The sequence below is a fragment of the Pan paniscus genome, chromosome 1 (assembly GCF_029289425.2).
Source record: "Pan paniscus chromosome 1, NHGRI_mPanPan1-v2.0_pri, whole genome shotgun sequence".
In the NCBI taxonomy this organism is placed as follows: Eukaryota; Metazoa; Chordata; class Mammalia; order Primates; family Hominidae; genus Pan; species Pan paniscus.
Window position 1 is genome coordinate 125,618,270 of NC_073249.2, and position 72,089 is coordinate 125,690,358.

Consider the following 72,089-nt stretch of genomic DNA (forward strand, 5'->3'; position numbering starts at 1 on the left):
TCAGATTCTTTTGTCCCACAGGGTGCTTCTTTGATGTAGTGCCATCCCCTTTTTCCTAGGGATGTGGTTTCCTGAGAGCAGAACTGTAGTGATTGTTATTTCTCTTCTGGATCTAGCCACCCAGCAGAGCTACTGGGCTGGTACCAGGGGATTTCTGCACAGAGTCCTGTGATGTGATCCTTCTTCAGGTCTCTCAGCCATGGATAGCAGCACCTGCTTTGGTGGAGGTGGCAGGGGAGTGAAATTGACTCTGTGAAGGTTCTTAGTTGTAGTTTTGTTTATTGTACTAGTTTTTTGCTGGTTGGTCTCCTTCCAGAAGGTGGACTTCCAAGAGAGCATCAGCTGTGGTAGTATAGGGAGGATCAGGTGGTGGGCAGGGCCTTGGAACTCCCAAGAGAATATGTCCTTTGTCTTTGGATATCAGGGTGGGTAGAAAAAGACCATCAGGTGGGGGCAGGGTTAGGCAGGTCTGAGCTCAGACTATCCTTGGGTGGGGCTTGCTGTAGACACTGTTGGGAATGGGTGTGTGGTTCTCAGACCAATGGAGTTATGTTCCTAGGGGAATTATGACTGCCTCTGCCTTGTCTTGTAGGCCACCAGGGAAGTGGGGAAAATCCAGCAGTTACAGGCCTCACCCAGCTCCCACATATCCCAAAGGCCAGTCTCACTCTTGCTGTGGCCCCCTCTACAGCACCAAGTTTGTTTCCAGGCAGTGGGTGAACAGGGCTGATAACTTGCTCCAGGCTACCAATCCCCAGCTGTAAAAGCAAGCAGGGCTTTCAGGTTTCATGGCTCCCCACCTGCCACAGCTTCTGTGCTGTGTCTGCACTCCAGATTCACCCCTCCCTCAAGTTCCATCCAGGAAACTTTGTGTTCAGTTGAAGTTGTTACAAAGTTCAGCTAAAAGTTTCCTCCCTGTGGTCTTTTCCCAGTTCCTCTGGCAGCACTCCCCAAGGACCTCTGTGAGACAAAGTCAGAAATGGTTTCCCTGGGGACCAAGAGAGCCACAGGGCTCTTCTAGCTGCTGCTTCTACCCTTGTATTTTGCTCAGCTCTCTAGAATTGTCTCAACCCCGGGTAAAGTCAAATCCTTCTCTTGTGATCTGAACCTTCATGTTCCCCAGTGAGAGTGTGTGTTTGGGGGTAGATGATCCCCCTTTCACACTTTCACACTTTGGGCACTCACAGTTTTTTGGCTGTCTCTCGGGGCCTGCAAGAGTGATTCACTTCCTTCAGAGGGTCTGTGAATTCTCTCAGCTTTCCTGGTATGTTCCTGTGATAGATGTGGGAGCAAAAGTTCACGATGTGAGTCTCCACATGCTGCTCTCTGTCTGAATGGGAGCTGCAATTTAGTCCTGCCTCATATCTGCCATTTTCCCCAACCTGTCTCCATTCCTGTTTTTAGCAATAGGAAGACTCACAGAGATACAGTAGCCTAGACTTCAACCAGCTTGTCATCTCCAATCAATTATTTGTGGATACATTGAGCACTGTGCTGACAGGCTCAGCTTTAATGTCATGATCTGTGAGTAATGTCTGCCATGACTTTGATTATATATTTTCCACATACCTATCATAAGTGTAAAGGGCTGTAAACCCAGACATTAATAATTATATCATTACTTTAGCCTGTTATTATTGTTTATATCAGCAAAAACAAGGTAATAACTGTCCAATAATTGGGGGTAGGTTAGATAAGTTATATGTAATGTAGCAATATTTGACTATTAAAATATAATCTATACATTTATCAGATGATTGAAAAGATGTTTATGATTATTATGCAAAAAAAGAGTTTCAAGATGTATAAAATATGATCACATTTTTCAAATGGATTGTTGAGATAGGATGTATGTTGAGACACTATTTACATATGTAAATATAAAGCAGGTCAGAGCTCAGAGCTCTTCCTCATCTCTTTATTTTCTTTTCTACTGCTTCCTAGGAATTTTGTGTTTTGTTTTTTCTTATATTGTTATTATTGTTCTTACAGTTATTATTTCATTCTGTTTTGTTTTGTTTGTGCCTTTTTAAGGTAGGAAAAAAGAGAGAGAGAATCTGTTAGACTAGTAAAGTATTACATTTTTGCTATAAAAGGCATCAATATAATCAAAGGGTTTTTTGCCTGTAAATGTTTAATTCTGATTTTTACAAAACGTCCCTTCTAAATAAAGCACAGAATGAAAGGCCCTGACACCACCTTTTCAAGAGTGGAAACCAATAAACTAGCAGAGAGAAAAAATGGTAAAAAGGGAGCCCAGAGGGAGCCCATCTGAGGCAAACCTGGATGAACTGACACATAACTCAGAGGAGAAAGTAAAGGACTGTTCTGTATCATCTTCCAAGCTTGGTACATCTTGAACATCTAGTAGTAAAGTTTTCTCAATGTACTTAGCCTTAATATCCTTCAAGATGCCACTAGCATAACTAAAGGATATGTGTGCTTATGGGTGTGTTTTCAGAAAGAAAGTCAGAAATAATGTCTACCAAAGTGTTAACAGTAATTATCCAAGAGTAGTGACATTATGCATAGTTCTTACATTATTTTTGCTTATTTATATTTTCTAACTTTTTTCTACAACAAACACGGAGAGTTTTAAATGAGATTTTTAAAATTATAGCTATGATTTTAAAAGAGAGAAAGAAAAATCATACAAAGGAGATTTCAGAAAAGAAGATTCCCATATTCTCCCATGTTTTCTTCTTCATGGCAGGTAATAGAACATGTTCTTACTTCTGGAAACTGCAAAGCTGGAAGGGATCTTAGAGGTAATATGGTTCCTCCCTCTCATTTTATACATGAAGGAACTCAGGTCGAAGATGCTTAGTATTGCTCCCACTCAAGGTTCACAGCAGCAGAACAAAAAGTAATTTACATTTGTTGATTCTTAATTTAATACTTTTATAATGTGGCAGAAAAAACAGCATCATAAAAGTTTAAGATTCTACAGTGTCTCCAGTTAATTCTATCCAAAAATAAAAAATTAAAATAGGAGGTTTATTGGCCAATAACAAAAGAATGGAGGCAGCAAAGCTGGAAATATATGCCCAATCAACTTGGAGACATTGTCTTAAATTTATCGCAATCTTCTGGGATATATGGAATGGATATACAGCTATAAGCTGCCCTCTTTAAACTAAACACTGCACTGTATTTTTGCCCTTTATAACAACTTCCTCAGTGAAACCTGCCCTGTGATTATATCCTCCTCATCTGTCCCAAGAGAATAAGGCAAAAATATTATTAAAACCTTAGCTTTTTTCAGTGTCATCTCTTAAATATATCTGTTTCTGACTCATAGGCAGTATTTTCCTTTTATCTATTTCTTACTCATATGAATGAAGCTTTAAAGAAAATTTTACACTGATGCATGCCTCCAACTTGCCTCAGGTAAAATGAATGAGACATCATCTACACAGCACTTTGAGCTCCCCAGACAGGGACATCAGAAATGAGCAGTAGCCTTGCTCTTGTCAAAGATATCAACTGAGCCTGGCAAGACTCCAAACCATAGAATAACTTTCCTGACCCCTCATCTGTATCTCTCAACTAGATACAGAATTGAAAATAGGAACCAGTCATTTGGGGTAAAACATATGCCAAAATAGTTCTGCAGCGTGGGTAAGAAAAAGGGTGAGATGTGCAAAGGGGAAGCTCTCTGAAAGCAGAGAATATAATTAAGTCAACTTTCAAATTCAAATGTACTTCTTCCTTTCCCACATGTTCTAAATCAGACCTCTTTCCCATAGGGCTGCAGATGGTGCCTCTAGGGCTGGCTGTCACTGATCTCTGAAGGGTAAAACTGAACTGAAACCTACAAGCTTCACACCTGTGGGGTCAGCTTCATTAACAACTTTGACCTTTGCTCGTTTTTAAGAGCTGCCCCAACAAATATCGCTGCAAACAAGGTGCACCCTGACTCTTTGGTGATATATCACCTTCTCTTTTCACCCTGACCCTTTGGTCATATATCACCTGACCTTTTGGTGATACATTACCTTCTTGGCAATCTAATTTTAAGTCTCACTTCATGTTAATCCAGGACAGGGATCTTAAGTCAGTCTTGAACTCTCTTTGTAAAACCTAAGGGAGGTGTAACTACTAATTTACTGCTTGGACCTCAGTTAACATCTTCTGTTTTTAAAAATCACTTAACATTGCCACAAAATAATAGTTCTACGCTTCTCTGACAGATTTCATCACCTCAGTTTTCCAACTTTTGACCCAACTACAGTTAAAGCATGAAAAAGACACATTGGTAAGGCCAGCTAGTGGTCATGTCACACATAAATTACCACTTTCTACTGTAGGAACTGTCTCCATCTGTAGGAAAAACCTGGAGAATCCTGTAAATAGCAGAAATATTATAACAAATCTTTGGTGAATGGAGGAAAGTGGTGGAATTAAAGGTAGAACTATCAGAAATTACTTAAAAAAAAAAAGGACTTGTGAGGCTTGTCCACAATACTTATCCCCATTTTACACAATAAAAAACCTAGACACAAAGAGGTTAACTTGCCCAACTTATACAACTAAATTATAAAGATTCCTATAAATACATTCTCAATATGTGAAGCACATTATACACTTTATTGAAGCATTTAGTATTTAGTGATTATCATTCTAACAATGTAGGAGAATATACTTTAAGAAATAAGGAGCAAAATCATTCATTTTGAGCAAGGCCTTGGGTTGGCAGTGAATCAAGATGACAGCTTTACTATTTAAGAACAGCTCTTTGAATTGTAGAAATAGTCCTTAATCACAGGACAAACTTGGCTCCATGGTGGAAAAGATTGTTTTGTTTTAATTCCAAATATCTATTAAGTACCTACTGCTAGTCCCCAGTACTGTGCTGATATGCCACAGATGTGCCCATCCCCTCTTTTTGCAAAATTTTGAAAATCTAATAAGGGTAGAGAAATAACCAACTTTTATGTTTTATTCTGCATTACAATTCAATTTAGAATCAAAAGATTTCCAAATAGAGCTACAAGCGAGCAGCATTTGGAACCCCAAGGAAGGAGCATGATGACCCAGGAAAATGTCAAGAATTGGATGTTGAACATTAGCCTTTCAGCCACAATCACAGACAGGAGCACTGTCTTCCAAAATAAAGAATAAGGTATGATTACAGGACTAAGCTGAACATAAAATTGGCCTCTAGATGGTCCTGGTGAGGTGAAAATGGCTAAAGGAACTTCATCAAGATTACCTGGAGAAAGTGGCCAGAGATACATTAAGTAGCAATAGGGTTTGGTGCCTAATGGTAAAGAAGAGCATGCATATCGGACAGTCAACGGGAAAGAAAAAAGGAGGGAAGACAAACAAAAAACAACATGGCCAAAGCTTTGTTTAAATAATTTAATCAGCAGCTTCAATTTGATCCAGAGATAAAGGGGGATGAAATGAAACAATGAGAAGGACCAGAATAGAAAACTTGAGTAACGTGATGATATCATCAGCATCAGTTTTCTAAGTGTTTACTATGCATAGGATGTTATGATTAGTGTGAAGTAAGGCAGCCTTTGCCTTCAAAGAACATTTAGGTTAGTTAGGGAGGCTGAAAAAATGTCAGAAGATGTCCATACAGATGCTAAATGGGAGTTATATCAAAATAAGTGCTTTGGGGCCAAGAGGCAAGGAAGACAGGAGTTAAGGTAAACAGAGGATGCCATAACTGAGGCTCAAGAGAGAGAGGCAGGGATATGGAACACTCTGTAGTGCAAGTAAAGAAGGAGTAACTTGAGATTATGTTAAAGTACTATAAACAAACCCAAACAAAGCATAACATTCTGTGGGGCATAACATATTCACCCACAAACACTAAAACCATTTGGGCCCCAGAGGCTTTTCCAGGATGTGAAGTTGCCACCAGATTTTCAACAAGCAAACGACAATTTGTTGAAGGTATGTTGTACATGCTAAGACAACCTTTTTGTCACTTATACTCACCAAACTTATACTATTCTGGCCAAAAATCAGGTTCCATTTTAGAAACTGAAGAACGATGCATCTGGTATGAGTGATACGATTAATTAGAAACATCTCCTATGGCATTTCATGTTGAATGAATCAGATTGCACTTACATATTATAACTTTCAGAGAATGCCATATAGCTAGCATGTGGTGGGAGTGGTCATGTATTCAGAAAATGTGAAATCAATCTCTTTTGTTTAGAAAATGGCATAGAAAATCACTTTGTTCATTTAGAAACTGCTTTATGCAAATATGTGCTGTACTTATGCAGTAAATAATTCATTTGGCTTCCAATGCAATCAAGAGTCAATCATCTCCCAAATATCCTACTTTTTGAAGTGCTAAATGTATTTCATGCTTTCCATTCAAAATGTAAATAAAATACCTATAAAAAATTTAAAACCACTGTTTTTTAACAGAAATTACAAAGTACTAAAAATCATCTTAGTACTCTGTGCTTGGCAATCAATAAAATTGTTGTGGTAAAGATATCTGGACGGAGGTGACAGTAAGCATTTACCATCATTAGTAGACAGAATCATGGGCCCCCAAGATGTCAACATCCTAATCCCCTAAACTTTTGAATATATCGTCTGATATGGCAAAGGTGACTTTGCAGATATGATAAAGTTAAGGATCTCGAGCTGGGAAGATGATCCTGTATTATCCAAGTGGGCCCAATGTAATCACAAGGGTTCTTAGAGAGGCAGCAGGGTCAAAGTCAGAGAAGGAAATGTGACCATGAAAAGCAAGGTCAGAATGAGGTGAAGGAGAGGCCACGACCTGAAGAATGCAGCCAGCCTCTAGAAGCTGGAAAAAGCAAGGAAACATTCTCCCCTGAGGTCTCCTAAGGGGACACAGCTCTGCTAACCCATTTTAGACTTCTAGCAATGTCCAGAAAACATTCTGTAAAAGACCAGACAGTGAATATTTTGGTTTTTCTGGGTCATATGGTCCCTGTTGCTCCTAAATTCTGCTGCTATAGTGCAAAAGAAGCCATAGAAAATCTTAAAATGAATGGGCTGACAGGCTGTGTTCCAGTAAAACTGTATTTTTGAAAAGAGTGGTGGGTCAGCTTTGGCTTACAGTCTGACCCCTGAACCAAGGTATTGAAATCAACCAGTAGTAACAGACAAGGTTAAAAAGTGCTCCATTAGAAAAAGGAACACTTATACACTGTTGGTGAGAGTGTAAATTAGTTCAGCCATTGTGGAAGACAGTGTTGTGATTCCTCAAAGACCTAAAGATAGAACTACCATTAGATCCAGCAATCCCATTACTGGGTATATACCCAAAGGAATATAAATTGTTCTGTTATAAAGAAGACACTGCAGCTGGGTGCAGTGTCTCACACCTGTAATCCTAGGGCTTTGGAAGGCCAAGGTGGGCAGATGACTTTACGTCAGGAGTTCAAGACCAGCCTGGCCAACATGGTGAAACCCAGTCTTTACTAAAAATACAAAAATTAGCCGCATGCCTATCATCCCAGCTACTTAGGAGGCTGAGGCACAAGAATCACTTGAATCTGGGAGGCAGTGCTTGCAGTGCGCTGAAATCATGTCACTGCACTCCAGCCTCAGTAATAGAGACTCTGTCTCAAAGAAAAGATACATGCATATGTATGTTAATTGCAGCACTATTCACAGTAGCAAAGACATGGAATCAACCTAAATGCCTATCAATGATAGACTGGATAAAGAAAATTCAGTACATATACACCATGGAATACTATGAAGACATAAAAAATAATAAGATCATGTCCTTTGCAGGGATAGGGGTGGAGCTGGGAGCCATTATTCTTAGCAAACTAATGCAGGAACAGAAAACCAAATACCTCATGTTCTCAGTTTTAAGTGGGAGCTAAATGATTACAACACATAGACACATAGAGGGGAACAACAGACACTGGGGCCCTATCAGAGGGTGTATGGTGGGAGGAGGGAGAGGATCAGGAAAAATAATTAATGGGCACTAGACTTAATACCTGGGTGATTAAATAATCCGTACAACAAACCCCCATGACACAAGTTTACCTATGTAACAAACCTGAACATGTACACCGTAACTTAAAATAAAAGTTAAAAAACAAGAGTTTGATGTATGGGAAGTATTGGAGTTCATGGATGGAGACTTTGCCTAAGCAAAAAATGAACCATGGGGACTTGACATCAATATATCAGAAGAGTTTAAAAGATCAGTATGAGAGGTTTGGTATATAAAATTAAAGACGCATTTATTGCCAGGCCTAGCCAAGGATTAGAGGGAATCTGAATTTGTTCCAGAATTGTATCTGTTAAAATGCATTTCTCCCAGGGACTTTTATTCTCCATACTCCTTCCCACTCCAGATCATCTCAGATTTACTCTAACAAGAACACTTTAAGTCTCAATAATTCTTTATTCTTAGTGTTGCTATGACAAAGCTTAATTTCAGCTCACAGATTGGGCTCATAGTCAACATAGGGAGAAAGTTGACATACGCTGCATATCTTCCTTTGTTCTTTGTATATAATTTAGTTTCAGCATTTTTCACTCTAGAGCATATGAAATGTTTCAACTCCAATTATCTCCACAGAAATGAAGGCTTCCCCTTCTCTTATTTTATAATTCAGAGGGGACAGCATATCCAGTGTTATGGCAAAAGATTTTTTAAAATAAGGGAAAAAACTCTCTGCTATAAATAAGTTATTGATAAATAATTCCTTCCGATATTTTTTGTTGCTGCTGTACTCAAAATAAATCACATGAAGAGTTCAGGAGAACAATGCAGATTCTCATTTTAATTTCAGTCACTCTTCTAAAGCCCTGAGGTCACTGTAGAGTCCAAAATTGGGTGGAATAGTGACTCATCTTGCTCCCTACCACTACTCTGTTTCCAGGTGTTTCCCTGTCACTTTCCATCCACCCTGCTGAGCAAATAAATCATTCAGTGAGAAGGTAGCATCATTTATAATACATTTTCTGGGAGGGGTATTTATCTCATCCCCAGACAATAATAACTTTTCCACTGGCTTCTCTATTATGTCCTCATGTGCCTTCTTAGCATTTCAGTTCCTTAATATGGTATTGAACAGGGAGAAGAATGAAAGGACATGGAAAAGCTCTGTGAAATACATGCACTTAAGGGACTGAGACACTTGCAAATGCACAGGAGAAGAGAAATCTCCTTATGTTCTAGCACATTAGAATGATGTCAGAGAAAGTGCAAACTTGTAAGACTGAATTGGGAAGGATTTGAGATTCTACCTATATCACAAAGACATGTTGAAAGGGTAACAGTGCCCAAGCAGTCAATTTAGATTAAAACACAACTGCAATGACAGACATTCAATATAGAAGTCAATAGAGTTGGACCGATTGAAGTGACAAGTGCATAGGGACTGAATCTTAAATCTTTTCTACCCATACAAAAATCTGTGTACATGCGTGTGTGTGTGTGTATATATATATGTGTATATATGTACGTGTTTGTGTGTGTGTGTATATATATATATATATATATATATATATATATATAGGCTTTCCTTAGATTGCAGGGAGTCCAGGGAGATGTGTTTGGATGCACATTTTAGTTTTCTCCTATACAGAACCTAACTTCATTAATGCTTTGATTCAATCAGCATTGACAAGTGATGAGTGATGGAAATATATATATATATATATATATATATATATATATACACACACACATACATAGTTGTGTATATACACACATATATATAAGGATTAAAATAAGTCTATTAAAATCCTACACCTTGTTTTATAATGGTATACAGGGATTATCCCAAACTATAAAAGTAGCTAGGGGTGACTTTTATCACTATATATTTCTATATTTCTACAAGTTCTTTAGTGAGTAATATAACTTTCAGATTAAAATATTGACATTAATAAAAATCCTCCTCTTCATTTTTTTTCTTAAAAATAAGATCAGATCTCAGGAATGCCTCAAGTATCCTGCTGAGGAAAGACCATAAACAGAAAAAACAACTGCAAACAGCTGGCTTGTACTTATGTAGGGAAAAAAAGGGAATCTCCCAGGCCTTAATCCTGTGCCCAGAGTAAGTGCAGATGAAACACAGGAAAGCAGAGGGGGTCTTGGCCAACCTGAGAAGGGGCAGAGAGGAGTGGAAGCCCAGACACAGTGGGAAGAGGCAGGGGATGTCTTCAAGCCGGATGTGCCTGCTCATACTCTGCTGTCACTCCCCACCCTTTAAGCCAAGAGTCCTCCCTCCCATCCAGCATCCTTGGATTCTCTCCTAACTCACCATCTTAAAAGTCCTATGAACTTGGCTGGGCACAGTGGCTCACGCCTGTAATCCCAGCACTTTGGGAGGCCGACGTGAGGGGATCATGTGGTCAAGAGATCAAGACCATCCTGGCCAATATGGTGAAACCCCAACTACTAAAAATACAAAAATTAGCTGGTGTGGTGGCGCACACCTGTAGTCCCAGCTACGCGGGAGGCTGAGGCAAGAGAATTGTTTGAACCTGGGAGGTGGGGCTTGCAGTGAGCCGAGATTGTTCCACTGCACTCCAGCCTGGGGGACAGAGTGAGACTCCTTCTCAAAAAAAAAAAAAAAAAAAAGTCCTGTGAACTTATTCAGACTGAGATGTGACTGCTTTGGGTTAACCATCCAATGTGATGTAACAAGAGGATTGTTACAATTGTTACAAAGAACATTGTGAGGAAGGTCGCAAAAAGAATAAAGGAAAAATTTGGAGAAGAAAGTATTTGGGGTGACACAGGGAGCCCTCTGGGACTGCTCTCTCCCTCCTATATGGACACACCTCTGTTAAAACAATGTAGGTGGTGCTTCAGAGTTCAAGTCCAGGAGCCAGATGGCCACAGTTCATATGCCTGGTTCTACCTCTTGCTAGCAGTGTAAACTTGGATAAGTCCTTGAGTTCATTTGCCCCAGAGCTAATCCATACAAAGTACTTTGAATAGTGCCTACCATATAGGACAGAGACAATAAATGTCATCAATAATTATTATCACAACATATACACAGTACACAGTTTCAATCTCCCAAGAGAAATGAGAATCCTTGAGAGCAGGACCCATGACCAGTCATCTTTGAGCCTAGTTCACACAAAGCAATCCATAAATGCTGATTGAATCAAGGCGTTAAAGAAGTTAGGTTCTGTGTGGGAGAAAACTAAAATGTGCATCCAAACACAACCTAAGGAAAGCCCAGGGCCACTCCCTCTGGAAAGTCTTCTCTGATGGGGTCCTAGCCAAAGCTATGGGCCCTGATGGGAACCCCACCTGCACCCTGCACTTCTCCCTTATGATCATTTGTTGAAAACCCTTGTTTGATTCTTTTTTTTCACAAGAGAAAGCTTCTTGAGAGCAGCAACCATGTCATTTATCATGAAATGTAATCACCACTTTTCCCCTAGTTCCTTGCACGATATTACTACATAGTAGATGTTCAATAATTATGTTTAAGTACATAAAAATAATAATATTACAGTAAGTCCTCACTTAATGTCCTACACAGGTCCTTAAATAACTTTCTTTTTTTCAGTGGTTTCATTAAAACTGATGAGGAAAATGGCTTTGTAATACATCATTTCACTTAAAGTAATGGTTTCCAAGAACCTATCAATGACATTAAGGGAAAACTTACTGTGCTGTTATTTTGTAGAGTCTTATATTGTACAAAATACTCATCTAATTCTCATAGCTAGTGGTACTTTTATTAATCCCATTTTACATGCAAAAAAAATCAAGGTTTACATGAATGCGCCGCTGCTCTCCACCTGGGCGACGGGAGTAAAACCCTGTCACAAAAGGAAAAAGAAAAAAGTCAAGGCTCAGAAAGAGAAATTATTCTGTAGTCAAACACACATAGGATGTAAACCCAGGTCTGTCTGGCTCAGAATTTACTCTATTACATGAACGCCTCTCTAAAGAGCTAGATCCAGGCTTACACACAGAAAACTAAAGGGAAAACTAGCGTTCATATACAAATTCCTTTCAAGCTCTATTATTCATATTTCCCCAATCTAACTTTGTATTTTAATTAAATACTGAATTTGATGGATAGGTTCTGTGTAAGTCTCATTGCTAAGGAACTCTGAACAAAGAAAACAGGTCAGCGTATTTTAACAGTTCCGTTTTGAGCAATGTTGGTGACAAAGGAAAAAAATCAATAGAGAAAACTGTGCATTAGGAAAGAAACACTGGGCTAATGGTAAATCAAAATGTTTTGAGCAAAAGCCAGACAAAACTGGATTCTACTTATGCCTTTCCACTATTTAATTCTTCAAAATCCTTGAATTTTTTCAAGGGGAAATAAAATGCACTGGTTTGAATGAGAGAGAAAACAGATGTAAACCATGTCTTGTAAATTTGAGTTTGTACCCAAGAACTTTAGTTCCCACATCCTTACCTGCAGCCTTTGTGATTTGTGCTGTGAGAGTGCAAATATGTCCAGCAAGAAGGAAATAGCTCTCAGCTTGCAAAAAAAGCTTCTAGAGGGAGGTTCCAGAGAACTGAAATGATGAGGCTGGCACGTGAGAAAGGCTACAATCATCAGGGAGTTTTTGAAGTGCCCCAGGAATTTGATGGGTGTCTGAACTAGGGGGCAGAACACTGATTTCATTTTCATTGCTTTACAGTGACACTCTGTAATGTGATGTGGTGTGTGTGAACGATTGCATGTGTGATTTTGTGTGTGATATGTTGTGCATGTGTGTGTGATTGTATGTATATAATGTGGTATATGTGTGATTAAGGCTTGTGATTATGTGTGTGTAAATATATTGAGGATCTATATCAGAGAGAGAAATCAATTACCCCTGTGCTTAGGTAGGGGAATAGACTGCAGCTAAAGATTCAACAACACCCAGCAATGTACTGATGAGTGTGAGCAAAGCAGGAGTCCTAAAGCCAAATGATACAACGTTTTACTGCAGAAAACACAACTAGGCTTGATTTAAAAAAAAAATTTTACATAATTTATAGCAAAATGAGATATTGGTCTTTGTCTATCAATTTCGCAAAAGTTAAAAAAATTGATAATAGCCAGTGTGGGCAAGATGTGGGAGACTTGACATTAGTGTACATATCTGGTGGCAGTGTATTTAGTACACTGCTGGAGGGCCATTGGCAATATGTTCAACATAAATTATACTCAATATTTGATCCAGCAATTCCATGTTGTTGGAATTTATCATAGGAAATAAAAGGGTAAGTGTGGAAAGGTGTAAGTGAAAAGACACTCCTTGCAGCACCATGTGTAACAGGAGCAATCTCATCAACGATAGTATTTATTTGTTGAATAAATAATAATACTTCTATTTGAAGGATGAGCTGTAGTGCTGTAGGTAATGATCCAGAAAGATGTCTAATATATTCACAGTGTTAAGGCAAAAGATAACCTTGCCATATGTTTTTGTTTCAAAAAAATAAAATTGTGTTAACATTTATAGAAAATATTTGGAATGATTAATAACAAAATATTAACAGTGGATTATGACTAAAGGGGATGACATTGGGGATAGGCAGAGAATTTTACTTTCTATTCTATACATAATTATTTTTTTCCAAAAAAAGCATATATTATGTCTATACTTGTGGGGAAATAACAGTAAGGATGTTTCTGTTTAGAAATGAAGGAAGAAAGGAAGCTTTTGCAAATACCTATGGTAGAGCAGACTCAGTTTATATCTCTCCATTTCTGACCTGAGGCTATGGCCAAATTTCCAGGCTATGCAACCAACTAAAAATTCAAATAACCAGATTTCTAAATCTGTTTTCCCATTGATTCATAGCCTGTTATTTCCTGTGCAGCCTGTGTATCTGCAGCCATCTGGGCAAAACAGAGCTGCTGCAGTAGACAAGCAAGGTAAGTCCTTCCCCAAGAGCCCACCTTGTGCTTGTGATAGATACAGGAAAAAGGAGAGCTTTGGTCGTAGAGGGCCTTATAGATGGTTTAATTTTTTGGATAGTAAAAATGAAAGCAAGGACTACCTATGCTCTTACAACCAATCAAAAGACATTATTAAGAAGTCATGCTATTTAGCATAGAAATGTACAGACCACCTTTTTATACATAGCAATAATATTTAGATTTTAAAGTGTGTGTTGAATAATTTTAAAAAAGTACCTACTTTCAACAATGCTGCAGTTCTATTCAATTGTTTTGGACTTTTCTGCCTGTGACTTGCTGAAATAGAGCCTTTCGTCATTCATAGCATGTCTTCTCATAAAATACTATACTTCTCCTCTGTGCAAAAACGTAGCTTCCATTACAAGGAAAAAGGCATCTTAAACCTTACAAACCATAAAAAAATTTCATTTTGTGTCACATTTTTAAAATGTATTGTGAATTTCGTATTTTTCCCTTGGCTTAACCATTTTCCAAGTGGATTTTTTTCAGTTTTTAAATCTTTAACCACTACTATTTCCTAAAACATTTTCTCTTTTTTTACCTTCTCTTCTCTACCATCACTATTTCCTATTTCTTTGTAATCTACAAATAAAATCGTAAGTATATTAGATCTGTTCTATTTAAAATAATTCTTGGAGAAAAGCCCCCTGGAAATTAAGGAATTATACAGGCCAATAATGTAACTCATCTGTCTTATACATTTCTCATTTAGAATATGAGTTCTTTTTGAAGTGGATACATCTAAATTTTTATGTTTCTTGTTGTATAACTATAAAAAACAAGCAAGGAAAGAGAAGGAAATATCTTCAGACAATGCAAATTAATTGCAGTTGATTCAGGAGTCCTAATTCTCAGTTACAACCAAGGTATTTTTAGGATTAATACATATATATTTTTTTTAATTCTGAAAATAGATCTTCCTATGAAGAGAAACAGGAATCCACTGCTGATGCTAATTTCTCTGAGAAGACTACTGGTCAGTTCTACCTGGCATGTAGCTTCCTTCTCTTTGACAACAACAAAGACTATTTTAATCTTCCTGGCATCAGCGCTTTGTCAGTAATCTGAAGGACAAGAGGATGCAGTAAAGCAACAATAAGTAACTATGACCTTATATGTGGAGCCTAGAATTATAAGAAAATAGTTAGAAATACACTCCATATTGTCATCTTTCTTTGTACGTGCTCATATGTGGGACACATACAGATGGGCAAATCAGGTGCCAAGCAAAATAGATTACATATGATTCTGAATAGGTACAGGTTTGTGACTTTGGTGGCTAACTCACTTGAATCTGACATGTAGCAGTTCTCAGCCTCAGTCTCCCTCAGATATTTGAAGCCTTATTGTAAAAGATTCGAACACTACAGAGGCTTCAGAAGTGCTAGACTCTTCCTTCACCTCTTACGTTTTTACCCCCACACCGAATGAGGATTGAACTGTTAATAATTTGTTGGGTTTCTGTGAAGACCTTTTCTTCCTCTTCTTTTTTTTTATTTGACAGGGTCTTGCTTTGTTGCCCAGGCTAGAGTGCAATAGCAATATCTCGGCTCACTGCAACCTCTACCTCCCAGGCTCAAGGGATCCTCCCACCTCAGCCTCACAAGTCAAGTAGCTAGGACCACAGGCACATATCACCATGCCTAGCTAATTTTTTAATTTTTTAGAGTCGAGGTCTCACTTATTGCCCAGACTGGTCTCAAACTCCTGGGCTCCAGAGATCCTCCTGCTTCAGCCTCCCAAAATGCTGGGATTACAGGAGTGAGCCACCAGTGTGGTGGTGGCTAGTCCTTTTTTTATGTCACCACTTGGATATAAATATAGAGAAAACCTTGATCTTCTTATTGTATTAATGGAGAAATACAGCTTTGGTGATTATGGTAGATTACATGGTTGTTGCCTACTATTGGGTCCTCTTCTTAAAAGGATAGCACACATCCTTGTCTATTGCAGTATGATTTGCAGTTCCTCCCAATATGTACATCTGAGAGAGTGGAAATTTACATAGGCAATTTGAACTTCCCATCTGGATCTCAGAGAAGTCTGAAATAAAGTGATGTAAAAATTTGGAGGTTGTCATATGAATGATGGTGCTGTTCTCTAAATCAGGGAACCATGGAGATGGGCCAGCATCCCAGTTACTGTGACTATGTATAAATAAAAAGTGCTTTTCCTTCTACATTAACACTAAACACATCCCACTTCACTTCTGACACCAGATGTGTCGGGGGTTCCCCACAAACCAAGCAATTCTCCAGCAGACACCAATTGGGTGTCCTATAATTTAACTCAATTCTGACACTATCTCCGTGGAGTTAGAGTCAGATCCCACAGGTTAAGGGCTCAGTTCCACAAGATTTCCCCCACTTCAGATGCCAATTGCAAGTAGTAGGTTGTCACCTACACTTCTGACAAACTAGCTATACATCAAGGTTCCCAAAACCCCCTTCTTCAATTTGCTAGAATGGCTCACAGAATTCAGCGAAACACACTTTCTGGTTTATTATATTAATTAAAAATATGATAAATGATACAGATGGGCATCCAGATGGAAGAGAAGCATAGGTCAATGTATGTGGGAAGGGTTGTGGCGCTTCTATGCCCTCTCTGGACACCATCCTCCAGGCACCTTCATGTGTTCAGCTATCTGGAAGCTCCCCAAACCCTGTTTTTTGAACTTTTATGGAAGCTGTATTATGTAGTCATAAATGATTACACCATTGGCCACTGGTGATCAATTCAGCCTTCAGCTCCTCTCCCCTCCCTGGAGGTCCGGTGGTGGTGCTGGAAGTTCCAACCCTCTAATCACATGGTTGGTTCCCGTGGCAACCAGCCCCCAACCAAGGCTCTCCAGGATCCCATGCAGAGTCGCCTCATTAGAACAAAAGATGTACCTTTCACTCAGGAAGCACCAAGAGATTTAGAGCTCAGTGTCAGATGCTCCTATCACTCAGGAAATTACAAAAAAATTGGGAAACCTGTCTCAGAATATTTGAGCTCTAACTCAAATATTAAAACAAAAGATTCTCCTAGCATCCCATCTCCAACGGTATTAGAAGCTGTCTCAGGAACTGGAGGCAGAAACCAAATATATATTTCTTATTATAAATCACAATACCCCAAAACTTAGTACCTTAAAATAACAATTACATTGTGTCGTGTTCTCTCATGGTCTGGGATTTGACGGGCTCCAGCGGGGCACTTCTCCCTCAGACTTTCTTACACGGTTTTAGGCAGAAGGTGGCTCATTCACATGTCTGGTACCTGGGCCCAGAGAGACTGAGGCATCTGGTGGCCAGAGCAGCTGAGGATCCTCCCACATGTTTCTCTGTCTCCATGTTGTCTCTCCGCATGGTCTCTCCAGCAAGATCACTTCAGCTGTGTGTCTTCCATGACAGTTTAGGATTTCCAAGGTTCCTATGCCAAGAGAGTGACTCATCCATGAGCTGCATCCTCTTTATGGCCTCAGAAGTCCTATAGCATCACTTCTCCTGTACCCTGTTAGTACAAGCAGCAGTCACAGGCACCTTAACAAAAATTCAAGGGGAAAGAACACAGATCCCCATCTCTTTGTGGGAGGAGTATCTTATTTTAAGAAGCACGTGGGGGATGGGATATATCTCTAGCATCTCTTTGGAAAATATAATCTGCCACAACCAGATTTAGGAGCCTAGTAAAATGGGCGATAGGGATATTGTCAAAATGGCTGTGAATTAAAAATTATTATTGCCATCGTTAAAATTACAACTTAAATATTTTCACCCAAACTACTGGTAAAAGTGGAAATGATGAGTCTAAAATTAAGCTATAATCACGTATTTCTTTTTCATTAAAGGGAAGCATTTTACTCATCTTTACATCACTTTAATATGTATATTAATAAAGATTTACATGAATAAGTTCACTGATCTCTACTACTCAAAACTTTTTTCCTTATCTTTTCAGAAGTTGATTACTAAAAACATGTAAAGTTCAGTATAAATAAGATTAATGGGAAGACTTTATTAGAAATACATTGATAAATTGTTCATAATAAACTTAATTTCCTTATCTTCTGGGAACAGAGCAAACATTTAACAGGAGGAAATAGCGCTGTAAACCAAGTTATTTATTCAGAAAGCTACAAGTTTCTGGGATTCGTGTACTGTACAAAAGCAAAATACACCATAGAGAATACAGCCATACATAAGAAAGTAATCAGGCAGAGATTTCTGTCAGCGTTTCTGAATTATTTACAACAAATTGATCTCAGTTATTCTTTTAATGCAATTCAGAATATTCAGTTATAAAAATAGTCATGTTTTCAGTAATGAAGATAAGAATATCTAAATCAAAATACTAATAAAGAATTTATAATTGCATGAAGGCCGACATGTAAATTCATGGACAAAATTTCTATTTATGAACTGTTCCATCAGCCACTGATTTGTTGTACAAAAATTGCTACATCCACTCTATTGGTTTAAAGTTAACTGAGCAATATAATGAGTCATTAATAGACACAGAAACCACTTTCCCAATATTGTCATGTTTGTTCAAATCCTAATGAAACAAAACAGATTTACTATTGAATGTAAAATCCTAACCTTTATATTGGTATTGTATAGAAGGCATATTTTTTAAAAAGCTAAACATCACATTATTTTCTATTTTTAAGTATTGATACCCGAAGATTACGGGCATTTCATCTATTGGATAACAATAGGATAAATAAAAATTCATTTGGTAATTAATCTAAGATACTGTGATTTTGCCCAAAAAGTTCTAAAAATCATTTGCCAAACTCCCAGTCAGCTGGAAAATTTCACGCCTGGCAGACTTGTCTTAATGTCCCTTGAAAGCACAAGTGTTTGTTCATATAACTAAAAGGTCTAGGATAAATCTTTCAGTGCAGTCAGAGTCAGCGACTCACATAATGTCATCATAGCCTCTCTTTCACTGCCTGTATTGAATGTAGTCTCTCTCTCAGGGAGAGCCCTTCCAGTGTCCTGGCTTGAAACACTGGGGTTTACTTTATAACACTTCAGCAAGCAGATAAAGAGAAGAGGAAAGAAGAGGGACGAGGGGCGGGGAGAGGTGATGAGAGTGGAACAGAAGCGTCGGGGAGGGCAAGAGGAAGGAGGGAGGGAAACGGAAGTGGAGAGGGAGGGGAGAAAAGAAATAAAAGTAGAAGAAAAAGAAAAAGACAAATGCAATAAATGTGGAAACATGATAACTGTTGAATCTGGGTGATAAGTATGAATATGTAGGGATTCATTATATTCTTCTCCCTGACACTTCAGGGTTTTTAAATTTTTCAAATCTTTTTAAATTTAAGTTTAATTTATGAAGAATTGATCCAGAAAAATAAAGGACTAAAACAAGGAAGAAGAAAGCACATGACCAAGCAGAGGAGAGGTCCTGCACAGAAAAATGGTGTGGTCCAAAAATGACCGTGTGCAACAGCCCTGGAGGAAAGCAGACTGGAGCGGAAGGATCAATGCGCCACAGTAAAGTGGCGCGGCAGTGAAGGCAGGAATAATTGACAGATCATCAGACATGATTAAACCATTTGGGGAAAGCTTCTTAACTGTGTAGAGCAGACCTAATGGAGCATTTGGAAAAGATAAGAATAGGTCTATAGGAGACTAAGGACCTAAAACACATAAAGCAGTTTTTGATTCCGAAAAAAGTTTTTAAGTGGTAAAAAAGGAACTATAGAGCCTAATAAAGGGAATCATAGTATATTAGCAAGCTATTCAGTAAAATATATTTTCTACATAATCATATAAGGACTGATATTTTGTTGCTGTTGCAGTAAGATTGTGGCCTAATTAATTATAATAGACAAAGGAAGGGAATAAATTTCGGCCAATGCATCTGTAATCTCAGCACTTTGGGAGGCTGAGGCAGAGGGATACCTTGAACCCAGGAGTTTGAGGCTGCAGTGAGCTATGATCATGACACTGCACTCCAGCCTGGGCAATAGAGTGAGACCCTGTTTCAAAAAAAAAGAAAAAGAAAAAATTGGAGGAAGTGGTAGAGAGTTAAATAATCAGCTGTGATAAAAGGAAGTCAATAGAAAATGTCTAAAACTTTGGATTCAAGTAATTACAATATGTTGAAATTAATATTAGAACAGAGAGTAAAAAAGGTTAAAAGCGGTCTACTCTGATGTGGGAGAAGTAGGGCAGAAACGGCCACTTTTCATTAGAATCCTTGGGTAATATTTGTAACTGTGCATGTATTGTATTGACAACATTTATTTAAGAGTAAAACTAAGTTTATGAACCAAGAAAAACCAAAATTTTAAGTAATTTTAAAAAATGTGTCCTTGGAAACGGCTGGTTCAGTTTTATCCTTTAGCTCAAGAGTTTGAAAAGTACCAAAGACACTGGGGAAAATGAGCCCTAATGTCTGCCTTTGACCCGGGAAAGGCAGGGTCTCCAACAGATCATCATTAGGCATCAATAAGTTCAGGAAAGAAAGAATTCCCTGAGGGCTCTTAGTTATCCTGTCACACGGCGGAGAATAAGGGTGGTCCTAAATGAAGATGTTATTCCAATAAACGAATCCCCCAGCTTATAGAATAGCTTAGAAATCCATGGAAGTTTAATCGATTTGAATTAGGTTTTACAGACATAGTGTTATAATCTCAAGTATGCCTTTCTGAATCCTTTCAGGATTTTAGTAGCAATGGATCCAAGGGGTGGGAGTGTGAGCTTGGTGGAATAGAAACAGCACTGAAATAGAAACCATGAGATCTGGTTTCTTACTCCAACTAAATATGCAACACTAGGATGTGACTTAAATGTTCTGAGCCATAGTTTGCTCGTTTTAATTCCCTTCGAGTTTGAAAATACTATGATTTGGAACTTGCTACCCATGAGAAATGCCATAGTATAAAAATACAAAGTAGAAGCTTGAAATTCTTTTGTTTTGTCTTCCTTTTGAATTTTAGGCCCATTGTCTCACGTTTATTTGGAAATATGAATATTCAGGATTCATAAAGAGAATATATTGAACACGTAATAACCTCAGCATGAACAGTTGCAGACAAAAGCTAGAAAGGGTTCTTAAGGCCAAAAGTAGCAGAATACCTTGTCCTTTAGCTTCCAAGTGCATTTTGACATGAAAACACTCATAGAAAATGTAAAGGACAAGATAAAATAATGGCTCTTGAGAAGCTATTTGGGTCATTTGAGAAAGTTCAATTGAATAGATAATGCCAAAACATTCACTTACTCTCTTTACCACAGCCCATCTACTTGGCCTTGTGCTGCAGAGACTCAGAAAAAAAAAATTATCCTGTTTATGTGTGTGACCAGATAGAAGCAGAGCAGTAAAATAAGTCAACACAGTGGTGCTAAATTTGGGGGCCACACTTACAATATTTCCAGGCTTTATTTGATTTCATGGTCTGTTTTGAGTTTCAGAAGTATTTTCCTCATCTTGCCTGACCACCCACACTTCTTCTGCTCCCTGTAAGTCTCTACCTCTAAGCATGTACAGCATATGTACCTCCCTCCTCCATGTGTACAAACATTCATCACAAACAGAGTCCCGGCCATGTGACAGGAGGAGATGTGAGGCATTATGAATGAAGACAGGAGTTGCAACCAAACATGCAGAAGACAAGCTCCAATGATATCTCACTGTCTGCTCACTTTTCACCAGCACTATCCAGAGAATAGTTTTTCTCCTTCTGCCTTTTAAGTCCCAAAGTTCTTTTTAATCTTTTTCTGTGATAGTGTTCCCCTGATGCCTTCTCTTGATTCAAGTCAAGCAGCATATGAAACTGCCTCTGGCAAGATGCCTGTTCAGTGGGTCAATTGGCATATCATACATATCATACTGCTGGAAATAAGAATATGAAGAAATCATAGAGGAGCTACTGCTTATTGAGGGCTTACTAAGAATCAGACATCCTCTTGCTTGCTGCCAGGTAAGACATGACTTTGCTCCTCCTTTGCCTTCTGCCATGATTGTGAGGCCTCCTCAGCCACGTGGAACTGTGAGTCAATTAAACCTCTTCCCTTTGTAAATTAAAAAAGAAAAATCAGACATGATGTTAGGTGACTATTACATAACACTTGTCTCATTATTCCATCTTTCAGATTATGAACTTGAAGCCCAGAATGATTAAATCTCTTTGTCCAAGATCCCCCAAATAGAATGTGGCACACACAGGATCTGAACCCCTCTCTGTCAAGCTCCCAAAACCCCAGTGCTTGATTCTATGCCATTGTGGCAGCCACAAAAGATGATGAGTCACTGCAGTAGCCTGCTTACTACACAAAGCACACAGAGATAAGTGATGGCTTAAATGAGCTTCACATGACTTAGAGTGGTTCACAAACCATAGCAACATAAGAATCATCTTGAGAACTTGTTTTAAAAAAAAAGTAGATTTGCAGGTTCTTCTCCAAGGCCCCTAACACAAACCTCTGGGGATAGAGCTTAGAAGATTAGCATCTTGAACAGCCTCCACCAGTGATTCTTAGCAGGTGGCCCTCACACCATACATTGAAAAACACCAGTTTAACAGCCCTTGGCAAGCTGTTTCTCTAATCCAGTGGTTCTCAAAGTGAGGTCCCCAGGCTAGCAGCACCTGGAAACTTTGTTAGAAATGCAAATTTTCAAACCCTACCCCAGATCTACTGAAGCAGAAACCCTGGGACTGGGGCCCAACAATTTGGTTTAACAAGCCCTGAGGTGATTCTAATGCATATGAAAGTATGAGAACCAATGCTCTAACCTAATGTGATCTTGACATTTTCAGGCCTGACCCACATTGCCAACACCATGGGAAAGCAGGCCTCCAAAACCTTCATGAATTTTATCCAGGGTGCTAGACCAATCCCACTAACTCATCTCTCACCACAGACTCTAACCTGTTCCCATCCTCCTGGATTCTAACCTTGTCATTTATTCTCTACCACCCTTCACCTGACATTCAGATTTATACATTTGGATCCATCCCTCTCTAATCAAAATGTGGGTGGGTAAAAACTTACCTAATTCTCATGTTTCTCAGAGCAGGCCCCAGAGACATTCGCTCTGGTGAGTGCCCTTGGTCCTAAATGGGGTACCCAATTATTCTGTTTCACCCCAGCTTCTTTTGAGAACTCTTGAACTTGACATCTGCAGACTCAGTCTATCATTGTTGGACTCTGTAGTAATGTTGTTTGTTGTTGATATGGTTTGGCTGTGTCCCCACCCAAATCTCATCTTGAATTCCCATGTATTGTGGGAGGGACCCAGTGGGAGGTAATTGAATCATGGAGGCAGGTCTTTCTCATGCTGTTCTCATGATAGGAAATGGGTCTCACAAGATCTGATGGTTTTATAAACAGGAATTTCTCTACACAAGCTCCCTCCTTTCTGTCTTTGCCTGCCGCCATCTATGTAAGATGTGTCTTACTCCTCCTTGCCTTCCACCATGACTGTGAGGCTTCTCCAGCCATGTGGAACTGTGAGTTTTCCATTAAACCTGTTTCCTTTGTAAATTGTCCAGTCTCAGGTATGTCTTTATCAGCAGCATGAAAATGAACTAATACAGTAAATTGGTACCAGTAGAGTGGGGCACTGCTGAAAAGATATCCAAAAATGTGGAAGTGGCTTTGGAACTGGGTAACAGGCAGGGGTTGGAACAGGTTGAGGGGTCAGAAGAAGACAGGAAAATGTGGGAAAGTTTGGAACTCCCTAGAGACTTGTTGAATGGCTTTGACCAAAATGCTGATAATGATATGGACAATGAAATCCAGGCTGAGGTGGTCTCAGATGGAGATGAGGAACTTGTTGGGAACTGGAGTAAAGGTGACTCTTGTTATGTTTTAGCAAAGAGACTGGCAGCATTTTGCCCCTGTCCTACAGATTTGTGGAACTTTGAACTTGAGAGGGATGATTTAGGGTATCTGACAGAATAAATTGTTAAGCAGCAAAGCATTCAAGAGGTGACTTGGGTGCTATTAAAGACATTGAGTTTTATAAGGGAAACAACATAAATGTTTGGAAAATTTGCATCCTGACAATGTGATAGAAAAGAAAATCCCATTTTCTGAGGAGAAATTCAAGCCAGCTGCAGAAATTTGCATATGTAACAAGGAGCTGAATGTTAATCCCTAGGACAATGGGGAAATGTCTCCAGAGCATGTCAGAAGTCTTCACAGCAGCCCCTCTCATCACAGGCCTGGAGGCCTAGGAGGAAAAAGTGGCTTCATGGGCTGAGCCCTTGGTCCTTGTGCTGTTTGCAGCCTGGGGACTTGGTGCCCTGTGTTCCAGCTGCTACAGCTGTAGCTGAAAGGGTTCATTGCAGAGCTCAGGCCATGGCCTCAGAGGGTGGAAGCCCCAAGCCTTGGCAGCTTCCACGTGGTGTTGGGCCTGCAAGTGCACACAAGTCAAGAACTGGGGTTTGAGAACCTCTGCCTAGATTTCAGAGGATGTATGGAAACATCTGGATACCCAGGCAGAAGTTTGCTGCAGGGGCAGGGCCCTCTTGGAGAACCTCTGCTAGGTCAGTGCAAAAGGGAAATGCGGGGTCAGAGCCCCCACACAGAGTCCCTACTGGGGCACCATCTAGTGGAGCTGTGAGAAGAGAGCCACCATCTTCCAGACCCCAGAACAGTAGATCCACTGACTGCTTACATTGTGTGCCTGGAAAAGCCAGACACTCAATGCTGGCCCATGAAAGCAGCCAGAAGAGGGGCTATACCCTGCAAAGCCACAGGGACAGAGCTGCCCAAGACTATTGGAACCTACCTCTTACATCTCACATGACCTGGATGTGAGACAGCGTCAAAGGAGACCATTTTGGAGTTTTAAGATTTGACAGCCCTGCTGGATTTCAGACTTGCATGGGGCCTGTAGCCCCTTTGTTTTGGCCAATTTCTCCCATTTGGAATGGCTGTATTTACCTAATGCCTGTACCCTCCATTCTATCTAGTAAGTAACTAACCTGCTTTGATTTTACAGGCTTATAGGCAGAAGGGACTTGCCTTGTCTCAGATGAGACTTTTGACTGTGGACGTTTGAGTTAACACTGAAATGAGCTGAGACTTTGGGAAACTATTGGGAAGGCATGATTGGTTTTGAAATGTGAAGATATGAGATTTGGGAGGGGTTGGGGTGGAATGATATGATTTGGCTCTGTGTCCCCATCCAAATCTCATCTTGTAGCTCCCATAATTCCTACATGTTGTGGGAGGTACCCAAGGAGAGATGATCAAATCATGCAGGCAGGTCTTTAACATGCTGTTCTTGTGAAAATGCAAGGGTCTCACGCGATCTGAAGGTTTTAAAAACAGGAGTTTCTCTGCACAAGCTCTCTCTTTACCTGCCACCATCCATGTAAGATGTGACTTGCTCCTTCTTGCCTTCCACCATGATTGTGAGGCTTCCCTAGCCATGTGAAACTGTGAGTTCTCCATTAAGCCTCTTTCCTTTGTAAGTTGCCCGGTCTTTGGTATGCCTTTATCAGCACCATGAAAATGAACTAATACAGTTGTATATCCAACATATAGACTCTCCTCCCCCATCCTCAACAGAATTCAATTCCTGTTCAGATATCTACCCCATTTTTACCTTCAGAGACTATTACACATCAGTCAATGTGCCAATTAGCACATGACCCAGGGATGATTTTTGACTAATAGATGAGCATATAATCTGTCCAATCAGATGAAAAGGAATGAATTATATTCCCTGCTTAGGGAAAAGGTTTCCCTCTTTCTCTTCTACTAGACATAATCAAGGAAGAAAACAGCTCCTGTTGCCACCTGCATCCATCTTGCTACCACAAGGGATCCACCCTTAGGATGGTACCCACACCGAGGCAGCAGAGTGGAGACAGATAAGATCCCAGGTCCTTGACAATGGCAGTGAGCTCAAGATTGTACTGTTCTTGGGCCCACCCCGTCTTCTACCTCTGTACTTCCAGTTCTTGAGACAATAAATTCTTTTCATATTTAAACCAGTTCAAATCAGGGTAGTCTGGCATTTATAGCCAAAAACAATACTTCCCCATTTAAAAAAAAAATTGTTCTTCAAGGCACCTAAATTTTGGTTTATTCTCTTCTGAATTCTGCCCAGCATCACTTTGTTCACTGCATTCAGACTCCACATCTGCCTAGACAAAATCCGTTCTAGCAGCTGCCTTTTCTCTGATTTGCCAGATAAGTTATTGTGCTCTTTTGGCTTCCTCAATCCCCTAAAACTTGTGTAATACAAATCTATCTCTTCTCAAGTTTCTTATATTTCTTAAACTCCTGCCTTTCTCTCAAAGTTCCTTTATATGTTGTAAATTATTCCTACATTTCTTAGAAGACCAGTCAGTATCATCAACATAGAAATCATGGTCACAGTTTTATTTGACACTTCATGATTTGGGAAAGTAAAACATCTGAGACACTAATTGTTGGGTTGATCCAAATATAGAAATGCTGTAAGACAACACCAGCTTCATTGGAAGATGAACCAAACTCTACCTGGGACTCCAAGCCCCCCATAGATACTCACATGTCTTTTATTGAAAATTAATGGCAGGGCATGGTGGCTCACACCTGTAATCCCAGCACTTTGGGAGGCCAAGGTGGTTGGATTGCTTGAGCCCAGGAGTTTGAGACTAGCCTGGGCAACATGGTGAAACCCAGTCTCTACAAAAATTAGCCAGGCATGTTGGCTCACACCTGTAGTCCCAGCTATTCAGCAGGCTGAGGTAGGAGGATTGCTTAAGCCCAGGATATGGAGGTTGCAAGAAGCCCAGATCGTGCCACCGCACTCCAGTCTGCATGACATAGACCCGGTCTCAAAAAATAAAAAACAAAAAGGAAGATGAATGAGAGGTCGAGAGGTTATTTCCTTAGTAATTTCCCCAATAAAAAAGAATATTTTTATTTGGCAGCTTTAATTGCTTTTAGCAACAAAAGGTAGAGAATTATGTTTTGTTCCAATTTGGGGAAGTTTTCTGTTTGGCATCCTCTTATTTTGGGAATCCTGTCAGGTGTCCCTAATATATAAACCTCTTTGCTAACCTAGGCAGGACACTGAAGCAGAGCATAATTTGAGACGGGAAATACTAAAATAAATTTCAACCAATGTGGCCTTGGAAATAATTAATGTCTTCTTTTGATCAATTTTAGAAACTTTGGGGAGTAACACTAGAGGCATTGTTTCTTCAGTTGAAATGCTCACCCATGTTCAGAGCAGCAAGGAAAAGGAACCTATCAGATGGGGCTGTGGCATAGACTTCCCTGATGCTCTGATGATTTCTTCCCCTAAAAAACACTGCAACAAGCCTCACTGGGCTATTAAATCCCAGTGGATTTAAAAACAAATGTTAAGGACTAAAAACAAAGAATATAAGGTAGAGGAATTTCCCAACCCTGTTAAGGCCCCACTAGGCCATCCTTTCCTGAGTTCTGCCTGAGAGTTATGGCTGTAGCTAACAATAAAGTTACCTCCTGTTTCCACTGAGTTATACTTCCTGTTTTATGTACCATTTGGGAGAATTCTGTTGAAGGGATGACCACAGTTTGGGGCTAATTTGGCACTTTTCTGGAATCCCTGTGGATAATGGCATCTTAGAGCCAACCTAAAATTCCAACAACTGCCAAGACAAAGTCTATGTTAACGGGATACCACATAATCAAAAAATATATTGGAAAGTTGGGCAACCTTTTTAAATATATCTACCCCTTTCAAGTAAAATAGCAACTTGTGTTCAATAATTCCCTAAGTCATTGCAACATCATTGATTCCTTATGAATTATCAGAGGAACTGGGGATTAGCTTTAGTGGTAAGAAAATGTAGTCATTTTCCTAGGGAATAGAATAGGTGCAGACTCTAGAAGATATCTCTAGGTTTCAAAGCTAAGTCTTCTCCACTAACTGTATGGTTATTTATATTACCTCTCTGGGCATTAACATAATCATCCTAACATCCCAGAGTTGTTTTGGGAGTTTCATGAGATTACATTTATAAAGTGCATAGTTCAGTACAAAGTTTGTTGAATGTACTATGTAAACATTTGTTCTTTTTCCTCCTTTACCCTTATTAAATTGAAAATGTATACAAGGATCTTTATTAACCAGAATATTTTATTAATCAGATTACCTATTCCCCAGTTAAGGGTTATCATATAAAATAGTAAAATTTATTTACCAAAACTCTGGTATATCTATTAGAATATTCCTTTGTGTCTCAATACTTCATTCCCTCTTTGCCTAAATAAGAAATTGGCTCTTTTCCATTTTCTTCATCCAGTCCATTCTTCATAGTTGAGTGTAGTTGCTGTGAATATCAATCAGCAATTCCATTGTGAGGCGAGCCCCATATGTGTGACAGAAGGTTCATCATTATTCATTTAACAAATCAATGTGCTGGGTGCTAGGAGACATAAATTGGTAACACGTGGTCTTCACCCCAACCCACATGCCCCAGAAAACCATATGTAGAGGGGATACAGGTATGTCTAGTGGCAGCTGGAATTCAGTGTGTTAGCTGCTCTGATAGCATAAAGAAAGAAGTCAGAAAAAGTTTTCTGGAGAAACTGATGGTCCCTTAATGAATGAGAAGAGAAAAGTGAGGCAAAGAGGAAGGAAAGGGTGTTCAAGGCAGAGGGAGAAGTGTGTGCAGAGGAGTTAAAAGAGTATGGTGTATTCAAGAAACTAGAAGGTGGTCAGTACAATTGAGGGTGAAAGATATCGTTGGAAAGAGAAGAAAGGGTCATATAATGAAGGGCCTTGTAAATCATGTTTAAAAAAATAGGGTATTAGAAACTATTCAATGATTCTAAGCCAAGGATTGAATCACTTTTGCTTTCAGAAAAAATCAGAACAGAGAATAGAAATCAATACACGTGTTAAGTATCAATTGATTTTCAAAAAACATGTCAAGGTAATTCAACAGGATAGTCTTTTCAACATTGATGCTGGAGAAACTGGAAACTTAAAAAAAAAACAAAATGAAAGCTGACTCTTACCTCAAAACCATACAAAAAATTAATTTGAAGTAGATTGCATACCTACATATAATAGCTAAAGGTATAAAACTTTCATAATATAGAAGAAAATTTTTATGATCTTGGGATAGGGCAAAATTTTCTAGGTAAGATGCAAAAATCATGAACCCTTAAAGAAAAAGAATTATAAATTTCATGCAGTAGACTGAATAATGATACCCCAAAAGTGTCCACATCCTGTCTCCAGAACCTGTGAATGGGTTACCTTACATGGCAAAAGGGACTTGGCAGATGTAATTGTGTTAAGGATGTTGAAATAGGGAGATTACTATGGGTTATCTGGGAAGGCCTAATGTAATCACAAGAGTCCTTGAAAGAGGGCGGCAGGAAGTCAGAGTCAGAGGAGGCACCTTTGACAAAAGAAACCAAGGTCAGAGTGCTGTGGCACCTTGAGGGAAGGAATGCAGGCAACCATTAGCGATGGGAAAAGGCAAGGCAATGGATTCTCCCCTGGAGTCTCCAGAACGAATGCAGCCCTGCCAACTTAGATTGGTCTTCTGACCACTAGACCTTTAAGATAAATTGTGTTGTTTTAAGCCACTAAATTTGTGGTAATTTGTTACAGTAGCAATAAGAAGGAAACTAATACATTAGACATCAGCAAAATTAAAAATCAATGTTAAGAAAATAAAAAGTCAATCTACAGACTGGTATAAAACAAATACAATGCATATATCTAATAACAGGCTTGTACATAGAATATATAAAGAAATCTTACAATTCAATAAGACAACTCCATTTAAAAATGGGCAAAAAATGCTAAGAGATGCTTCACAAAAGAAGAAACGTGGATAGCAATAAACACATGAAAAGGTGCTCAAAATGATTAGTTATGGAAAATGAGAAATTAAAGCCACAATGAAATCTTACTGCACACCCATTTGAATGGTTAAAATTTAAAAGATTATAATACCAACTGCTGCCCAGCATGTGGTGTAACTGGAACTCTCAGACAAAATTTGTAGGAATATAGAATGGTATAGCTACTTTGGAAAACACTTTGTCCATTTCTTATAAAGTTACTTGCATAGTTATCTATGGCCTAGCAATTCCACTCCTCAGAATTTACTCAAAAAAATTAAAAATGAAACGATATATCCATAGGGTTGTATATACAAATATTCACAGTAACTTCATTCATTGCAGCCCAAAAAAAGAAACAACCTAAATAGGCAATAACCAGTGAACAGACACACAAAATGTGTTAAATGCATACCATGGAACACTTCTAAGCAATAAAAGAGAAGAAACTATTGATATATACCATATGAATGAATTTCAAAAACATGATGCTAAATTTTAAAACAAAAGCCTACACAAAATAATATATACTGTATGATTCCATCTATATAAAATTCTAGAAAAGGGAAACTAATCTATAGTAACAGAAGACCGCTTGGGGCAGGAGGGTAGCAAATAATTAATTGCAAAAGCGGAGGAGGGAACTTTTTATAGGAATGGAAATATTCCCCATCTTAATTGCAGTGATGTTTACACTGATATATGCATTTGTATGTAAATAATAACCCAATGAAATTGATTTCTTTTAAAACATAATGATTAATAAAATGTTGGGAATTGGGAAGAATGAGCATGAAAAGACCATCAAACTAAAGCGGGTATAGGGGGGTGCCACAGCCAGAGGAGCAAGAACAGGGGGTGGAGTCAGTATGCCCAGCGGCTATATGTGTTAATAGCAGGAGTCACCTTAAATGATCACTTAGAGGAGTTGAGCACACTGTGTGATTCTGTTTATTGGGCAGATGGCAAGAGTAAAGTATTTTTCACTGTTCACTGTCTGATGAGAAGTTTTTAGCCAAGTCAACAATACATATTTAGGGGAAAGTAGATTTTGCATGGGACAATTTTATACTGTATGATGTCTTACACATCAGAGCACTGAACTGAATGGGCTTAATGAGAGAGCTACCTGGAGATATTGCCAACAGGAAAGAGCTTTCTAGAATTGTTTGAATAGTCATAACTCTATAACAAAAATAATCAAGAAGAAGAACACAGTCTTTGTCTCAGCCATGGGGATCCTCCACTTATTGTACCATTTCCCCTTTGAAAATGGATAGCCTTGGGTTGAAAGAGGCTACCCACTGATTCTGCAGTAAGTAAATGAAGAAATACATTACTTCTTATTGGTGTTTATCTGAACTGGCTCAAGGCAATGTTGGTATTGTACCCTGCAATGACAGTGGAAGAATTTGTACATAGGCTAAGCAGTTATGCATACATTACAATTAATCAATGTTGTCCTTAGGGATAATGATGCCCAGTTCTTTCATCAGAAGCTAAAAGAGTATATTTGTATTCCTGCATGGCCCTTTTGACTAGGGGGTAGGTAGCCAAGCTACTGTTCTCTTGGAGATCTGCCTGTCAAGACTCAAGGTAATGACAAAAACCCTAGCAAACTTTCCTAATTATTCTTGTCTGACTTCTTACTGTTCGCTTTCAACCCATGAGTGAAGAGAAAGAGAAAGAGTGTGTGGCTTCCTCTACTCACTCAGTCATTCATTTAACTAGCAAAAGAAAGTCAGATAACATTTACATTGAAATGGGCTGCCTCAGAATGTACTCAGGAAGAGGTGTGCACCTAACCATCAGGAAAGGGTGATTTAGGGAAGTGTGACAGAATGAGTTATGGCTCCCCAAATATGTCTGTGTCTTAAACACCAAGAAATGTAAATGCATTGCTTTAAATGTAAAAAATGGACTTTGCAGATATGATTAGGGTAGGAATCTTGAGATGGGAGATTATCCTGGATTATTTGAGTGGGCCCATATAAGAGGTCTGTATAAGGGAAGGAAGTAGAGAACCAGTCAGAGTAGGAGATTGGCTGATAGAAGCAGAAATTGAGTAATTTGCTTTGAAGATGGAGGAAGGGGGCCACAAGCTAAGGCCTGAGAGCAGCCTCTGGAAGCTGAAAAAGGCAAAGAGACAGATTCTCCCAAAGAGCTTCCAGAAGAAATGCAGTTCTGTTAATGCCTTGATTTTAGTCTATAAGATCCATGTTCAGCTTCTGACTTCCACAACTGTAAGACGATACATTTGTCTTGTTTCAAGCCACAAAAGTTGTGGTAATTTGTTCTAGCAGCAATAGGAAACTAATACAGGAGAAATCCTACATTCTATGAGGGTTAGACCAGGAGATATGTATGTAGGATTCTAAATTACAAAATGTGAAGTGCTAATTGATTGACTACTTCAAATTCTGTGCCCAGCATGCTCTTCCAAACTCAAAACTCTGTCCCTCCTTCTTCTTAGTCATTGCTCTTGGTGTTCGTGTGTGTGTGTGTGTGTGTTTTCTACAACCTACCTCCATTTACAAACTGATGAGAAGCAAGTCAAGATACAGAAACAGAAGCCATTTCTTTTCTATTTGCCCTCATTAGTTCTCTCCTTGCCCTACTTTGGCCACCAAACACTTAAATGCATTCATTCACTTCTTGTGTGTCTGTTATGTCCTGTATCCTTGTGTCCTCTGCCCTGTCTTCATGTAACTGACAGCCTCACTCCCTACCCCCAACCCGTAGGGGACTCCCCATTCCCAAGAACGTACCTACTAACTATTTCCATTACTTGAAACAACTGGCAATTTGGCACAGAAGCTAGCTAGCATTGCTTATGAAATCTAGAGAAGCAGTGTTGGTGCCCCATTCTAAGTGGGATAGAGAATGGGCTTCTAGAGGGCCAGTCTCATGCGATTAATATAAGTAATCATTAAGACATGAGCTCAGCTATGGGACAAAAATAAAAGTTTGATCACTGATGTTGCCTCTGGCAAATCTTGGCCAGAAGAGGGAGAATGTTAACCGAAAATAAAGTTCTAAGCTCCCCATCTGACTGAATGACCCTCCCCTCCTTGGCCAACGGGATTCCAAATTAACCTGAAAAACTAGTTCAGGTCACGACAGGAAATGAGAATCAGGCATGCCTCATTATACTCTCCTGCTTTTAGAGTTTAGACACAACTGACCAATATTAACATGAAAACGGAGATCTTAAAACAGCCTCTTTGTAGCAATGACATACAAAATTCCAACCTGCCTCTGGTATAACATCACAGGACAAACAGTAGGCTCTGAAGGAAACCAAAGTATTTTATTTCTTTGACATATTTTGAAATGGCCCTGCAAAGCTGTTTCTTGTGGGGGAAATTTGCATTCTGTAAAGAATCTCCTTCCATGACTAGATATTTTCTGGAGAGTCTGATGCCTTTTGAGGTGTGAACAGAGACATTCACCATATATTCTCTCTGAGGCCTGCTGCTTGGAGGTTTCATATACTTGACAAGAACCTTGGCTTTCAAAACCCCCTTTATCTGAACTCGAACTGACTTCAACTCTTCAGGCAGCATTTAAGTCTTTCGACCAATTGCTAATTAGGAAATCTTTGAATCCACCTATGACCTGGAATCCCCTACCCCCTCTTCCCCCATCATGTCCCTTTTTTCCAGGCCAAACCAATATATGCTTTATGTATATTGATTTATATTTTTGCCTGTAACTTCTGTCTGTCTAAAGTGTATAAAGCCAAGCTATAACTCAGCCACCCTGGGCACATGTTCTCAGAACCTCCTGAGGCTGTGTCATGGGCCATGGTCCTTAACCTTGGCAAAATAAACCTCTAAGTTGATTGAGGAAAAACAAAAAAGACAGGAGGGGTTTTTTTGTTGTTTAAAAAAAAAAAAGAAAAAGAATAGAGACATTAATTCAGCATTACTATGCACCAGAAAGATTACATAAACATTCATTTTATCTTTAAGTGCCCCTGCAAATTGTTATTTTCTCTTTATAGATGAAGACACTGAAGCACAGAACTGTTAACTTGCCCAAGGTTACCCAACTAATAAAATGGCAGCACTAAGACCCAAACTCGGGTCCTCCCCAACATTCTTTTTAGCTAAGTAACAACTAACTCCACAAGAACACTGGGTAGAATGAAACACTTCCACATCCCCTTGTGTGGCCCATGGTTGGCCCCCTGCTCTTTGGTGCAGTCTCCAACCACTTCCTCCTAATTCCAACCCCACCTGCTATTTGAGGGTGCATTTTTTTCCTGTCAGTCAATGAGCAGGAATGGAGGCAATCTCATTTAGCACTTAGCAATTCAGTATTTTGTAATAAATGCAAGCTCTGTTGGGTTTTCCTCAGGCTCCAGCTCTGCCACCACTTTGTCAAGTCTCCCATCAAGCACTGGATGCAGAAGGGAAAAACCGCTTCTCTGTGAGAAGCTGAGCCTCAAGGCCAGAGTCATTTCCATGGATGCCATCAACAGCTGCAGCTCTGTAGCCTGAATCAGGGGTGACTTACAAATGAGGGCAGGCTATTTGCAGCTCTCCAATTCCACAATTCTCTATGATTCTCTCCTCTGGGATCAGTAGGCCAAGCATAAGCCCTGGAGAGGAATGACAAAATGAGTCTGGATGCCTGGGAGAGACCTTGAGGCCAACCTGAAAATGGCCTCCTATTTTCTTTTTATTTATCTCAGAGAGACATCAAGAGAAATGCATTGCTCTTCCGAACCCCAGATTCCCAGAGGAGACAAAAAAACACACGAGTAGCCATTGCTTAAAAATCAATTTTGAAACAGTGGCTCCACAAAATATTGAACACGCAGTTTTATATTTCTTGATGAGTTGAGGTCAGAAAGTGTTACCATAATTGGTATATTGTATTTGCATCCCTAGAGTCTCAATGCGTGGGAATGGGGGTAGGGGAATTAAGAACTCTTGTTTCTGTAGCTTGGTTTGCTGGCAGCTCGTTTATGCTTGATGACCAGACCCGTCCATATATGCATGTGATGTTGTGCCTCACTAATGCTTCCTGACATGCTGTTGATTTAAGACTAAAATCCCTCACAATAGAGAATTTCACTGCTCTTCAAAGGTTCAAAAATAATGATGTGTTGAGGATAAGTATGCACAATGCATTTTATTCTTCTTTCTCCAACAGAGAACCAGGGGGAAAAAAAGTTATTTAAAGGCAAAGATAAGAAAAAGGCCCTTTAATACAATTACTATTTCAAAGGGCTTGCCAAGAAAATATTTTCAGCTGCCAAGTCAGCAATTTTCCAAAGATTTCCTAACAGGAAGAAAGATTAATGGAAAAGAAATTATCAGGGGAAATTTAACTATAGTTTAAAGACCAGCAGGTGATAAACAGCACAGTATTACTTTTTTATTCATTATTTGCCTCAGAGACACCCCCTAAAAATCTAACCAAACTGACAGACAGCAGCCCCGATCTGACCTGATAAATACCAAATCTGCACTAATAATCTCAGTCTGCGCTTCTGTGCTTTGCCCACCACATCCAGTACTGGTCTTCAAAGCACACAGCAGCACCCTCCCTGATTTGCAGATAAGGCAATCTGGAGCTTCAGGAAACAAAAACCTTCCCAGGAACACAGGAAAGCCCTGTGAGGAGAAAAATACCTAAAGCCCTCCCCTCTTTCACTCTCATCCTACTCCTGACCTCTTCATGCCCCACCCTCAATCCTCCATCACTAGCTTAATTCCTCTCTGACCTCCACCAAATGGATCCTTCAGTAAATCCAGACAATGGGAAACAGTGACCAGGTTTGAACCATTGGTTTAATGTGACTCCTGAGTTTTCCTTGGAGATTTTAATTTCTGGACTTAAGATTTACACCTCAGGGCGATTTGGTAAACTTTTTTTTTTTTTTTTTTTTTTTTTTTTGGGAGACAAGTGTCTCACTGTGTCGCCTGAGCTGGAGTGCAGTGCCACAATCCTGGCTCACTGCAACCTCCGCCTCCTGGGTTCAAGTCATCCTCCTACCTCAGCCTCCCGAGTAGCTGGGACTACAGGCACCTGCCACCATGCCTGGCTAATTTTTTGTATTTTTAGTAGAGACAGGGTTTCACCATGTTGCCCAGGCTGGTCTCGAATTCCTGAGCTCAGGCAATCCACCCACCTCAGCCTCCCAAAGTGCTGGGATTATAGGTGTGAACCACAGCGCCTGGCCAGGGTAAACATTTTTTATAGCAAAGTGTGCAAGAATCTTGGCAAATTGCCATGGGAAATATAGGAGTTCTATTCCTGAGCTAATTAACTTTCAATTTACTCTATAGTAGCTTATCCAGTTTGTGTGTTATTTATATTTTAATTCTCCTCTCTCTTGCCGTTTACATTTTTAGCCATTTCAATGTCTTCAAAACTTTCACAAGACCATGGCAAGGAACATATTTTGCCATTTTATAGTATGGAAAGAAATTTTAAATCCTAATTACTTCATCAGTTTGATACTATATATGGTGAGAAAGAAGTATAAATCACAGCTACAATTAAAATTGGAAAATTTTGTATTTTATTTATTTTGCTATTAACCTTTCAAACATTATTTGTGAGGAGCCTACAATATGTAAAATATTATGGAAAAAAATTACATGATAGAAGGGAAAACAGAAAAACATACACAGTTTGCAGGTTGATAATCACACCTTATATTTCTTTTATAGAATTTCCAAAGTGTTACTATTTATTCTTTCATATATATTGAATGATATATGATTTATATATTTATATATTATTATTATATTATTTATTCCTTCAATAATATATATTGAATGCCTACTACGTATCAGACTCTGAGATAGGTTCTGTATATACCTTAAATTGCTCACTAGCAGAAATTTGAGTCTCATTATTTTCAAGAAAAGGTCCATCACCGCAGGGCACAGTGATTCACGCCTGTAATCCCAGGACTTTGGGAGGCCGAGGTGGGCAGATCATGAGGTTAGGAGATCAAGACCATCCTGGCTAACATGGTGAAACCCCATCTCTACTAAAAATACAAAAAAATTAGCCGGGCGTAGGGGCGTGCTCCTGTAGTCCCAGCTACTCGGGAGGCTGAGGCAGAAGAATCGCTTGAACCCGGGAGGCGGAGGTTGCAGTGAGCTGAGATCGCACCACTGCACACTAGCCTAGGTGACAGAGAGAGACTGTATCTCAAAAAAAAAAAACAAAAAAGAGAAGAAAAGGTCCACCACTTCATAGCTACCATTTTACTAGGTACGTATTATATGCTAGTACAATATTAGGTACTTTATTAACAATAAAGACAGCCAAAATTCATTGGGCTCATCAGATGCCAGGTATTGTGTTAAGAGACAATTCTCAAAGGTTCTTTTGCATTCTTACAAATCTTGTAAATGAATGCCCCCTCGCTGTTTTTGTTCTGGGCTTTTTTTCTGATGTTTGTAAAACTACAAGCATTGAAAAATAGAGATATCTTCTTCCCAATCAAATAAAAAGGTTTACTTACTGCCCATTATTTTAAAATGAGGTTCTCATCAACCAAGTGGTGGATAAAGAAAATCTGGTATATATGTACCATGAAATACTACTCAGCCATAAAAAGGAATGAAATAATGGCATTCATAAGCAACCTAGATGGAATTGGAAACTACTATTCTAAGTGAAGTAACTCAGAAATGGAAAACCAAACATCGTACGTTCTCACTCATAATTGGGAGCTAAGCTATGAGGATGCAAATGCATAAGAATGATACAATGGACTTTGGGGACTCAGTGTAAATGGTGGGATAGTGGTAAGGGATAAAATACTACACACTGAGTACAGTGTACATTACTTGGGTGATAGGTGCACCAAAATCTCAGAAATCACCACTAAAGAACTTATTCATGTAACCAAACACCACTTGTTCCCCAAAAACCTATTGAAATAAAAGACAAACTTACAAAAAAAAGAAATAAAGAAAAAAGATACATCAGGCATAAAAAAGTAAAAATAAATAAAAATGGGGCTCCCTAAAGTCAGACTTTCTCTCTGTAACACAACCCCATTGCATGTGCAGGCATCATCTGGCCCTCCTAGCTTTGCCTTGTGGGAAGTGGAGCTCAAGTGACCAGCATAATTTCTGATCCTCTGGCTACCACTGTGGTTGTGAATAATAAAGTCATTTGTCTCTGACCCAGGAGTCTTGTGTCTTTTGGCAGCATCCATGGACATGTAGCAGGCTAACTTGTTAGCTTACAAGTAGGGTAAAACCTCAGATCCTTCTTAGTTCTTGACACTGCTAAGAATTCTACATATGTGATTTCCCTGAATTTTCTCAGCAACCTGTTCATATTATTTCCATTTTATAATAAAGATTCTCAAGCTTAGAGATGTTAAAGAACCTGCTGGTCACTTAGCTGTCTTCTCCCTCTCATTTCCCAATATTTTTTGTTCATAGTGAATGTCCTGATTCCAGCCCGGGTCGAAAGAGTCTAAGGGTATGAGGGTGAGAAATCCCTCTGAGATTCCTCAGAAGTATTTGGAAACAAATGAAAACATATCCCATGCTCATGGATGGGTAGAATCAGTATTACGAAAATGACCATACTGCCAAAAGCAATCTACACATTCAATGCAATTTCCATCAAAATACCATCATCATTCTCCACAGAACTAGAAAAACTAATCCTAAAATTCATGTGGAAGCAAAAAAAAAAAAAAAAAAAAAAAAAAACCAATCCTAATAGCCAAAACAAGACTAAGCAAATAAAAAAACAAATCTGGAAGCATCACATTACCTGACTTCAAACTATACTACAAGGCTATAGTTACCAAAACAGTATGGTACTGGTATAAAAATAGGCATGTAGACTAATGGAACAGGATAGAGAATCCAGAAATAAAGCCAAATACTTACAGCTAACTGATCTTCAACAAAGCAAACAAAAACATAAAGTGGGAAAAGGACACCCTATCCAACAAATGGTGCTGGGATAATTGGTAAGCTACATGTAGAAGAATGAAGCTGGATCTTCATCTCTCACCTTATACAAAAATAAACACAACATAGATCAGAAACTTAAGTCTAAGATCCAAAACTGTAAAAATTCTAGAAGATAACATCCAAAAAACTCTCCTAGATATTGGCTTAAGCAACGAGTTCATGACTAAGAACCCAAAAGCAATGCAACAAAAACAAAGATAAATAGATGGGACCTAATTAAATTAAAAAGCTTCTGCACAGCAAAAGAAATAATCAGCAGAGTGGGAGAAAATATTCACAAACTATGCATCTTACAAAGCACTAATATTCAGAAGCTACAAGAAACTCAAAGCAGCAAGAAAAGAGCAAGTAATCCCACCAACAAGTGGGCAAAGAACATGAATAGACAATTCTCAAAAAAAGATATACAAATGGCCAACAAACATATGAAAAAATGCTCAACATCACTAATGATCAGGGAAATGCATATCAAAACCACAATGAGATACCACTTTACTCCTGCAAGAATGGCCATAATTTAAAAATAAAAATAAAAAAAAAACAGATGTTGGAGTGGTTGTGGTGAAAAGGGAACACTTTTACACTGCTGGTGGGAATGTAAACTAGTACAACCACGATGGAAAACAGTATGCAGACTCCTTAAAGAACTAAAAGTAGAACTACCATTTGATTCAGCAATTCCATCACTGGGTAACTACCCAGAAGAAAAGAAGTCATTATATAAAAAAGACACTTGCAGGTGCATGTTTATAGCAACACAATTTGCAATTGCAAAAATATGGAACCAGCCTAAGTGCCTATCAACCAACAAGTGGATAAAGAAAATGTGATATATATATATGTATATATATATATACACACACATATATATCCACACACACACACCATGCAATACTACTCAGCCATAAAAAATGAATGAAACTATGGCGTTCACAGCAACCTGGATGGAGTTGGAGACCATTATTCTTTTTCATGCAACCAAACACCATCTGTTACCCCAACACTATTGAAATAAAAATACAAATAGGAAAAGAAATACCTCTGAGATAATACATTGACTAAGGTGCAGAAGCCAGTAGGTCTGGAAGGGAAGCAATGGGACTTTTCCCAGTGAAATGAGTCGTTTTGGCTTTGGAGGCCAAACCCTGCTTTGCACTTGACAGGACAGACTGGACTAAAGTACTGAGGCAGAGGAAGGTCGGAGAGAGTCATATTTTGGAAATTGATTCTATTGAAAGAGATGTAATAGGGAAAGGATCAGACCAGCCTTGAAAGAAAGGAAGGGAGCCAAAGTCAGAGGAAGGAGAGATAGAGGCAGAGATAGCATCAGGGAGGCTATGATTGCAGCTCACACATTAACTTCACCTTTCAGGCTCACCCAAAAACAAAATTTGCCCATCAGAGCTCACAGTAAGGTGTCCTATCAAATGCTCCCAGATATGACTCATACTGAGAAATTGCTCTGGAAATAAACTAAGCCTATCAGTTGCCAAATCTGTTAACCTGGAGTTGCTTTCCCATATGACTCAGAGAGGTGACAGAGGCCACATGAATGAGCTTCTTACTATCCTCTCAAACACAGATGTACTGGCCAAGAGAACAAGGGTTTGAACACTTCCAATGCTAAAAAGCATTGTGTGCAAAGAGAGGAACCGTGTTCTCATGAGAGAAAACAGAGAGTGGGTCCCTAAAGATTTAGACTTCTGCCACTAGAAGACAGTGTGGCAGTCAGACAGGGAGAATGGATTATCAGCATAGCTTTCAGTAGGAAAACAGGGCATGCCATTCAATCAAATGATTTTCCTCAGATCTGATGGCCTAGCGTGTCCAAAACTTGGATTGCACTCAGGGGTGAGCCAGAATCCTGAATACCATATTTAAAATGATTTAACGTTGGAAAAAAAAAGGATATGGGGAGAGTTACGTAGCATCAGAGGGCACAGACTACCAGTCTGCATCTGCCCAGATCCAAATGCATGGACAATTCTGATTTCTGCACGTTAGACTTTTGTTGTGATCCTTTGGGAAAAACTCACAAGTGCTATTCATAGCCTTTGATCATATATATATATATCGTGGCAAAATAGAAGTTATAATTAAGTGGTGCAATTCAAGAGGTAAAGGTCAGACAATGCACTAAAATACTGCTTAATACACAAAGCACTGTGCAAAAGTGCTGATACAGGAGAAATGACTACTGATTAAATCCTGGGCTTCAAATCCCTGCTAATGCCATAAAATTTAATGGATTACAAAGGGAACAGACAAAACACAAGGAAAACTATGGGAAGCACAGCTTCAGTGATTTTCTTAATTAACGCAAGTTCAGAAAATATACACTGTTTTTTCTTATTAAGCTAATCCTTTAAAGATCAGAGCAAAATGGCATCTTTATTTATACTTACCTAACGCAGCTTTCTATCCCCTCTTCTTGAGGAGAATTTACTATTCACATAAGGAATAGCCCTGGAGACTTCAGGGCCTTTCCTTTATGGCCAGCATCATTTGGGCTTTGAAAAGTTCAAGCCAAATGTCCCCACAGGCCTCCATCACACTCTCTGCCCTGTGCTGTCAATGTGTCCAACAGCAGCAGTGGAGGGCCAGCTGGGGTCACCTCCAGCATATTGTCATTCTCTGTGATTACACAAGGCCTTAAGAGGGACAATCATGGGCAGGTCTTGTTCTCTTTATGCTTTGCTTAGAGAGGAGGATGATTGCAAATGGTCTTCACAACTCCTCTCAGAACACAGCAGAAGGACCATGCCACCCGGGTGATCCAACTGAAACAAGCCTCAACTGTGACTTCACCTTACAAACAAAAGTTCTACTGAAAGGATCACAGAGAGGTAAATCAATGCATAGCCTAGAGAACCAGGCTCAGAAACAAACATGTATCAGGGGAGACAAGGTACAGCCAAGACTGGGCCAAAGGAATGGTCTGCTTAGAACTTTGTTCTAGACACCACCACCTCTGGCAGTGCTACAGCTCACCACCATGCTCACACTCCTCCCTTCTCTCCCTCAGAACTTAAGGTCCCAGGCCACAGCATCTATCTGGCAGAGACAGGTCACATGCCTGCCCCCGACCTGCCTGATAGCTGTAGGAGGGGATATCTATTCCTATAGGAAAGAATCCCTATAGCAAAGAATATCCAATTCCATGAACAGGAAGCATATGCAGATGCCAAGCAGCCACAAACTCAAAACTCTTCAATACATTTTCATTGCCTGCAGCATAAAGTCCAAGCCTTTTAACTTGTCATAATTGTAGGATGAGGATGCCTCCCAGTTTTCCTGAGAGGGTCCTAGTTTTCCATTTTTGCCCTAGGATAATTATTAGTGAGACTGCTTTCACTCTCAAAAGTGTCTTGGCTGGGTGTGGTGGCTCACGCCTGTAATCCCAGCACTTTGGGAGGCCAAGGCCAAGGCGGGAGGATCACTTGAGGCCAGGAGTTCAGGACCAGCCTGGCCAACATGGCAAAACCGCATCTCTATATTAAAAATACAAAAAAAAAAAAAAAATAGCCAGGTGTGGTGGCACAGGCCTATAGTCCCAGCTACTCAGGAGGCTGAGGCAGGAGAATTGCTTGAACCCGGGAGGCGGAGGTTGCAGTGAGCCAAGGTCACGCCACTGCACTCTAGCCTGAGTGACAGAGTAAGACTCTGTCTCAAAATAAAAAGCATCTGGGTTTAGAAAAATGGTACAGTCACCCTACCTTTAACACTCTTCATGATAAGGCACCTGCCTACCTTTCCAGCCTCACTCTTCGTTATTCCCTGATTCAATTTTATCCACTAGCATAACAAAAATGCTTATGGTTCCTTACATTCAATGTGTTGTTTTTACTTCCAAGTCTTTGCTCACATTTGCTCTCTGTCTGGAGTTTCCTTTACATTACGTCCATCACATTCTTTAATATCCAAGTCTTTCTTGCATTAAATGGGTTGTCGAGCTATATGCCCCTCCCCACTCATGATCTTCTGTCCACACATATATGGATCCTTGTGCTCATCAAGTTACATTGTGATCATCTATTTAGAAGCCTAGATGCTCCCTTACACTGTAAGTTGCTTGTGAGGAGGTACGACTTACTTATCTTTGATCTATCAGGACCTAGCACAGTGTCCGACACATGGAAGGTGGAGCTCCCCAAAATAACTCATGAATGAATGAACCGTACAAATTTGAAATAAGAGATGAATTGGGGAAAGACCAGAGTACGGTAGTAAGTAAGTGGAAAGAAGAAAGAGTCAAGAAAAATTATAAATGAGAGTGGCTTGAGTGGTCAGCACAGGAATTTGCTTCAAAGGTGGCTAGTAGTCCATATCCCAGGCCCCAGTCATTCCACAAATCAAGGTCAGTGCTCAAAGGGGTTTGCTGATGGGTGGGATGGAGCAGGGTAGAAGAATACTGTACCCAGCTGATTTGTTAGATTTTAGCGCAAGACTCAGCCAAGATATGAGAGTACAGTAGACAGGTCCAGACCCTCGGGAGCTAGGCAGAATGTTGGCCTCTGCGGGGGAATTATGGTGCAATCCAGAGACAGGCCACATGCACAGGAGGATAAAAGAACCCCAAGGCCTGGGAGACTCACTCGTACCCCAGTTACTCCAAAGATAACAAGCTGCCTAGAGCAAGACTACTTCATGATGTTCCAGCTGCCATGATCAAGTCTGACTTCAGGCCCTGACCAGATGAAACTTCAGGTTAAAAAGCCACAACACTCACCATCTAGCAGGCTGGCAAAGGCAGAGACTGTCATCTGCAATTAATGACAACTGGGAGCAAAGCTTTAGATAAACAAGATCTATTTGGAGGGGGCGGGAGCATCCATATGCTTACCCTCTGAAGAATCCAACGCATACGTTTTGGTCTATTAAACTACGTGTTTATCTTCCTTCAAGGCAAAAAGGAACATCTGTCACTGAGCCCTTGTACTTAATTTCCATTGTGAACACTGGGCTTCATCAGACACCACAGTCAAATCACAGAAAGCAGAAAGCTCACAGGGCAGGGCGGCAAGAAAAGGCCCACAGAATTGCTTTTCGAAGTTCATAATGGGCTAGCACGTGTCCCCAGTGTATGTCCTCTGTCCTGCATTTCGTTATCTGAGCTGTGCTCCATTGTTGTTCATTTTGCTCTCTGTTTGGGCTTCTCTGGGAGCAAATTAGCACTTTTCTCTCTCACTTCTAGCATTGGTGCTTCTTGGTGAGGAGGGAACAGAGACTGAAATGGTTAGGAGACTGCAAAAGAAACATGAAAAACTTCTGTTGATTGCTAGCTGAGCATCATGATAGGTTTTAACGTCACACCGTGCACTAGTCTCAGCTCTCCCATTTGCTAGCTGCATGTTTTTTAATGAGCTTCATCCCAGAGCCTTTATGTAACTGACTTTGCATTGACAGTTCTTAACACATGGTAAACATGCAGTAACTATTAGCTGTTATATGAACTTGTACCTGAAGTGTCCTGGGTAGTATTGGCCTCTAAGACATATAACTAGTGGGAGAACAATCCTTCCTCTACAAAGCTTTGGACTGCATGCACCTAGTTCTGTATCATCAATACTTTTTAAAATCAAACTCCAAAACCCAGACTCTAATACTTCCAGAGTCTGGAATGGTAACCAGAGAACCATAATTTTGTCAGTAACTTTGCTTTAAGACCCTGACATTTTAATAAACTTTCTGTTTCCCAGGATGTTTCTTTATTATTTTAGAAGCCTAACAGAAGGAAAGTAGCACCTCTAAGTACCTCCCTAACTTTCAAAGCTCCCCTGTGGGAAAAATCATAAACTCTTATTCAAAAGAGATGGTGTCTGGTTGGGCAGAACCAAGCTGTCTCACTGGCAAAATTCCATCTGCCTTGAATCATTTTTCTTTTTGGCCTGGAAAATTACAGATGATTAACTTGTCCTCTAATAAATACCAGCAAGGCTTTCGTACAGAAAAATGTAAATAGTTAATTTTGAACTATATTATAATTATTACAATCACCCTCATGCAAAATACAGAAATGCAGGCCATGAGCCTCAATTTCTCCACTCTAACTGAAAATGGACCAGTTTGAAGACAGTCAGACTGCAATAAGCACTTGTAGCCTGGCATATTTGGCTTCTCTCTCTGAGGCCTGCCTTCCTGCCCAGGCCACCATCTCTGACTCTCCTGTCTAGGACAGCCTAGACTCCTGGTCATTACATGTTTCTGCTACATATGATTCACCAGCACCTTTACGAAATCAGGGTGCTCTCCTGGGTTAGGACTCTGGAGTTTGCCAATGATTCTATCTAGTTCTCTGGTCCCTAGTTTCTGACTTTTTTTAAAAAAATGTATTATAGAAAAAAAAATCTAATTACACAAAAATAGAGAACAAAGTATAATGAGTCCCTGTTTATCCATCACACAGCTTTCACAGTTATTATCATCTTGCTGATCTAGTCTACCTCCACCTTTTCTATTTCGCTTGAAAATGCTAAAGAAAATTCCAGACTTTGTATAATTTCACTTCAATAGGTAGCTTCAGTTTTTGAACATACACAATTTGAAATATCTACCCTAGTTAAGAGATGATAGGATCTTTCCATTGATGCGTTTTTGTTCAAAGTGATAAATACCACTGCTTTAATAGGCCATTATTCCATCCTGACCTTTTAAAGGTCAAATGATTCTCTGTGTTCTTGGTCATCGCATACTAACTCAAACATGTTAAACAAACATTAATCTTCAAAAAAAATCACAGAAAGAGAACCCTCCCATCTGACCTACATGACATGCCCCTTGGGAAATTACTAAGCATATTTCAAACTACATAGAAGGCCCAGGAATTTAAGGCTACAGTGACCCATGATCACGCCACTGCACTCCAGCCTGAGCCACAGAGTGAAACTCTATCTTAAAAAAAAAAAAAACAAAAAGGATTAAAAGTCTTTACCTACCAAGAAGTCAGATCTCCCCATTCCTCAGTGACGCACCATTAGCCCAACTTATTCCATTTATTAATACCGGGTACTTGGTAAATGAGAAAGCGTAAGTCAACACTAGAGAATTAAAAATACATCTTGAGACTAAAATATCAATGTATCCACTTTCAGGGTCATGTCTTACATAAACAGAATAACCCAAGCAGATTTGGCCACTTAAAAACTCAATTCCAATCAGGCAGGACCCACAGGAAGCAGCATTTGCTATGTCCTAATGTTCTAATTAACCCACGTAAAGGTAGAGTTTTAAACTTCAGAAAGCACTCAGCCACTTGATATTTATTTTTTTTTAATCAGTAGTGGAGACTAAATTGTTGCTTTCTTTAACCATTTGTTTTTTATTCCCAGCACAGTAGGAGGTAAGTGTAGTTCCAAGGAGAATGGGGCAAAACCCAGAGGCCAGCCCTCAAACTCAAGAAACACAGCACAAAGCTGTCTTTCCAAAGCTATGTGGTTCCGAGCCCAGGCTTATGGTATCCAGCTTTTCCACTGTGGTTTTGAAACGCTGGCATCTCCTCCTAGGTCCTCCATGAGCTCACACTCAGAACTAAGAGTTATGTTTGTCTTAGTAAATTCCTATTTTCTGACACTGACATTCTTGTTATGGCTCTTCCATCCTGGCATCCCCTCCAAGCTCCGTCTGCAGGACATCCTCCCTTTTCTAATGTCACCTTGTGTCCTGTCTCCTGTCTCCCATGGAGTAGACATCCTTTCAGCTTCCTTATCCCCCTCTGGACCCAAACAAATGGACTTCCCAAATGTTGAGGGACTTAGAGGCCTTTTCCTGCTCACCTAACGTCTACCTTTTCCTCCTAAAAGCTTATCTTGTTGGAAACCCTTCATGGGACTAAGCCAGCTTTGCAATTTAAGATGCTGAGCTGCACAACAGGAGAGGTCAGGTGACAACAGAGTGGAAAAATCAGGAGAGCACTTGGAGAAAGAGCCAATGGACAATTTCCTTAATCCTTCCATCTCCTTATATGTCCTGTGATCTTTTTTGTCACTGCTTGGGCAGTTTCCTATTACAATTACACTGCATTTCAGCATCAGACAGCTCATCTCTTTTCCTTTTTAGGAGAAACTAGGGAGATACTGTCCTTCTACAGCCCCTGACCCAGCAGTTCCCCTGGCCTCTGGAGCTCCAGACTAGTGCCAGATCAAAAAGGGCTTGCAACCAGAAGACCCCTGAAGTTCTCTAAGGCTGTCTGTCTTTTCACTCGCTACTAAAATGACTCCCCTTTCAGCAACACATACAAGTCATCCTGACAGCTCCAGGATTTATCTAGAGAAAGGGTTTAGTGGTGACAATCAGCCTGAAAAGGGAGCTATGGGACTGGCTGTGAAACTACATTTGCATAGCAGGTCCTTGGTTTAGGGGTGGATTATATGTTCCAAATGAGTTTTTAAGATACTATATTTTTGTAAGGATATAATACACATAATACATAACTTGTTTTAATTGTCTTTGTCAAAGGATGGGCGGTTCATGAAGACTGTGAAGGTAAAAGGCTCTAAATCGTCCCTTGACTACCACCATGGTTCCAGTCTTTCCTTAGACACTGAATATACTGAGTGAAAAGCAGTTTCTTCACTTCTCCCCCATCATATGGCATTTCCTCAGCACTGAAGGCTATAAGCCAGCTTGGGGTAACACCACAATGGAGGTGCTGCTGAGCCTGCATTGTCTGAGGCAGATGCTTAGCAAGGGAAGCTCCTCACATTCACCCACAGAAAGTGGAAAAACACAGGGGCTCAGGCCCAGCTCCCAGATTTACTGAATCAGACTCTCAAAGGCTGAGGCTCAAGCACAAGTATCACAAGCACCCCAGGTGATTCTGATGCATAGCCCTGGACAAGAGACCTGGCCTAATGAGAAAAATCAGGCAATTCGAGTGGGGATACCTAGGTTCAAGTCACACCTCTGCCAAGTGTTATTCACATGGCTCAGAATAACTCATTAAACCCTGGGCACTTTTCTCATGAGTAAAATGAAGACAATAATAGTGCCTGCTCTGCTCTCCTCTAAGGTCATTATAAAGAGCAAATGAAATGACAGTTGTGACATGTCTGCAGCTCTTAAAGCTCTCAGCTCTGTCCAGTTGACCACTTGAGGGACCTGCACTCTCACCATCCAAGGACTTGGAGGCCTTCCTTGTCTATGATCTCAGGAAGGCATGTGTTTCCCTTATCTCTGCTGGATCTCAGCTATTTCCATTGTGTTAGTTCATTTTCATGCTGCTGATAAAGACTTACCCAAAACTGGGAACAAAAAGAGGTTTAATTGGACTTACAGTTCCACATGACTGGGAAGGCCTCAGAATCATGGCAGGAAGTGAAATGCACTTCTTACATGGTGGCGGCAAGAGAAAATGAGAAAGAAGCAAAAGCGGAAACCCTTGATAAACCCATCAGATCTCGTGAGACTTATTCACTATCATGAAATTAGCATGGGAAAGACTGACCCCCATGATTCAACTACCTACCCCTGGGTCCCTCCCACAACGTGTGAGAATCCTAGGAGATACAATTCAAGTTGAGATTTGGGTGGGAACATGGCCAAACCATATCACTCTGCCCCTGGCCCCTCCAAATCTCATGTCCTCACATTTCATAACCAATCATGCCTTCCCAGCAGTCCCCCAAGGTCTTAACTCATTTCAGCATTAATCCAAAAGTCCACAGTCCAAAGTCTTACCTGAGACAAATCAAGTCCCTTTCACCTATGAGCCTGTAAAATCAAAAGCAAGCTAGTTACTTCCTGGACACAATGAGGGTACAGGTATCGGGTAAATACAGTGGTTCCAAATGGGAGAAATTGGCCAAAACAAAGGGGTTACAGGGCCCATGCAAGTCTGAAATCGATTGGGGTAAATTTTAAAGCTTCAAAATGATCTCCTTTGACTCCAGCTCTCATATCCAGGTCACGCTGATGCAAAAACTTTCCTCTGGTCTTGGGCATCTCTGCCTTTGTGACTTTGCAGGGTACAGCCTCCATCCCAGCTGCTTTCACGGGCTGGCAATGAGTGTCTGCGGCTTTTCCAGGAGCATGGTGAAAGCTGTTGGTGGATCTACCATTCTGGGCTCAGAGGACGGTAGCCCTCTTCTCACGGCTCCACTAGGCAGTGCCCCAATGGGGACTCTATGTGGGGGCACCCACGCCACATTTCCCTTCTGCACTGCCCTAGTGGAGGTTCTCCATGAGGGCCCTGCCCCTGCAGCAAACTTTTGCCTGGATATACAGGCGTTTCCATACATCTTCTGAAATCTAGGCGGAGGTTCTCAAACCTCAATTCTTGACTTCTGTGCACCTGCAGGCTCAACACCATGTGGAAGTTCCAGCTTTATGTCATAACCTTATTCGGCGAGGCTTTGATCGCTTTTCACTTCCGCCAGATATTACACTGGTCCGTTACATTGATGACATTATGCTGATTGGATCCAGTGAGCAAGAAGCAGCAAACACACTAGACTTATTGGTGAAACATTTGCGTGCCAGAAGATGGGAAATAAATCTGACTAAAATCCAGAGACCTTCTACCTCAGTAAAAGTTCTAGGGGCCCAGTGGTGTGGGGCCTGTCTAGATACTCCTTCTAAGGTGAAGGATAAGTTGTGCATTTGGCTCCTCCTACAACCAAGAAAGAGGCACAATGCTGAGTGAGCCTATTTGGATTTTGGAGGCAACACATTCTTCATTTGGGTGTGTTACTCAGGCCTATTTATCAAGTGACCTGAAAGGCTACCAGTTTTGAGTGGGATCCAGAACAGAAGAAGGCTCTGCAACAGATCCGGGCTGCTGTGCAAGCTGCTCTGCCACTTGGGCCATAAGACCCAGCAAATCCAATGGTGCTTGAGGTGTCAGTGGCAGATAGGGTTGCTGTTTGGAGCCTTTAGCAGGCTCCCATAGGTGAATCTCAAAAGAAGCATCTAGGATTTTGGAGCAAGGCCCTGCCATCTTCTGCAGATAACTACTCTCCTTTTGAGAGACAGCTCTTGGCCTGTTACTGGGCTTCGGTGGAAACTGAACTTTTGACTATGTGTCATCAAGTCACCATGCGACCTGAACTGCCTATCATGAACTGGGAGCTTTCTGATCCATCTAGCCATAAAGTGGGTCATGCACAGCAGCATTCCATCACCAAATGGACATGGTATATACGTGATCAGTTTTGGGCAGGTCCTGAAGGCACAAGTAAGTTACATAAGGAAGTGGCTCAAATGCCCATGTTCTCCACTCCTACCACCCTGCCTTCTCTCCCCCAGCCTGCACAGATGGAATCATGGGAAGTTCCCTATGATCAGTTGACAGAGGAAGAGAAGACTAGGGTCTGGTTCACAGATGGTTCTGCACAATATGCAGGCACCACCTGAAAGTGGACAGCTGCAGCACTACAGCCCCTTTCCAGGACATCCCTGAAGGACAACGGTGAAGGAAAATCTTCCCAGTGGGCAGAACTTGGTTGGGCAATGTTCATGGAAGAATAAATGGCCAGATGTGTGATTATATACCGATTCATGGGCAATAGCCAATGATTTGACTGGATGGTCAGGGACTTGGAAGAAGCATGATTGGAAAATTGGTGACAAAGAAATCTGGGGAAGAGGTATGTGGCTGGACCCCTCTGAGTGGCCAAAAACTGTGAAGATACTTGTATGCCATGTGAGTGCATGCCACATGCATCAACGGGTGGCCTCAGCAGAGGAGGAGTTTAATAATTAAGTGCATAGGATGCCCCGCTCTGTGGACACCACTCAGCCTCTTTCCCCTGTCATCACCCAATGGGTCCATGAGCAAAGTAGCCATGGTAGCAGGGATGGAGGTTACACATGGACTCAGAAACATGAACTTCCACTCACAAAGGCTGACCTGGCTACAGCCACTGCTGAGTGCCCAATTTGCCAGCAGCAGAGACCAACACTGAGCCCTCAACATGGCACCATTCCTTGGGGTGATCAGGCAGCTACCTGGTGGCAGGTTGATTATGCTAGACCTCTCTCATCATGGAAAGGGCAGAGATTTGTCCTTGCTGGAATAGACACTTACTTCAGATATGGGTTTGCCCATCCTCCATGCAATGCTTCTGCCAAGGCTACAATCCGTGGACTCATGGAATGCCTTGTTCACTGTCATGGTATTCCACACAGCATTGTCTCTGACCAAGGCACTCACTTAGTGGCTAAAGAAGCATGGCAGTGGACTCATGCTCATGGAATTCACTGGTCTTACCATGTTCCTCATGATTCTGAAGCAGCTGGATTCATAGAACGGTGGAATGGCCTTTTGAAGTCACAATTACAATGCTTACTAGATGACAATACTTTGCAGGGCTGGGGCAAAGTTCTCCAGAAGGCTGTGCATGCTCTGAATCAGCATCCAATATATGGTACTGTTTCTCCTGTTGCCAAGATTCACAGGTCCAGAAGACAAGTGGTGGAAGTGGCACCACTCACCATCACCCCTAGTGATCAACTAGCAAAATTTTTGCTTCCTGCTCCCGTGATCTTACGTTCTGCTGGCCTAGAGGTCTTAGTTCTAGAGGGAGGAACGCTGCCACCAGGAAACACAACAACAATTCCATTTAACTGGTAGTTAAGATTACCACCTGGACACTTTGGGACCCTCCTACCTTTAAGTTAACAGGCTAAGAAAGGAGTTACAGTGTTGGCTGGGGTGATTGACCCAGACTATCAAGATGAAATCAGTCTACTACTCCACAATGGAGGTAAGGAAGAGGATGCATGGAGTACAGGAGATCCATTAGGGCATCCGTTAGTATTACCATGCCCTGAGATTAAGCTCAATGGGAAACTACAACAGCACAATCCAGGCAGGACTATAAAAGGCCCAGACCCCTCATTTGGCCCAGACCCAAATGAAGGTTTGGGTCACACCACCAGTACAAAAACCACAACCTGCTGAGGTGCTAACTGAAGGCAAAGGGAATACAGAATGGGTAGTAGAAGAAGGTAGTTATCAATACCAGCTACGACCATGTGACCAGCTGCAGAAATGAGGACTGTAATTGTCATGACTATTACCCCCTTCTTTTGCTAAAAACATGTTTGTGCATGTATATATACACTTGTACTAAGAAAAAAATCTTTTTTATTTCCTTTTCTTTTATCATGTGACATAAGATTTATTAACCTCATATCAGCATTTAAGTATTGTTAACTTTATGTAATAGTATTTGGGTTGGGGATTGGTGTGTTTCCGGTTGTACAAAGGATAGTTGTATTATGTTAGGCATAATTATGACCTTATTATTGTCTTTATTTGAAGATTATGCATGACCTCAGGAGATGCATATAGGTTCAAGTCGACAAGGCGTGGACTTGTGATGGTTAGTACTGAGTGTCAACTTGATTAGATTGAAGGATACAAAGTATTGCTCCTGGGTGTGTCCGTAAGGGTGTTGCCAAAGGTGATTAACATTTGAATCAGTGAGTTGGGAAAGGCAGATCCACCCTTAATCTGGTGAGCACAATCTAATCAGCTGCCAGTGAATATAAAGCAGGCAGAAAAACATGAAAAGGAGAGACGGACCTAGCCTCCCAGCCTACATCTTCTCCTGTGCTGGATGCTTCCTGCCCTCAAACATCGGACTCCAAGTTCTTCAGTTTTGGGACATGGACTGGCCCTCCTTGCCTCTCAGCTTGCAGATAGCCTGTTGTGGGACCTTGTGATTCTGTGAGTTAATACTTAATAAACTCCTCTTTGTGTATATATATATCCTATTAGTTCTGTCCCTCTAGAAAATCCTGACTAATACATCCATTGCAAGGAAAAGACATTCAATTGACCTCAAAAGATGAGTTTGTTTGTAAGCACAGATGTGGAGCAGAGCAGAACTAGAACTGGACCTGGAACCAGGAAGCCATCAGAAACTAAGGCAATTCTAGTGATCGTCAATTGTCTCTAGCACTTTCCTCTCGGCGATATAGTCTCTGGCAGGATATCTTTGCCAGTTCCTGCTTGTCCTCTCTTCATAACCCCACATGGAGCCTCTATGCATACTTTCAGCTTCAGCTACAGTCACCGACTATCTAATATTCTCAGTATTTTCCATTTCAAACACCTGAAAGAAGAAATACAACTGGCATGGCAACCTCTGTCTAATGTCGTCAATAATCTAATATGTCACTAGCCAATCGTGGATCAAGTGCTCATCTCTGTCCAAATAATAGTTACAAAGTAGGCAAGGAAGGGAGGAGAACAGAATGGCCCTGGCAGCACAGGAAAGTCTGCTCAGCAGTGGCTACGCAAAGGTCTGTTTCACTGAGGAAGGACAGAGGGCCAGCAGCCTCCATGATTGACATCTCTAATGTAATGCCTTAGTTCTTTTGTCCTCAGGTATAAAGCAATGAGACAAAATGTTCATTTTGGCTGTAATAAAATCACAAGATTACTTTCCTAGAGTGTGAGGTTATAAAAGATTATAAACTATATCCAGGTCAGCAATTTCAGCCACAGTTAGAGCCCAGCTTTGAACTGCCTGGGCTTATTTAGAGCTCTTGAGCTCAAGATATCAATGTTCAGTCACTTCTGCTGCCTCTTGTGCCTCCTGGAACCCAATGCTCCGTTTCTGGTTCCTTTGTTTACCTCTGCCCTCTCTACTTCCTAAACGCAAAAACTCCTTCCTAAACTTCCCAAGCTACTGGGGATTGTTAGTCATGATCCACAAAGCTCAGTTAAGGGTAAACACTAAATTCAAGTTTTCCTGGTTGTCTAAAGAATGCTCTTCCCGTGGTGGCTCATACCTGTAATCCTAGCTCTTTGGGAGGCCCAGGTGGGAGGATCCCTTAAGGTCAGGAGTTCTAAACCAGCCTGGCCAACATGAAGGAACCCTGCCTCTAGTAAAAATACAAAAAAAATTAGCCAGGCGTAGTGGCAGGCACCTGTAATCCCAGCTACTTGGGAGGCTGAGACAGGAGAATTGCTTGAACCTGGGAGGCAGAAGTTGCAGTGGGCCGAGATCACGCCACTGTACTCCAGCCTGCGGGACAGAATGAGACTCAGTCTCAAAAAAAAAAAAAAAAAAAAAAAAAAAGAATGTGCTTCTACAATCTCCAGTTTCTGCAAGTAACCTTCCCTTTCCCAGACTTGGAAATAACTAAAGGCTCAGGTAACTATCCCAATATAATGCTATTTTCCCAGGCCACAGTGACCCTTCATTAGTATCGTACTGAAAAAAAAAAAAAAAAAGGCTTTATCCATCATGCTTTCACCTCCAGCTTGCCTCCTGTCCCCAAAACCCCAGTCTCCTGCAAGCTACTGCGGACTCCTGTTTGCTGGTCTATTGTCCCAACTATTGCTATTCTTTACTCTGCCACATGGTGGCACTGTTCTCTGACAGCTTCTCCCCTACTCCTGGTTTAAAAGATGATGATACCGGATTTGTGAGAGTTTCTCCCTCAGTCTAGTGTTGGAATGAATATTGCTCTGTATCAGACTTCCAAATGCAGGCTTTTCTCTCTCTGTTTTTATGCCCCCCTCTTTTAAGGATCTGCATAAAGGAATGTTTGAGCCTCATCTGCCTTCATTGAACTTAAAAGAGACTCCTCTCCTACTGAATGTGAACCAGGACCTAAAGACAGGATCCAGGCTCCTTGACTCTCCTAACTTAAATTCAGTTCCCTGACTCCTGCTGGAAGATGTACATTCTGACATCCTCAGGTGCATCCTTTAGTCACAAGTCAAACTAAAACTACATCCAACTAAAAGGCTTCTGCACAGCAAAGAAACAACAGTGTGAAGATACGATCTACTGGTTGGGGGGAAATATTTGTAAGCCATACATCTGATAAGGGGTTAGTATTCAAAATATATCGGAAACTCGAACAGCTCAATAGCAAAAAAAAATAAAAATAAAAAATAGGCAAGGGACTGTAATAGACATTTCTCAAAAGAAGACATACAAATGGCCAACAGATATATTTAAAAATGCTCAACATCACTAATCATTAGGAAAATGCAAACTAAAACCACAATGAGAAATCACCTCATACCTGTCAGAATTGCTATTATCAAAACAGGCAAAAGATAACAAGTGCTTCTGAGAATGTGGAAAAAAGGGAACCATTGTATACTGTTAGTGGGAATGTAAACAGCCCTTATGGAAAAACGTATGGAGGTTCCTCAAAAAACTAAAATTAGAATTACCAGGTGATCCAACAATCCCACTTCCGAGTATTTACCCAAAATTGAAGTCAGTTTTTTGAAGAGGTCTCTGCACACTCATGTTCATTGCAACACTATTCACAATAGTCAAGTTATACAATTAACGTAGGTGTCCAAAAACAGATGAATAGATAAAGCAGATGTGGTAAATACACAATGAAATACTATTTAGCCTTGTAAAATAAGGAAATTCTGTCATTTTCAAAAATATGGATGTAATTAGAGGGTGAAATAAGTCAGGCAGAGAAAAACAAAACAAATATTGCATGTTCTCATTCATATGGGGAATTTAAAACAATGAAACTTAAAGAATGGGGAGATTATAGCCAAAGGGTGCAAAATCTCAGACAGGAGTAATAAGTTTGGTTTTTTTTTTTAATCTAATGCATAGTGTGGTGAATATAGTTAATAAGAGTGTATTATACATTTCAAAATTGCTGAGAGAGTAAATTTCAAAGGCTTTTACCGCACACACACAAAAAAACATTTGCAGCAATAGATACATTAATTGGCTTGATTTAATTATTCCACATTGAATTCATAAATCATAATATGTTTTACCCCATAAATGTATACAATTATAAAGTGTCAATTTACAATTTTTAACAAAGTCATTTGTGCCATTTTCCCCAGGAGGCTCCCCGCTGGTGACCGCTGGGATGTCCTCCCTCCAGCTCTTCACCACCCTCAAGATCTCCCTCCACCCTCTCTTCGAGCATACAGGGAGAAGAGCTAGGTTTGGGGATCAGACCTGCAGCTAAATTCCGGTTCCACCCTTACTGGCCACTGGCCAAATTCTCCTTGCTAACTCAGTTTCCTCAGCTACAAAATGAGGATAACATTAGTAAACTTTAGAATTAAATGAGGTGTCATATGTAAAGCCGCTGACATAGTTCTTGGTATATAGTAGATGCTCAGTAAATGCTAGCTCCCTTTTCTTGTCTCCTTTATTCAAGCCTGGCTCCTACATTCTAAAATCTGTGTTTGTCCAGGCTCCAGGACCACTCAGTCTAATCCACTTTCCATATATAGCTCTATTGGTTTACTTATCTAAATAGCAATAACCAATATGATACACAGAAGATAAAGGTTTGACTACAGGATTATGAGAAAATGCAAACTTGTTGTATTTTTTTTAGGATACAGTTTTAAATGATAAGACCTATTATTATCCAAAATAATAGTGGCTTCAACAAGGTTAAAGTTTTTCTCTCACAAACTGGAGTCAGGTGGTAGTAGCTCTGCATGCAGGGACCCAGGCCCCTTTTATGTTGTCACTTGTCTATCCTAGAGTATTGCACTAGTCTCTAAAGTCCAAGGGGCCTGCTCCCATATCTGCATTGCAGCCATCGGAGAAAGGGAAAAGCACAGAAGAAGGGTAAGCCACCTCCCGCTTAGGACACACAAGAGTTGTACAGCTCTCACTTCCTTCATATTTAGAATTCAGTCACTCAGCTCCAAGGAGGCTGAGAGGTCAAGGAGGCTGCTATGTGTCAGCTGAAAAGCCTATTACTACGGAGGAATGGGAGAAAACTGGCAGTTTCTGCTACAGAGCTAATTAGGAGTTTTTCTCCACCAAAACAAATAGCAAAGCCAGAATAATCCATGGAAGCCAAAAACTATCCAAGCTGCAAGTAATGACCCATTTGTTTCAAGCAAATCCATAAAGAAAATTTAACATCAGTCCCAAACACATATATAAATGACAAAGACTTTCAGCTAAATCAAGGGAATATGGCCATATAAGGAAACATTAAACATTTTATCCTATAAAATCACCAATCCTTAAAACTGGTGGGAATCTTAAAAGAGATTTAGTACAAACTTCTACTCTGTGCAAGAATTCCCTCTACAGTAATCTTGACTAAAGCTATCACCAAACATTTTCGGGTGATGACTTGAAGGTCGCCGTTGCTGGGAGTTGTGGGCAAAGGCAGAAAGAGGAAACCAACAGGAGACAAGGTTAAGAGCCTGCACTCGGGGCGCAAAGCCATGGGCAAAGCAAGGTGTGAAAGCCCCAATCCCAGGATCAGGCAAAAGTACAAAACACAGAGGGGGCAAGGGATTTTCATTGGTTCGGGTCTAGAGGTAAGTTTGCAAAAAGGTCGTATCTTTCCTGCAACATAGTTTTGGAAGCCCCAGAATATACAATTTTGCCACAGGTGTCTATAACTAAAAAAGTAGCTCTGATAGGCTGGGCGCGGTGGCTCACGCCTGTAATCCCAGCACTTTGGGAGGCCAAGGCAGGCGGATCACGAGGTCAGGAGATCAAGATCATCCTGGCTAACAGGGTAAAACCCCCTCTCTACTAAAAATACAAAAAAATTAGTCAGGCGTTGTGGCAGGCGCCTGTAGTCCCAGCTACTCGAGAGGCTGAGGCAGGATAATGGCATGAACCCAGGGGGCGGAGGTTGCAGTGAGCCGAGATCGCGCCATTGCACTCCAGCCTTGGCGACAGAGCAAGACTCCGTCTCAAAAAAAAAAAAAAAAAAAAAAAAAAAAAGTAGCTCTGATAATACTGAATTCAAAGAGACATTTGGGTGGAGATTTCAAGTAAACACCTAGAAACGTCTATTTGGGGCTCAGGGATAATGTCAAAACTGGATATATTTAATTAGCTGTGCAAAGGTTAGGCTTGAGATAGAGTTCGAAGAGCAAAAAGATACAGAAGTAGGAGAAGCTGGGAAATAATCTTGCTTTTAGAGAATGGAAAGTAGAAATGTTACAAAAGAAGAAAGATGAAGAACAGTTTTTAAAATAAATAAACAGAAGAAAGGAAGGAGAGATAGAAGAAGGAAGAAAAACAAGTGGCTCTCATATGAAGTCCATGGAAACTAAACTGTAATAATCATTCTAAAGCTTAGCAGCTGGGTCAGCTTTCTAGGGCATCATTTCGGGATAGCATTTGTTCTGCATGATGCTATGGATAAAAACTGGAAGGAGCACCTAGCTCAGAAGGATTCCACATCCCTTTGTTTTGATGAAATTCCCCATCCTCCAAATCACAGGCTGGTTCCTACCCAGTTAAATTAATTACAGTGCCTCGAGGCTTTACCACAATGACTGAAGCTCAGGTGGGCTCATGACCCAAGCCAAGCCAGTATCAGTCTTTCCCTGAGGTCTTTTATAAAACTGGAACTAGAATAGAGAAGCTTTTCTCCTCATGCTCTGTGTTGTAAGAATGTGGCCCTGAAAGAGCCAGTGGACACATGGACACATCCCCTGCCCATGTATAAGCCTGAGCCAATAAAACCAAATAGCAAAGCAGAGAGGTACAGACAAAAGTGGAGTTAGAGTCCTGAGTGAAGGCGCTGTTTGACATCGGTGAAGGGTGTACATTTCCGCAGGAGCCCTCCTTATGGGGCAAGGTATTCCCCAAGTGCCAGCGCAGTAAGGTTTCCTGAGGTCAAGCTTAGACCTACATTTGGACCACACAAGAAGTCATTTTTAGTAGTAGTTGAAGGATCTGCCCCATGTTTTAGAGGGGACACAGTTAAGAGAAGAAGGATCTCCTCCCTGAAGCTGATTAAATGAGTAAATAGGAGTTACCAGCAGGATACATAGGTGCTCAGGAAAATGGAATGTCACCAAGGTCACTGGCAGTGGAGGCAGCCATCTGGTAATGAGGCAAGAAAACAGGATATGGAAAAAGGCAGTAGCCTGGGGTAACCCAACTCGAGATGGCAAGAAGACACGTACAGAAATTGATACAACTGTGTTATTTGAGGTGGCAGGCTTATAAAAACATAAATGATTTTAAACATTTATATGTTTTTAAAACATTAAAAATGTTTTAAACATAAGCATAAAATGCTTATAAAAAATAAATGATTTTATTTAGTCATATAAATGTCATATTACACGACAGAATAAAACAGAATTTATATGACAGAATAAAAATCTATGAAACATAAAATAATTCCCTGGAAATTTCCAAAGATGTTGGGAAAGAAAATTCAGTGAAACACTAGAATTCCTACAGGTAAGCATAATAATTCAAATATAAAAGGTGATTGTTGCGATTATAGCTTGGTAAGGGTTAGGATACACAGATAACAAGGAAAATGTTTCCAAGGGTTGGTGTAAGTGAGGTCTCATACTCTAGACAGAAAGACAAGGTTGAAGATCAAGAAAATGCCATTGGACAGAATGACCTCTTTTATTAGTGACCTTCAAAAGAGTTGTCGAAGCAAAATGATGGGGCAGAAAGCAAATGTCTTGACCTGGGCTTGAGACTTACATGTCAGAGAGGGTGCTTTAAGAAGCAAATGAGGCCGGACGCAGTGGCTCACACCTGTAATCCCAACACTTTGGGAGGCCAAGGCAGGTGGATCATCTGGGGTCAGGAGTTCAAGACCAGCCTGACCAACATGGTAAAACCCTGTCTCTACTAAAAATACAAAGTTAGCCAGCCATAGTGGCACATCCCTGTAATCCCAGCTACTTGGGAGGCTGAGGCAAGATAATCGCTTGAACCCAGGAGGCAGAGGTTTCAGTGAGCTGAGATTGTGCCATTGCACTCCAGCCTGGGCAACAAGAGTGAAACTCCATCTCAGAAAAAGGAAAGAAAGAAAGATAAGAAAGAAAGAAAGAAAGAAAGAAAGAAAGAAAGAAAGAAAGAAAGAAAGAAAGAAAGAAAGAAAGAAAGAAAGGAAGGAAGGAAGGAAGGAAGGAAGGAGAAAGAAAGAGAGAGAGAGAAAGAAAGAAAGAAAGAAAGAAAGAAAGAAAGAAGAAAGAAAGAAAAGCAAATGAGGTGACTTCTGATAAATCACTTAGCACAGAGCAGAGACAGGAAGCCAGGAGCACAGGCACTTCCTGTGGCCCCAAGTGGAGGAGTCTATTGCCTGGTTTGCCTCTCTGTCAACTCTCCCTCTGTCCCCACGAAGTGCCTGTTAGGAAAGAAGGGAGGAAAGACAGAAAACCATCTGTGTCTCTGGTCAAGTGATCTTCATGAGTGGATGCTCACACTGCCATCCAACACCCACACTGAAATAAAGTGAGAGGCAGAGAGACGGCATCTTGTGTTCCCACCTTCCTCCTAGAAAGAACACACACATACAGAATTACCCAGAAGGCTCAGAGAGCTTTGTCCTCAGAGATACCAGTAATAAGATACTACATGTGGGGGAATTATAAAGTTGGGCAATGGTCACTAGATAAATGAATAAACAAAATGTATTATATACATACAATGAAATATTATTCTGCCTTAAAAAGGAAGTAAGTTTTTTGATACATTTTACAACGTGGAGGAACTTTGAAGACATGCTGAGTGAAATATGCCAAACACAAAAGGACAAATATTGTATGGTTCCACTTACATGAGGTAGCTAGAATAGGCAAATTAATAGAGACAGAAATAAAATTGGACATTACCAGGGGTTAGATGGAAAATAGGGGAATTACTGCTTAATGGTTATAGAGTTTCTGTTTCAGTTGATGAAAAAGTTTTGGACATAGTGCTGCTGATTGCATAACATTGTAAAAGTAATTAGTCCCACTGAACTGTACACTTAAAAATGATTAGAATGAAAAATATTATTTTATATATGTTTAACATGATAAAAATTATTTTAGGCAAGGCAAAGTGCTCATGCCTGTAATCCCAGCACTTTGGGAGGCCTGGGTGGGTGGATCACAAGGTCAGGAGTTCAAGGCCAACCTGGCAACATGGTGAAACCTCGTCTCTACTAAAAATACAAAAATTTTGCAGGCGTGGTGGCGGGCACCTGTAATCCCAGCTACTCAGGAGGCTGAAGCAAAACAATCACTTGAACCCAGAAGGCAGAAGTTGCAGTGAGCCAAGATTGCACCATTGCACTCCAGCCTGGGCGACAGAGCAAGACTCTGACTCAAAAAAATACATATATACACATATTATATCTATAATATATAATATATTATATATAGAATATATAATATATCTAATATATAATATTTCATATAATGTATATAATTTATATATATTTATATAATATATAATATATAATTTATATGTTATAGTTATATATATTATACATAAATATATATATTTTTTAAGTTGAACACTGGATGTTGAGCCTCTAATTAACTAGTTTATCTCACTGCAGCATGAAAGAGCAAATGCATCAATAGCCAGACTTCCAGGAAGTCCCTGATAGGCATTGGGTAGGCCAGCTCAGAGAATTTCTTTCTCTATATACACTACCCTTTCTCCTTTCATCTGGTTCCATGGCCTTTTAAACTTTCTGTTTCTTCTCAGAATTCTCTAGTGTCCTTCAGTTCCAAAGCTGCTATGTTTTTCCTTGACATAACTTCTAAGTCCACTCTTGCAAAGGCATTTAGCCTCTGGCATGGCTTATGAAAATACAATCAATCTCACCTACCACCATTTCCAGTGCTTCATAGTAGGATGAAGGTGTCCCAAGGTAGAGTAGTGATTACAGTTTCTCCCTAAATAGCTTAATAATTATTATAACACATAGCCTTTCCCATACTGCAAAAAATTAACTGTCCTGGAAAAATGAACTTTCATTGGTTTTTCTTACACAATCATGGCTTACCTGATAGCATCATTCTTACATGATTTTGCTGGTATTTATCCTTGTCTTGACCTTCAGTTATGTTGTAATGATCTCTTTCATCACCTGCACTGACAGAAACCATTTCTCTTGTTTAACTCTTAAATGATTCACGTGGGGGCTGGGGAGTGAGATGGCGGAAAGAATGGGAAGGTCAAATGGTATATATATGCTTCCAAAATAAAATAAAAGGATACAAGATGAAAGTAAAAATACATGGGTTAATAATGGAGGAGAAATGAGATACTTTTTACGGTGAGTTGAGATGGTGTTAGAAAGATTGGCTGAAGATAAATAGAAATCTCAATGTGGAAAAGAAGTCAACAAGATCAGGTAGCATGGTCTCAATCATCTGTTAAGCCAGACACTCTAGATATCACTGTTCAGCAAACTATGAATCCAAATTTTTCCATCTTGCCAGCAAAAAGAATCATTTGTCCTTTATTAACATTAATTAAGCATTTATATGGAGTTTGTTTTGTTTTGTTTTGTTTTACAGTCAAGGTCTCACTCTGTCACTCAGGCTGGAGTACAGTGGCTTGATCTCAGTTCACTGCAGTGTTGAGCTCCTGGGCTCAAGTGATCCTCCTGCTTCAGCCCCCTGAGGCTAAAGACTACAGGCTTCAAGCTGGGACTATAGGCACACATCAGCACACCTACCTAGAGACGGAGTCATACTATGTTGCCCAGGCTGGTCTTGAACTCTTGGCTTCAAGTGAGTCTCCCGCCTTGGCCTCCCAAAGAGCTGGGACTACAGAAATGAGCCACTACACTTGGCCTAATTGAGCATTTATATGTAACACGCTAGTAAGGTGGAAAGAGAAAAAATACATTTGGCAAAGTCTGGCTCCTGAAGATCTCAATGGCTAGAAAAGGGGGGAAGAGTAAAGAAATAACTTCTATGCCATCTAATAAGTGCAATAATAAAGATATATATAAGCTGTTATATGAACATAAGAAAGGGAATACCTAGCTCTCCCTGAAGGTGTCAGAAAAGGCTTTACACAGAGGTGACACTGGCTTTGCATTGAAGTATGAGGAGGAATTTGCTAGGTAGAAAAGGAGTTCAGAACACAGTAAACAGAAAAGAAGAATGTTAATAAGGGCAAATAATTGAAAGTTTAGTGTGTCAAAACAAGACTAGCAAAATGATTAGGGAAGCAAAATCAGAGGTTTATGCAATGCTCCGTAAGGCAATTGTTTTGCTAGGAAAGCCAGAAACAGACTATGAAAGATTCGCAGGTTAAACTAGGATGCTGGGATAAAATCGTGAATGGACATCAAAGAGCCAACAAAGTTCTAAGTATAATCAGCTCTATTTTTAGATAAATCTGGTAGCAACATGGAGTGTGATTCAGAGTGTTGAGAGAAAGGTGAGACATTATCACAACAGTATAGGAGAAGTGAGGAGCAAAGCACCAAGGGTAACTAGGAGGATAGCATCTTAGAAGACTGGAAGTTTGACTTAAAAAGCACACACTAGCAGATTAGAGGAAAAAAAAAAAAAAAAAAAAACCAAGACCCATCGGTCTACTGTCTTCAAGAGATCCATCTCACACTTACTGATAACCACAGGCTGAAAGTAAAGGATTCACTGTTGTTGGTTTAAAGTCTGTTTTATCTGATATAAGAATAGTGACCTCTGCTCTTTTTTGTTTTCCATTTAGGGTGGAGGTCACTGTTCTTATATCAGATAAAACAGACTTTAAACCACCAACAGAAAAAGGACAAAGAAGAACATTACATATTGATAAAGATTCAATTCAACAAGATTTAACTATCCTAAACATATATGTACTAAACACTGAAGAACCCAAATTCATTTCAAAAAATGCTTGTAGACCTACAAAAAGACTTAGTCACACAATAATAGTGGGATACTTCAATACCCCACTGACATTAGAGAGCTCACTGAGCAAGAAAACTAACAAAGAAAATCTTCACTTAAACTCAACACTTGACCAACTGGACCTAATACACGTCTACTGAATACTCCACCCAACAATCACAAATTTTACATTCTTCTCATTGGCACACAGAACATACTCTAAGATAGACCACATGCTTAGCCATAAAACAAGTCCCAATAAATTCAAAAAAATTGAAAGCACACCAGCCATACTCTCAAATCACAGTGAAATAAAGACAGAAAATGATACCAAAATGATCTCTCAAAACCACACAATTACATGGGAATTAAACAGCTTTCCCCTGAAAGACTTTTGGGTAAACAATTAAATCAAGGCAGAAAAAAATTATTTGAAATAAATGAAAACATAGACACAACATACTAAAATCTATGGGATGCAGCAAAAGCAGTGTTCAGAGGAAAGTTTATAGTGCTAAACACCCACCTCAAAAAGCTAGAAAGATCTCAAATAAACAATCTAACATCACACCTACAAGAATTACAAAAGCAAGAGCAAACTAACCCCAAAGCTAGAAGAAGAAAATAAATAACTAAAATCGGAGCAAAACTGAATGAAATTGGCACACAAAAATCCATACAAAAAAACAACAAAACTAAAAGTTGGTTCCTTAAAAGGATAAACAGGATTGATAGAACACCAGCTATATTAACAAACAAATATAAGAGAGAAAATCCAACAAAACACAATCAGAAATTACAAAGGTGACATTACAACTGATCCCACAGAAATACAAAGGATCCTCAGAGACTATTATAAACACCTCTACTTATACAAACTAGAAAATCTAGAGGAAATGTGTAAATTCCAGGAAACACACAATCTCTCAATTGAATCAGGAAGAAATTGAAACCCTGAACAGCCCAATATTGAGTTCCAGAATTGAATAAGTGATAAAAAAACCTACCAACCGAAAAATGCTTTGGACCAGATGGAGTCACAGCCAAATTCTACTAGATGTACAAAGAAGAACTGGTACCAATTCTACAGAAACCATTCCAAAAAATCAAGAAGGGAGGACTCCTACCTAACTCATTCTGTGAAGCCAGCATCACTCTGATATTAAACTGGCAAAGACAAAACAAAAAAAGGAAACTACAGACCAATATCCCTAATGAACACAGATGCAAAAATCCTCAACAAATATAAGCAAACCAAATCCAGCAGCACATCAGAAAGTTAATTCAGCATGATCAAGTAGGCTTCATTCCTGTGATATAAGGTTGGTTCAACATATACAAATTAATAAATGTGATTCACCACATAAACAGAATTAAAAACAAACATATTGTCATCTCAATAGACGCAGAAAAAGCTTTTGATAAAATCCAACATTCTTCATGATAAAAATCCTCAAGAACCTAGGAATCAGAGGAACATACCATAAAATAGTAAGAGTCATCTATGACAAACCCACAGCCAACATTGTACCGAATGGGCAAAAACTAGAAGCATTCCCCTTGAGAACTGAAACAAGACAAGGATGCCCATTCCCACCACTCCTAGTCCACATAGTAATGGAAGTTCTAGCCACAGTAATCAGGCAAAAGAAAAAAAAATGGTAATAAAAGGCATCCAAATAGGAAAAGCAAAAGTGAAACTATCTCTCTTTGTGATAGAGTGATATACCTAGAAAACTCTAAGGACTCCACCAAAAGGCTCCTGGAAATGATAAACACCTTTGGTAAAGTTTCAGGACACAAAATCAATGTAAGAAAATCAGCAGTATTTCTATACACCACTAACATTTAAGCTGAGAGCCAAATCAGGAACACAATCTTATTTACAATAGCCACACACACAAACAAAAAAATGCTTAGGAATATATCTAATGAAGGAGGTGAAAGATCTCAACAAGGAGAACTATAAAACACTGTTGAAAGAAACAAATGACACAAACTGGAAAAACATTCCATGCTCATAGATGGGAAGAATCAATATCATTAAAATGACCATATTGCCCATTCCATTTTTCCTGAAATCTCACCAATATCTGTCTTTTTTTTTTGTTTTAGTAATTTTTAAACTAATAGCCATTTTGACTGGCATGTGATGGTATCTCATTATGGTTTTTTTCATATGCTTTTGGCTTCTCAAAAGAAGACATACAAGCTACTAACAAACATATGAGAAAATGTTTAACATCACTGATCAGAGAAATGCAAATCAAAACCACCTTACTAGGTCAGCATAAGTAAGAGAATTAGTTGTTTATCATAAGCGAATTAATGTAGGAAAAGAAAACTATATACCACGTGTTCTCACTTAGTGGGAGCTCAACATTGGGTAGTCACGGACATAAATATGGCAACAATAGAAACTGAGGACTACTGGAGGGAGAGGGGTGAGGGTTGAAAAACTAACTATTGAGTAATATGCTCAGTTCCTGAGTGACAGGATCATTCATACTAAACTTCAGCATCACACAATGTACCCAGGTAACAAAGCTGTACATGTCCCTCCTGGATCTAAAATAAAAGTTGGAAAAAAAGTTACTATAAAAAAGTTATTTAAAAAAGTTACTATAAAATTAAATTTTAAATAAAGAAGGCTGAAAGTTTGGACAGAACTTGAAAAGAGAAAACTCTTCTCTGAGGGAAGACTAAATTCAGCTTGGGTCATGATGTGTTTGAGAGGATGATGTATTCATTAGACAGTTAAAAGGGGATATCATTAGATACAAATACCTTAATAAATTCAAAATCAAGTGCATCTCAAATGCTCCTCTCATCCTCCAGTTGGTGTCTTTTCCAAAAAGAAAATGAGCTTGATTTGGTATAAATTACTTTAAGGGGCATGGATGTCATGAAAATGGATGCAACAATGGGTAGTGACAATAGATGACAATGAAGGACCACCACTTTTTTTTTTGCAGTTTGCAAGCCATCTGCTTAACAATCTGTTTAATAATAAAAATCAATGGTTAGCCTAATTTCGCATCATTTTTAGAAATTATCTTTTGCCCTTTTTGGAAGATTAATACAACATTGCACATCTCTAAATGTCTTCATTTTGTTATTGACCATTATTCCTCGAACATAAAGGATGACAGTCTGGCTTCCCTGCATGTCTTCTCACAGCCCAGGGATATCATCCATCTGGGGTGGAGATTCGATCTTATTAAAAACAACTAATTCTCTTACTACGCTGACCTAGTGAGGATTGCCGTTCCCTTTTAATATTACTTGTTTGGGCTTTCCAATCTGAAATTATTTTTGTGGGCAAAGAATATGAAAACAAAATAGGACTTAAATAGTTTTGCTTTCTCTTTGTAATAGAAAGTCAGCATTACACCATCTGTTTCATTCAGGTCAGAAACATGCCTTGTTTTTGTGTCTCCAACATGTTAAATCAAAGTTGAAATGTTGCTGTCCTTGGCATTTGGGGGAGTCTGCGTGCCTGCAGGTTTCCTAACATTGGTCTTATTGATTTCTGCCACTCTTTTGAATTCCCTCTTAGCCGTGGGTCCCTCCTTCTGTGTTTTGTGAATATGCTGCCTGTGGGTCCTTTATATAAACTCCTCTTTATATCCTTATTGAAGTCAGTTGTAATTGCAATGTCAGAGAAATGCTTTTTACACTGTGTTTTTTTGCCAGTTACTATTTGTAATAATGGAGTTAATACCTATCTTTCCTCTTCACAGTTTTCAGTCTGATTTCCTGAAGTTCAGTTTATAAGTCTGATAATAACCAGCATCCTTGACAATCATGAATACCAAGATCAATTTCTTTTAAAATTCAGATCACCATTACTTTACTCATATGCTCTCTTCTTTGTTGGTCATAGTTAAGCTCCAAGTAGCAATGCATTGTATTCTCAAACTTCTGAGAGATTGAATTATCTCCAAGACGAGAGGATACTAGTGCTCTGTATTTGTTGGATTAGAGCTCCCAGCAAGATGGATTAGAGCATCTTGAGATGCTCCCATAGTGATGCTTGGAGCTATAATCCAAAAAATACAAAGCACCAGTACCTTCACCCTCCCATCATATCACCTTGCTTCCATGCTGACCTTGAAGTTTCCATTAAGAAATCATCATCTGTGTTTCTTTCCTGCATAAGTGTTCAACAATGCCCACTACTTTTTGTCCTTACAAAAATGTTCCATACCATTTAATTATTAATTTAACAAATCCATATTAAGAAAATGTATAGTGCTATATTAGCTTGTGAGGGCTGCCATAACAGAGTACCACAGACTGGGTAGCTTGAACAACAAAAATTCATTTTCTCACGGTTCTTGAGGCTCAAAATCTGAGATCAAGGTGTCATCAAGATTGGTTCTTTCTGATGATCATGAGGGAGGATCTGTTCCAGGCCAGGCCTCTCTCCTTAGCACATAGATGGCCATCTTCTCTCCATGTCTTCACATCATCTTCCCTCTGTACATGCCTGTGTCCAAATTTACCCTTCTTAAAAGACCACAAGTGAGATTGCACTAGGACCCCCCTTAATAACTCTAATAGCTTCATTTTAATTTAATTGCCTCTGTAAAGATCCTGTCTCCAAATATGGTACATTCTAAGGTACTAGGGGTTAGAACTTCAACATATGTATTTTTGTGGGGACACCATTCAGCCTCAGGGCGGTCTTATGTACATATACTCTAAGCCAGTCACTGTTCTAAGCCCTGGGAATATAGAAGTGAATGAAACAAAGTCCCTCCCTTCATGGACTTTATTTACACTCCAGTGGAAACAGGGGAAGATAAACAATGAACAGTAAGTATTGCTGTAATGCCAGCAAACAGTATTTAGAATCCAAACAGGGCAAAGAAATAGAGAGTACCAGAGAGGGGATGGAGCTGGGAGGGCTGTAATTCTAAATGAGGTCAGAATGGAACAGAGAGAGACATGAATAAAGAGAGGGACAAACCACCTAGTTGTGCAAGAGACCTGCATTCTAGGCAAAGGGAACAGCACATGCAAAGATCTGAGGCAGGGTTATGGTAGGCATATTCAACAAACAGAAAGGAAGGACCCTGAGTCAGGAAAAGGAATGGCAGAGTATTAGTCCATTTTCACGCTGCTGATAAAGACATACCCAGGACTGGGCAGTTTACAAAAGAAAGAAGTATAATTGGACATACAGTTCCACATAGCTGGGGAGGTCTCACAATCATGGCGGAAGGCAAGGAGGAGCAAGTCGCACCTTACGTGGATGGCGGCAGGCAAAAAAAAAAAAAGAGTTTGTGCAGGGAAACTCCCACTTTTTTTAAACCATCAGATCTCTTGAGATTCATTCAGTATCACGAGAACAGCATGGGAAAGACCCACCCCCATGGTTCAATCATCTCCCACTGGGTCCCTCCCACAACATGTGGGAATTCAAGACAAGATTTGGGTGGGGACACAGCGAAACTATATCAGGCAGGAAATGTCATCATCCATGTATGGAGTCCTGTAAGAATTTGAATTTTGGCTGGGTGCAGTGGCTCATGCCTGTAATCCCAGCACTTTGGGAGGGCGAGGTGGGCAGATTACCTGAGGTCAGGAGTTTGAGACCAGCCTGGCCAATATGGTGAAACCCTATCTCTACTAAAAACACAAAAAACCTAGCCAGGCATGGTGGTGGGCACCTGTAATCCCAGGTATTCGGGAGGCTGAGGCAGGAGAATCACTTGAACCCGGGAGGCGGAGGTTGCAGTGAGCCGAGACAGCCCCATTGCACTCCAGCCTGGACAACAAGAACAAAACTCTGTCTCAAAAAAAAAAAATTTGAATTTTATTCTCAGTGTTATGGGAAGCAATTTGAGGGTTACAAGCAAATAACTGATATGAGGAAGAAAATTGTACCAAACCTGGATTTAATGAGATAAAATTCACAACCTCTTTTGAGAATTACAGAGAATCCCTGATAAAATGCTTACTTAAACAACTTTCTGGTGCACTTTATTGAAATTAGAATTTCTTTCTGAAAAAGAAATTCATCACCCACCTACCTGACTGTGGGTATTGTGACAGCCTGACAGTCTTAAGGTCCTTACTTAAACATTCATGTAAAATATCTCTATTAAGCAGGAGTCTTTGAGTTGGCTTTTTCAAAAGCATCTTCTCTTACTAAAGTTTGAAATTGAACTTTGACACATGCTTGTCATCAAATTGTCTAAGAAGTTGCTTGAATAAATAAAATCATTTTTGAAGGATCACTGTAGGTTCCGGATAACTCACTGTAGAATTTCCATTTGGGTGTTGATCTTCTTCTATTTTACCTGTTTCTTTTGCATATTCCAGGCATAGCTCTCTTAACTGTGCTAGTTCCTTTCCAATCTAAATTTAATACTCAGGTCCTCTGTCTCTAACATAATCTATTTAAATTTCAAGAGGATAAATGATTACAAAATATCTGAAAGCCAAAGCAAGTCCATTTCTGATACAAACTGACCTTTCTGGAATAATAAGAAGCCACCTAACTCCCCTCCTCTGTCTTACAACTTCCTTCTTCAAAATCATAGTTAAATATATGCTAAGAGCCAACAATGATTTGAAGACAGTGAAACCAATTAAATAAAACTGATAATCCTTTTCCTACTTAAAAAAAAAAAAGGCAAAAGACTGTTATACTTAAACGATTTACGTTTTCTGAGCTAAGCATAACGTTAGTATTCACTAAGGGAGTCCCAGCCAACATCAAGGAGAAATCACACTGCCAACAGAAGTCATGTCTTATATCATCTGGTAGTATGGAGTGTTGTCAGTCTCAAATTATAAAGTAAGTCTTATTAATGAAAAGGGACAAATTAGAAGTTTTTAGATATTCCAAGGCTCTGCGGGGTTTTGTTTTGTGTATGTATACAAAACATAAAATTGTCTCCTAATAAAGGACTTACAAAAAAACGAAATTTTTTTAAAAGTCAAATGAAATCCAGCTCTATTTCACCAAGATGGGCAAGTACAATGTTAGCCATTATTGGAGCTTTCTCCCTCCACAGGGGTTCCATAATCCTGGGAACCAGGTAGAAACAGGTTCCTGATTGCCATCTTTTACCACACCCACCCTCTCAACTTTGTTTATTGAAGAGTAAGTACCTGTTGGAAATATGAATTTATTATCTAGTTGAGATTTTATTTATTTATGAAACCCACAGGGAAAAAATGGATGAGGGACACAAAGAATGGATAGAAAGGGAAGGCAAGAAAGAAGAAAGGAAGGAAAAAGGAAAAAGAGAACAGAGAGAGAGGTAAAATTGAGCATTTTAATAAAGAATCAGTGCATGCGAAGTAGTTTACACTCAAGAGATTATTTACTTTAACATAAAATTACTTGAGTATATTGCAAGTTAAAAATTATTAGTGCTACATTAAGCAACTGGGAAATTAGGGGCTTGCACTGACAGGAGCACATAGACTAAAAATTGGAACCTGGAAATTAGTAATTAATGTCAGAGTAGTGATGCATTTTCTTCCAAATGAATTGTACCATTTTTTGCCTAGATATTTCAAGCATTCTGTATGCAATGTTACTGACAGTCCTTGTTAATTCCAGCTAAATATATCTAAAATGTATTATACAATATACCAGATCCCCCTCTATTACTAAATTTCTAAGTGAAGAGCATCATAGAAAATGCTTTCACATTATGGCTGATTTTTATTTGATAGCTTTTATTTAACAATCAACTTTTCACAGACTCATCTTAAATTTGATATAGCCCATATTACAAAGAACATTTGCATTTTTGTCCCCTCGCCCTCAGTTAAAATCTACAGATCACTGTGGGTAGCAGCATCTGAGCAGGAAGCATGACTTCGCATGCACCATCTTTCCTTGAGCTCAAACATTCTGTACAATGCACTGCTGTGATTTCCTGGAATCTGGCTTTGTCCCTCCACAAAGCCATATCTGTGGATATTTTGGGTCATAAACTACTCATGGTGCATAAGAATTGGGGCTTAACTAGGTTATGAAGTCAAAACAAAGATCGTTCTCTCATATACATTGAATGCACATAGACCCATCTGTCTACGCCCAGAGACAAATCCATCTGAGATAAACCAGTGGAATTCAAATAAACATTTATTCCACTGTTTTCAAAATTTTGGTGGACTGAAATTAATTAAAAATAAAAACCTAAGTTTAAATGCAGGATCTTAGTAATAATCTTAAAAATACTTTACACTTTATTTGAGCCAAGTCACTTGGCATATGACAGGTTAACTGAAACATTTGGAAAGGTTCAGAATAAGACTGCCGGGCTTAGCCTAGCTCAAATTCTGAGGTTTTTTGATATTGACTAAGGAATTAGGAATTAATTATCCACTTTCAAATTTCAAGGTAATTGCAAAGTAGAGATACTGAAAATAATTACTTAATTCATGTGTTGTCAGTCACCCAGAGTTTGCTGGAGCTCCAACTGTACTGATTCCATGTCAAATTGGGATGTAAGCCAGTCTCTGCATGAACACTTAATTATTCCCCCTTTGTTATGCTGTAGAAAGTTAAGTGGTAGATTCATTGAACTAAATAGCCTTGATAAACACTACCAAACTCATTTTAAAAATCAATAAGAACCAAGCAGACATTTCTACTGGACATTTAAGTGAAAATTTAAATGTGAGCCAAGTGTTCTTCTTGTTTTATTCATGTTAATTATTTGAATGTTACATTTATAGCCTGACTAATGTTATCCTAACTTGATTTCTGGCGTGAGACCTTGTCACTCAGACAACCTATAGCCCCAGGCCCCCAAATTAGAACACTCTCTCCAATTACAAGGAACAATTTATGGTTATGTTTCATAAAATAATAAGAGGTTCAATCTCCCTTCCACCCTTGTCTATCCCC